This window comes from Nicotiana tabacum, chromosome 9 (assembly GCF_000715075.1).
Source record: "Nicotiana tabacum cultivar K326 chromosome 9, ASM71507v2, whole genome shotgun sequence".
Taxonomy (NCBI): Eukaryota; Viridiplantae; Streptophyta; class Magnoliopsida; order Solanales; family Solanaceae; genus Nicotiana; species Nicotiana tabacum.
This window is the reverse complement of record NC_134088.1, coordinates 14,149,008-14,221,096: the sequence shown is the minus strand read 5'-3', so window position 1 is coordinate 14,221,096 and position 72,089 is coordinate 14,149,008. Positions and strand designations below refer to the sequence as shown.

Here is a 72,089-nt window from a genome sequence, read left to right as displayed (position 1 = left end):
TCTGACAAGAATGACATCACCCTAATTATTTTCAAATCAAAGTAAAAATTTTGGGCTATTTTTGTAAAAATGAAGTTGGACCCGATGGGGGTTGCCTACGTATCTCACACCCTGTGAGAATCAAACTGGTGTAGTTCGGGCAAATAAAACAAACTATTTTTGAAAACAAGAGTCTCTCTTTTTTTTTATTTCATTGGCAAATAAAACTATTTTTTGAAAAAAAAAACTTTTTCTCTTTTTTCTTTTTCATTTCATTGGTAAATAAAACAATCTATTTTGAAAACAAAAAAACCTTTTCCCGTTCTTCCCTCTTTTTATTTTCTCGAAAATTCGGCAGAGTTTCAACACTATTTGGACATTCGTTTTTTTCAGAACCGGCGATTAACTCTCTTTAACCCTCATACTGCCATTTCTCTTTCCTCAACCTTTCCCAATATTCCTATGTCGGTCAGCATGCAAATCCGAAGCAAATAAATACACAAGTAGCAAGTAGGATGCATCAGGATGGTCTTTTTGTTTCGGGTGCACCTGTCCTAGACAGACCCAACCCCTGTGTTAAGTCTCCAAAGTCAAAATGCATATGATGCAAACAAACGTTCCTACTAGGGATCCGGCATGAAGCTATGTTTTGCTAGGTTTAAATCCTGGGGTTTATTGTTCTAGACCTGGCTTACCCGAGCGGACAGCTCAAGCCGGGGGGGGGGGGGGGTACCGAGAATACAGAAGCTTCACCGTCTTTGCAACTTGTCTGGACCTCGTTCTAAATTTGGAATATGACTCTAACAGAAAAGAAGTCACACGAAGTGCACACTTCTTCATAATTTAGAAGACTCAGAGAGAGGAGGGATTTCGCAACAGTTTATATACAGTTCACGGAATATCAAAGCGGTAAAAGCAATCAATTAGCACATTAGGCCCAAATCATGTAACAAAATCAGATAATGGATAAAGCCAACTATAACAATTATTCTAAGCTCGAATTCTTGAACCCTGAACCAGAGATTCTGGGTTCGATCCCCAGCAGAGTCGCCAGAGCTGTCACACCTCATTTTTTTACCTACACCCCAAAAAAGGGGCATATAAAGGAGTTTTTCCAATTAAAGGACAACCAAAACGAAATTTATTTTAAGAAATTCAGAGTCGTCACTTGGGAGATTTATGGTGTCCCAAGTCACCGGTTGAATCCCGAATCGAGGAAAATATGACTCTGTTTAACAATCCACGAACCAGAAATCTGAGTAAGGAATTCTGTTAACCCGGGAGAAGGTATTAGGCATTCCCGAGTTCCGTGGTTCTAGCACGGTCGCTTAACTATTATAATTGGCCTATTATCTGATTTTTTAATGATTATAAACCTATGCGCAAATTTTAACTTTTAACCGCCTCTATATTGATTTTTAAAGAAGATTGAACGTCGTTTAAAACATGCATTTGGATTGTGCAACACGAAATGCACCCGCAATCCGGAACACATCTTATTCAACGTTTTACGATTTGGATTCGGGTCACATGAAATGCGCACCCAAGTTTAGGAATATAATATTATTAAAATACGTGCCTAAAGTAACTACGTGTTTGGAATTTTATTTGGCGTAGCACACCTCGACTCCATTTTAAAAGGGAATTTAAATTAACTCTAGAGGGCATGGCTAATTAATTAAAGAGCATAGGAAACTTCTCGAATCCATTGTGAGTAACCAGACCCAACCAAATTGTAGCGATTGGGCAATTAGGCTAGTTATTAAAGCCGATTGGGCCCATTAGCGGCCACAGCAAGACAATATTCATGCGATAGGGCCTGCCAGGTCCTATTTTCCAAATGTTTTAAAGTTCTGGGCCCCAATTGAGCCCAAATCTAATAAATTGATGGTAACACTATATCCTTCATATAATCCTTGAATCTGAACCAAATGTTGACTACCTTAAGCACATACACATCACATTTGAATACCACATACATTCTACACTGAAATAAGATTCCCAACATGATAGCAAAACCTTCGCGCCAATTATTCATCATTTAATAACAGAAATTCGGAGATCTAAACTCATGCTAAATTCTGACTTCATATCAACACGTTAAACAAGACTACATGACTTAAAATTTTCTAAAAGAAAACCAAATGTAAAGATCAGTCAAATTTTAGTCCCAGATTGACATGATTTCAAGAAAATAAACCTATTAACATGGATTTGAACCTGACTTTGAAAGGAAAAGTTCATGCTTACCGACTTTTATTAAAGAAGAAAACCCAGTAGAAGCCAAACACTAACTGACCAAATACTGACTATTGGCCTGGAAATGAATCAATTACACTTCGATGAGATGAAGTAATACATGACTTTAATTAGCACGCTACAACCACTAATATGTATTCCAATTGAAAGTTGCTAGCCATTCCAATTATGCTTGACATTTAGCACACTTAGGCAGAAATCAAAACCAAGCAAACACTGGTTTCAACAAAGGCAAAATAGGTATGAACCCTTTTGCTGCAGTACTCTAACAGGTCCATTCCAGACTTAAACTCATATAGGCTAATTGGCTAAAGATCATAATTCAGCCATTATTACAAATCAAAACTGAAACAGAAAATATCAAACGTAACAAAGAAATTAAGCTAATTGTAAAGTCTAATAATTTTCAGAAATATAGGAAACAACATTTGATAAACATAGATTACAACTTAATCAAATAAACTCGTGTTCTTCCATTTCACATGCCAAAGTGTTGAGTAATACCTGGTCACAACAGCAAAAACCAACAAAAAAAATGAGCTGGGAGTATACAGAAACAGCAGCAGTAGTAAGCTCAGAAATGACCAATGAAACCAGCTTTGAACCCAACTTTAAACCAGCAGAAATAACCACTGATACCCAGCAATCAAAAAAACGACCAAAACTTGAACCAAACTTGGAAAACCAACCAAACCCAAATCATTTTAGCATTGATGGTTTAGTGATTGTTTCAGAAATGAGAGCCTCAAGAATTATGGAAATCTTTAATGAAACAGTAATTTTTAGTGTTCTTCCAGTTGTTCTGATTTCTCCTATATTATCAGCCTTTAAGGTCTCTTCCCCTTTTTTCAATGCAAGAAATGATGCCTTTATAGGCAAGAAAGTAGGGAAACCTAATTAATCAACAGATTTGCACTTCGACCCCTTTTGAATTTTTCTTTTTGTTCAAATACCCTTAGCTTAAAACTCAGATTTTTAGATTAGCCCCCCCCCACCCCCACCCCAACTTCCTAGAAGCTTCCTTTTCAGTAACAAGAGATTCCCCCACCTAAATTTCCTATACTAACCCCCTAAGACCCTGTTATTATCCTCTATATACCAGGCAGGACCAGGGTCCAATTGACCCGAATTAGTGAGTCTGAGCGGACCCAAATCATTCCTCTTGGGCTAAACAATCTTTGTGACCCAATTAATATGCAGAAAAACTCAGAAAACCAGATGTTCAAATTCAGAAACCTAATGACTCGGAGCCAAATTAAGCCCAAAACGAGCATGCAAAATTCAAACTACCCAGACTAGGAAACAACTGATAATCAAGCACACCCTAAATCTAGCATGCGGACACAGATGATAAAAATAAAATAAGAAAAGTAAAATAAACTAAAAAATGAAACCAAACAGAAAATCAAAACAAAAAAAATGAGAAGGAGTAGAAGAAGATGGGGAAAAGGAACACAAAATAACAGGGTAAAGAAAGAATACCTAGGAATTTCGGATGAACATGAAATATGGAAGAATGCCTTAAATTCTTCAATTTCCGAATTTTTTGGCCAAATATGATATTAATCGTGTGTTCTTATAAAGAGCACATGACAAAAATCAAATTAGGCTTGAAATTCCTTTAGAACCCGATTTGGAGTTTCTAAGGTTCGTCTTTTGATCTAAGATTCGAGGAGATTCAGGGGGATTTGAAACAAATGGAGTGGGGATTTGAGATGAGGGGAGTGAGGTGGTTATAGGGTGTGATTTTGGGTGGGATTGGGGTAGGCGCCGCCACCAGAGGCCGGGGATTTGGGGGCGGCTCAGCTAGGGTTTTCTTCCAAAACCAGATTTGAGCCGTTCTGGGTTGATTCGAGGGCGGGGATTTGTAGATTCGGAAAGAGGAGAAGGAGGGGGTGTTTGGTGTAAGTTTGGTGGCGATTCATGGAGGCGCCGCCGGTGGACGGTGGTGGAGATTGGGGTGGCTCCGTTAGGGTTAAGCTTGGGTGTTCTGGTGGGGTGTTGAGCAGAAGGGTTTTGAGGGGGGTGGAACAGATTTGGACATAAAAATACTCCCCAAGTTTTAGTTCTGAGCCGTTCAATCAAGTGGAGATCAACGGCTCAGATCGATACTGATCGAAACTACGTCGTTTCGTTTGAGGGGGATCCGGATCGGGTCAGGCATGAGTTGGGCCGGGTATTGGGTGGTTTCATTTGGGTTGGGACGGTAGGACCGGATTTGAGCCCAAATTTGAACCTTCTTTACTTCCTTCCTTTTTCCAATTCATTTTTTCTTTTTTCTTTTTTTAAACAAAATTTTTTTTTCTTTTCCAAAATTGAAATTAAAACTTAAATTGAATCCTAAACTAAATTAGCCTACCATATTAAATTAATTAACCCTAATAATTGTTACTACCAATAATTAAAAATCAAATTAAAGGAAAAAACTACCAAAATTCGACATTAATATTAAAAGTGCAAAATAAACTATTTTTGTAATTTTTCCCATTTTTTATAAAATAATTGATTTGTCTATTAATCCTAAAAATGTAAAATTAAATCCTAAATGCAAATGCAACATATTTTTTGTATTTTCCCATCAATTAAAATGCACAAACAAAATGCAAACAATTAACAAAAAATGCCACAAAATCCGACAAAATTGCAAACACTGACAGAAATTATTTTGTTTTGAATTCGTTGGAGTAATACATATAGGGCAAAAATCACGCGCTCGCAAGCTTAAGCCTACGTAAAGGCTGATCAGAAGGAAGAGGAAATTAAAGAATTACATCACCTAAGTAAATCAGGAGTCTGATTATTGGACCTAGAAAAATTATAAAAGTTGTGCTTGAGAACATGACAGAATCACTCTTAATATCAGATGTTCAAGAGAAATAACACAAGAACCATAATATATAATGGCTATACAAGGAATCCAGTTAGAAGAAGTACCAGCCTCATAAGAAGTCAGTAAAAGCTCTCATCGGATTGTGTATGTACCGGAGGTGCGAGTATTACAATAGAGCTTCAAGTTATGGATGTGAATTACACCTAGGTGGAAGGAAGATCGGAAAAGAGATAGAAGATACGATGCGAGATTTTAAGGTAAGTAAGGTAAAGGTGAACAACGTATGAGATACTCAAAGGCAGAAGATCGTAAATAGTTCATACTTCGGATAAAAGGGCCAGAAGCACGATGATTCAATGTCCAGGAATGATAGCGGCATCTTCACTGGCATATCTTTCAGCTTATGGTTTCTACATATCGAGAGGTCTAGTTAAGAGAGTAAATAAGAGTTAGAGATGATATGATGTTTCGCTTGACGTTCTAGAATAACACAAGGAAATCTATGATACAAGCACGTTGAAAGGAGGTTGCGAATAGTATAAATGGATATGTGTAAGTGGCAAACTAAAGTATGGTAAAGCGACAAGGTTTTAGGAAGTCAGGAATAAGGATAAGAAAGGGCGAGTGAGAAGGCGACGAGAATGGATAAGTCCTCACGATTAAGCCTATGAAAACAAGAAGAGCTTATGGTTTCTCTAAGGTACACAAAGCTAAGTATAGCTTAAATGAACTCAAAGGGGTTTAAGACTAATGGCATTAGAAGAAATGGAATACTGCCCTGGTAGTAGAATAAGGGTGTAATTGTGATGGATAAAGAATGACATTTGGACCTTTGATTGAGTAATGATTTGAAGAGGATTTCACGAATTGTACGGGATTAAGATTAAAATACCCACGTAAGGTAAGTCACACCAGAATGTTATGAAATACGGTTATGGGAGTATAGTATCACCCAAGGTGGATCAGAAAAATCACTTTAAATGTTCCACGATCAACGCAAGCCCTAGTGATTACATAAGAGTTTCAAGTTAGCAATAGTACATTGTAGATCAATAGTGAGGTGAATTAACAATGGATGGACAAAAGTTACAAAGTATGAGATAAGATTAGACCGTCATTTTAAAGATAAACAGTAATGAGGAAACATTAAAGGACTTAAATTTATACATATGGAATCAGCAACGAGAGTAAGCTAGGATTTGGTAGTAGACCTCAACCACGATAAATTAAAGTAAGAGTTATGGCAGTAAATTTATACGGATGGTTAAACGAACCTATGCGATGAGAGATAACAATATTTGTGAATTCAACCAAGTACCGAGCGAAGAACTTCAGTACACTCATAAATGCCCAAAGGGACATCTTATCAAGATCTACATGTAAAGCCTAGAGATTGGTACACTTACAAGATCAAAACTATACAGGCTGCATGATGAAAGGTAGAAACAATTACGAGATTGGAAGGATTCCGACTACAAGTTGTGGTGTGAGAAGGAGGCCTAAGGGGGGATGCCCTAGACTTTGGACTTATTTATAGAACAGTCGCCTAGATGGCAAGGAAAGTTCTAAAGTGTTCGGAAGATATAAGTTAAGAAAATGATAAGAGCATTAGTCAACATTCGAGGACGAATGTTTCTAAGGGGGGAAGGATGTTACATCTCGCATTTTCGTACGTTAAAATTTCATTTTTCGTTAACTGGCATAGACTCGGGGATGAGATCATCTTGACGTTAATGTACTTACGTTATTTATATCAAGCGATAAATAAGTGTTATGAAGGATAAAGGGGTACACAGATTAAAAAAAATATGAGTTTCGTTGAAAATGGACAATTTAAAATAAAATATGGGTCAAGCGATAATACTCGATAATTATAAACTAGTACCATGCGAGGTACCATATGATCACGGTAGTATAATGTATAAAGTATATATGAAGTATTTTAAAAATAAATAGAATTTTAAATAATTTTGTGATAATTTTTAAATTATGCGGGTAATTGATTAATTACCGGGTAGCAGGACATTACTTAGTTGACTAATAACTAGGAAAAGTTTAATTAAATAACCCCAAAGCCACGTGGCATAAAGCCACAATGGCTAAACAATGACTCATAGGTCATTAAAGCCATGTGGCTAAAACCTTATCCAAACAAGACATAGTGGAAAAACATGAAACTAGGATAATTTTGTATGTCTTATCCTAATGACTTGATTTAAAATGCAAAATTATATAATCTTGTCTTTGAATCAGACAAGCAAATTAGGCCCAAACACGTAAAATCAGGTAATAAATAAAACCAACTATAACAATTATTTTAAGCTCGAATTCTGAATCCTGAACCAGAAGTTCTGGGTTCTTATCCCCAACATAATCGCCAGAGCTGTCACACCTCCTTTTTCTACCCCGAAAGGGGTATAAGGGAGTTTTTTTCAATTAAAGTGACAATCGAAACGGGATTATTTTTTATTTAGAAATCAGAGTTGCCACTTGGGATGATTTATGGTGTTCCAGGTCACCGGTTTAAATCTCAGATTGAGGAAGTTTGACTCTGTTTTACGGTCTGCGAAATATAGAAATCCGAATAAGGAATTTTGTTAACCCGGGAGAAGGTGTTAGGCATTCCCGAGTTCTGTGGTTTTAGCACGATCTCTCAACTGTTAATATTGACCTATTTATTTGATTTTAAAACATCTTTGAAACCTATGTGCATTTTATCTCTTTTAGAACCGCTTTTAATAATCCGATTGTCATACAACTAGTTATTTGGTACATATTGTGATTCGTGTCATGGGAACCGTACCCACGATTTACAACATATTTAAATTATTAACATTATTAGAAGTTGTGGCCGGATCACATAATGTACCCCCGGATTTGAAAATTATGTATCACAACTACGTCACAGGAATCGTACTCGTAGCCATATAATTTATTTAAAGCACCTAAAGCAACTAGCGCATTTCCTGATCATTAAGACTATTGTGATGCCAAATTTATGAATAAGATATTGTTGGGGCAAATAGACTAGCTAACGTGATCTATTACTTGGCCCGATTCCTTATGGTCCAAAACTCATCTTATGGCCTATTCTTATTCCTTACCAAGAAAGAAACAACTCTAATTTTTCATCTACCGAACTAAAGGCATTTATTCAAGAACCAAGACTAAATGCATCCCAATTGAATTAAAAACTAATTTAAATAAAAACTAAGACATGCTACTCAAACAATGTAGAACTACAAATCAACCAAAACGTGCATCAAGCTATCATAATAAAATAAAATGAAAATGAAAATTGAGAAATGAACCTTTACAATTGCTTGACTGTTTCCTTCAAAATTTGAACAAGAATGAACCTCTGACCGGAGTCGGAACCACTAAACGGAGACCTCACCTCAGTCGAACTCAAATACAATTCCAGCACTCAAGAGAAATCTGCATTTGAAACCAAAATCCGAAATCTAAAATGAGCAGATTTGTTTTTTGGTTTGTATATTTTTGGATTTAAAATAAAATGAAAAGCTAATACATATAAGTAAGTTAATAGATAAGAAAATGGTTTCCTAAAGAAAAGATTTAGAACCGATTTTTAATTTTCAATCTCCCCTTGTCTGTTGTGTCCTCATGTTTTCTCAATGTACCCTTTTCAATTTTGTCCAAGAAACCTTTTCGTTCCTTTCCCCATTTTGTTCCTGTTCGTTTGTTCCCCTTTAAATTTTCCAATTTTTGAATCAAATCCAACCAAAAGAAACAGTAGAATAACCATTGTTGAATCCCCAAAATCTGTATCTTCTAAATACCGATCGTCATTAGCTGTTCATTTTTGAGTTTTTCTATCCCTATTCTGATGGTGCGCCGATGTATCTAGGCTGTAGGAACTTTTGAGATTAAAAGGTAAGGTAAGGTTTGGCTATACTTGGGTTTCAATATGGTTATAAGAATTAACATGGGCCATTAAATTGGAGGAGAATAGATATCTAAGATTAAATCTTGCATTTAAATGAGCTAATAGGTTGGGAAGAATGGGTCTTTGTCTTGTTGGGCTTGAATATGGTAGGAAGATTAAAACAATGTAATATACTTATAAAAATATAAAAATCACATCTTAATTAATAAAATAAACTACTAAATTAAAACTAAATATAAAACTTGAAACTATAATTTTTTTTGTATTTTCTTTTAATTTTTAAATACTAAAACAATAAATTTAACTAATAAAGTGGTAGTAAAACAAATGTATTAAAAATCTATACTAACTCAAGTAAATATTTAAAAAACTACAACTAACTTAAAAATTGTACGGGTCAAAAATTGCGTGCTTACAGGCGTCTTGAAATTTTGTATTCAACTGGGAGGCTTCTTAGCTAAAGGACATCACTTCTTGTTTACTATACTGCAACCGAGGCTCCAACTCACCAGTTTCGACAACATGTGCTTCCAGTGCCGGGAGGCGAGCAACAATTTGGTCCTGCTCGGCCAATAGTTGATCCTGCTCGGACGTGAGTCTTTCTTTATCGAGGATTAACTTTGAAGGCCCTCAAAGGCAAGGAAGTTAGCTTGCAAAGCAAAACCCAAATCAGAAATCCTGTCATAACAAGTCAAAAAGAAATAAAGGAACAAATATCATATCGTTGTTGTGTTGTGCATGACATTGTTTATCATACACTTCCCTGAAAAAGAGTATATTTTCTTCTTATCTTTCTTTGAAGCTAGCGGCTTCAGGTAATTAGCGAGTTCCACCAGCCGAAACAGCAGATGGCACTTGGTAGAAACTGAGAGGGAGACGTTCCTCCTTCTCTAGGGATCTGCTGAGAGAGCGAATAGTTGTGCCCGTAATTCCCATGGTTTGGGGGCTGGGGAGGGGGGACATCCTCCTCTCGGGTGTCTGCGACCAGCGGGGGTGATGTAGCAGTTGCTAGTGATGAAGGTATGACTGGCGTAGAAGGAGATAAAGCTGATAGCATTGTGGGTTTAGAAGCAGTTGTAGCAAAATCAGTGCTGGTTGTTGTTTGCTCATCATTCGAAGATGGAAGAGGCCACGTACTCAGCCTCACAGTATCGGAAGCAGCGAGTGGGACTTGAAATCTAGAACTGGCATTCTCCACTAAATGACACTCTCCCTAGAGCGCTTGGACGTCCTCAATTGGTATTTAAGCTCTTTAGATTGGGCACTTTATTAAGCTGATGAAGACTGTTGTCTCCTTTGTAGGGAAGCATTTTTATCACTGGCTTCCCCATCATCATCAATTACTACAGTGGTTGTGGCTTGCTCGGGTGCGACATTCTTCACCATTCTATTTTTGCCCTCGGCCGTAGAGGAATGTCACCTTTTTGGTTGCATGTTCTCTGGCCCAAGACTCCAAGAGAAAGCACCTGCACCGGAAGCGGGTATGATGGCGCCTGTTCGGGAGAAAGACTCCTTCAGCGACCTTGCAGCCTCTACGGGATCAGCCAAATCGTCCTTATTGGGGACAACAATGGAGTCATGAGAAAGACCTAAATTCAATGGGAAAAGAAGTTAACCAATTTTCTAATACATGAAGTAAAAACAAGATTAATTTCGGAAATCAACTTACCATGATTTTTGGCCTTCCACCCGTATTTGAGGGCCAGTTATTTCCACCTGCGGGTCTCAAGACCCACTGGTCCAAGCCTTCAACCTGTGATGGTGTCCACCGAGTTGCTGAAATAATAAAAAGAGAATGGTCTACAACAACATGAAACAACCTTTCATCAGAGAAAAGACAGACGTTAAACTGACGTATACGAGTGCATGACTCAGAGAAAGATGGAGTTGTGGCTGGGATAATATCCCTGGTGGAAACTACAACGAACCGCTCCATCCATCCACGGTCATTGTCATCATCCATGCTGGTGAACAAAGCCTGGTGGCTACATTTTTTAAAGTTTATTACTTCTCCACGAAAAATTTTGGCGGGGTAAAAAAAAGATTAATTTTGGGAACCAACTTACCATGATTTTTGGCCTTCCACCCGTATTTGAGGGCCAGTTATTTCCACCTGCGGGTTTCAAGAATGGTAACATCCAAAATCTTCTGGACCCACTGGTCCAAGCCTTCAACCTGTGGTGGTGTCCACCGAGTTGCTGAAATAATGAAAAGAGAATGGTATGTAATAGCATGAAATGACCTTTCATCAGAGAAAAGACAGACGTTAAACTGACATATACGAGTGCATGACTTAGGGAAAGATGGAGTTGTGGCTGGGATGATATCCCTGGTGGAAACTACAAAGAACCGCTCCATCCATCCATGGTCATTGTCATCATCCATGCTAGTGAACAAAGCCTGGTGGCCTCGTTTGCTAAAGTTTATTACTCCTCTACGAAAAATTTTGGCGGAGTAAAGGCTCATCATGCGAGCCAATGAGAGTTCTTCCCCCATTTCCTAGCATAGCCGCCGTAGACAAGTTACTGTCCGCCACACTAAGGGGCTCACTTTCGCCAAGAAAACTTGATACATGTGGTAGAACTCCAAGATTACGAGTTCACGTCCCCCACTCAATGAGAATGGGCCCAAAGTAAAGGGGTATGTGTAAACATACGTAAAACCCTTCTTAAGGAAGGTTACTCACTCTGCCAGATCGGGAGCGATTATGTTCAGATCATGGCAACTATAACCCTCCTTCACACCAGTAATGCTAGAAGGATGGATGGAAGAAGGATATATGCCAACAGCCCATGTACGAGAGTTGGTAGAAGGAAAATTCTATTCTAAATCCTTGGTTGTACTAAGCCTTCTGGGAATGATGATGCTCACCGCAGGAGGGGCAGCATCATCGGTGCTTTCTTTGTTTTTTAGAGAGCTTTAGTTCTTGAGGAGGAGGTCGTGGTTAGCAAGAGGTAATAAAAGTTCTTTGAAGAAGAAGATTAAAAGCAAGAAAGAGTTGAGTGCAAAAAAGTTGAGAGAGTTTTGAAAAATTGTGAAGTGTAAAAGAAGAAGAATGAGGGGTATAAGTAAAGGAATAGGCGGCTAAAATCGTGGCCATAATTACCTCGAGAGCCGGCAAAAGTATTGCTAAACCGTGGAGTGATGTGTGTTCGGGGCATTAAATGCGGAGAGACGTGCGTCTAATCAAGCGTCAGAAACTTTTCGGAGGGGATCAAACAATTTCCGCCAACAAAAGGTATCTTCACCAACTTCACGATGACACAAAGATGTGCCACCGGAAAGCATGGAGACTATCTGTATATGGTAAAATCGGTTTGTATTAAATACTCGAATAGTAAAGCGATACGTGGAACCGGAGACAGACGGAAAGCGATGCAAGTAGAAAGCAAGACCAGGAATAGCAGCTTCGGTTGGCACTGGGAAGACCCTGAAGGGAATATTGCTAATGAAGACAAACGAACGTTTGCCACCCGGTGATATTCAATGAAGAAAATTCTTGAATATTAAATACACAATCCATTATAGAGAATTTTGGCATTTATGGTCTGCTGTTAAACATTCATCAATGGCCCTCATAATTGTCATTTAAGAGGTGCTTGATCATAGGACCTTGTTCCCTAGGTGCAGCTATAAATAGTAACTTCAACAACCATTGTAAGGGACACGAATTTTCTGACAAATATATGCTACATACGGTTCAAAAGTTCAATAACACTTTATTTCTTGTCTATTGATATTCTTATTGCTGCCTTCGGAAGTTCTGCTCCCGAAACCAAGCTATGTGTTGTCTTATCTCGATTTCAATGTTAAGTCTTGCATTTTATTTAATTTATTTGTTATTTTGAGATCAAATCGATTCGTCTGTCTATAAATCACGTTACAAATTCAACTGTACCGTTTTATAGATAAATAAATATAGCTTGCATCATTTTTGGTATTATTATCTTTCAAGTGAAATAATCTAATCAAAGACAAGCTTCAGCACGTCATTGTTTTTTCTTCTAATTCCTCTTGTTATACAGAATGTAGCAAGGGAAAACTCTAAATTTCTGCCTTCTTGGACTTATTATATAAACAGTTATTTTGTATGTATATCGAAAACCACACACGTTTCAAGTTGGAAATGGTAATAGCATCTCAAAGGTAACAGTCTAAAAACAATATTTTCCTTCATTTTATAACGATAGTACCCTTGACACCTCAAACTTCTTTAACTTTTTGTAATTCTTCGAGTTAACGTTTTGTCCCTCACAGATTCTTTCCCGTTCTAGCTTTGACAAGCCTTTTTCTTTTCCTCTGCCTTTTGCTTTCTACTTCTTTCTTAAGAGAAGAATGTACGGTTTATGAATTTACACATAGGAAGCTACCAAAGTTACCACGTACTAAATCACAAAGGTTGATAGTGACCTCTACCAACACTTTCTTGCCTATTAGGAAATACTTTTTCAGTCCCACTTTTTGTGATACATGTATTATTTGGAGAGTCAAATATACATCCTTTTATCGCGTTTTGTTCTTATATTTGTTAAATATTTTAAACTGTTAATTATTATAACTTATAATACTCTTTATGTTATATATAAATATGTAACTTATAATATTTTCCCTGCTTTTTATCGTTCCTGAGCCTTTTTTCCTCTTTGCCTTTATATCTTTTCTAAGCCGAGTGTCTACCGAAAATATATTTACCCATAAAACAGTATAGTTGAATTTATACGTGGTTTATAGATAAGTGAAACAATTTGATCCCAAAATGATAAATAAATTAAATAATAATGTAAGACTTAGCGTTAAAATTGAGATAAGACAGCAGAAATCTTGATTCCTCGAGCAGAACTTTCGGAAGCAATAGTAACGATATTAATAAGCAAGAAGATAAAATTTTATTGAGCTTTGAACCGTATATATCATAAGCTTGTCAGAAAATTCGTCCGCTACAATGGCTGTTGAGCTCACTATTTATAGTTGTTCCTAGACAACAAGGTCCTAGGACAATTATAGGGGTCATTGACCCCTCTCAAATGACAATTATAGAGGTCATTAAAGAATGTTTAACGGTAGGCAATGAATGCAATATTCTCTGTAACGGACTATGTACTTAATGCTATAGAATATTCTCCATTAAATGTTATCGGGTGGCATGCATTTATTTTGTCTTTATGAACAACATTCCCTTCGGGAATAAACGAGATTGCTGCCTTCGGACCTGGTTGCCATTTGCCTCGTTTTCCATCTGCCTTCGGCTCCATGTGTCATTTTACTATGCGAGCATTTAATATGAACATATTTTACCCTATACAGATAGTTCCTCTATTTTTAGTGGCACATCCTTGTGTCACTGGGAAGTTGGTGAAGATACCTTTCTCGACGGAAAATTTGTTGACCCCTCTGAAAAGTTTCTGATGGTTGATTAGATGCGCATATTTCTGCATTTAATGCCCTAAACACGCATCATCCCATGATTCAGCAACATTTTCGCTGGTTCTCGAGGTAATTATGGCCACTATTCTAGCAGCATATTCCTTTACTTATACGCATCAATCTTCTCCTTTTACACTTCATAATTTTCTAAACCCTCCCAAACTCTATTTACTCAACTCACACTTGTTTTTAACTTCCTTTAATCTTCTTCTTCAGAGAAAAAACCCTTACTTATTTCTAATAACAATGGCCTCCTCTTCCATAAATTCAAGTGCTTCAAAGAACAAAGAAAATACTAATGATACTGCTCCTCCTATGGTGAGTACCATTATCCCCAGAAGGCTTACTACAGCTAAAGACTTTAAAGAGAAGTACCCTTCTACTAACCCCCCCACATGGGTTGTTGGTGTATATCCTTCTTCCATCGATCCTTCTAGCATCCCTACTGTGAAGGAAAACTGTGGTTGTCACAATTTGAACACCATCGCTCCTGATCTAGCGGAGCGGGTAACCTTCCCCAAGAAGGGTTTTACGTATATTTATACGTACCCCTTCACTTTGGGCTCGTTCTCATTGATCGGGAGACTTCATCAGCTCAACGGAATACTCAATCTATTGAGCTAGTTACGCCAATCGAGGACGACGTCCCGACGCTCTGGGGGAATATGATATAGTGGAAGATTCTAACTCCCGCTTCCGAGTTCCAGTCATTGTGCTCGGTACCATGAGGATGGATACCGAGTCTCTTTCGTCTTCGGTTGATGAGCAACCAACAACTAGCACTGTTTTTGCCACAACCGCTTCTCAACCTACAATGCCATCAGCTTTATCTCCTTCTTCGCCAACTTTGCCTTTGCCACCAACAACTACTACATCATCTCCACCGGCCGCAGTCGTCCAAAAGGAGGATATCCCATTTCCCCAGTCCCCAATTGATGGTAATTTGGGAAATAACTATTCGTCTCCCTCCAAAGATCCTTAGGGGATGAGGAGTGTTTCCCTCTCAGTTTTTACCGGATGCCATCTGTTGTCCTGGCTGGTGGAACTTGCTAATTATATGAAGCCTCTGGCTTCAGAAAAGGATAAGAATAAAATACAACCTCTCTTAGGAGAGTGTATGGTGAACAATGCCATGCACAACGCAGCAGCGGTACGATCCTTGTTCCCTCTATTGTTCCTTCTATCTTTGTTATGGCAAGATTTTTAATTTGTACTTCTGTTTTGCAGGCTGACTTCCATGATTCCGAAGGCCTTCAGAGGTTGATCATTGACAAGAAGAAACTTACTTCCGAGCAGGATTAATTATTGACCGAGCGAGATCAAATTGTTTCTCGCCTTCCGAAACTAGAATTACAAGCCGCTAAGGCCATTGAGTTGGAGGCTCGGTTGCAGAAAAGCGAGCAAGAGTTAGTGACCCTCGTCCAAGAGGCCGCCTTTTTAAGGGTACAATTTGAAGAAGCTAAGGCAAAGTGGGTTGAGGTCCAAAATGTCGTTCTTGCTGCTACCGATTGTGAGGCTGCCTCTACTGAAAGACTTAATAATTTGGAGGCAGCCTTGAACTCCAAAGCTGAAGAAGTTGTTGCTGCTGAGGAGAAGTATGTCCGGTTGGAAGAGAGGCATAAAAGAGTCATAGAGCATAACAAAGTTATAAACTATTCATGACTTTGACGCCTCCAGGCCGCTAGATCTGAGCGGAATAACCTTTCAACCAAGGTTGACCAGCTTACGGAAGAACTTCAGCGCCCGAGCGGCTTCCATCGTTGTTGAAAAAATATATTCTATATATAGCATGAGGAGAAAACCCTTGAAAGAGGCCAAAGTGGGCGTCATTGACTTTGATGCCGAAATCGCCAAGGCCCGTGAGTTGTAGTTAACTGCCCGAAGGGGTCTCCCGGTCCAACCTGATGCTACTGACTCTTCTGGCTCCGGTTTCGAGTTCTCAGGAACTAAAGAAAAACCTGAAAGAGATGATGGTGAAGGCCAAGATCTTGATCCGGTGGTGGATCCACCTACTTCTCCTAGGGGTACAGATGTTTCTCTTCCTCCGGATCTGGGGGTGCAGTAACTTAGCTTTTTGCTTTCTTTTCACTTTGCTTTTCTTGTTTATACTTTTGTACTTGTACTTCTAGGCACGTTTGTTGTATAGAGAAGTATTTTTTTTCATTTAAGTATTGTGCAAGTTTTTTTGTTTGTGTGCTTTTCGTTTAAGTATTGTGCAAGTTTTCTTTTTGCGTCGAGTTATGCGAGGCTTCGGTGCATTTTTCCCCGATAGCATTTGGATTCCGGACATAAGTTCATCCGGACTAACCCTTTATCGTTAGGGTATTTATAAGAGATGGTCCATTTATGTTTATGGTGCTCTTGAAGAGGACGTCTCATGTTCATTATGGTACTAGCATTTGAAGTACTTATTTAACTTTCAAATGATAAAATTAATTCATTGGTCAGACAAGAAACAAGATAGAAATAAAAGTACTTTACTTTATTCCTTCCTTTTTCAAAAAGTACATAAACATTCATTATGCTAAAAAAGAAATTGCCATTTCTTGTGGCTAACTTGTACAACTTATTTCTATGGGGCTGGCCAAGCAATCCCTAGTCCCGATGATAAAACGTTATTCCCGAATTTCGTAATCCCAGTCGATGTGGCAATCATTTTGTCGTATTCTCATATTATCCCCCCCCTTGTGTTCAAATGCGAAGAATACAAATTTGAACACTAGAAGTCTTGCTCCTTTGAAGATTCCACTAGTGAATGGTTGGATAATCTTTAGTTCGATAGCAAGCCTTACTTCCCCTTAGGAATTTTTTCTGTAGAGAAAAAGATTATCTAATAATCACTCGAAGGCTTGCACTTGTGAATGGTCGGGTAACCTTTGGCCCAATAGCAAGCTTTTACTTCACGGTAGGAACTTTGCTACCGAGCAAAAGACTATCTAATCGCTCTGTAGTAGCTCGTTGCCTGAGTGAATTGTCATTTAAAGGTCTTATTTTTGCCAACGAAGCTTCCTTCGTAGTTTGCTTTCTGTTGCTTCTTTGTTAAAAACTTTTATAGAAAAATCCAATTGGGATAAAAATTGGACGAAGGGAAAAAAGTGAAGCATATACTTTCAGTATAGGTGGTGCTCGTCAACAATAGTACCTTTTAAGGTATGTCACATTCCAGTTGCTCAGAAAATTTACTCCGTCTTGATTTTCCAATTCGTATGACCCTTTACCGGTGACAGCTAAAACTTGGTAGGGGCCTTCCCACGTCAGACCTAGCTTTCTTGCATTGAGCTCCCAGGTGTTTTGAGTTACTTTACTTAAAACCAAGTCTCTTACTTTGAAATAATGGAGGTTTGGCTCTTCGATTGTAATATCTATCCATTCTCTGTTTTTGGGCTGCCATCCTTATATGCGCCAACTCCCTGCGTTTGTCGAGCAGCTACAATTTGACCAATAATGCTTCGTTGTTTATTTCTTCATCCGCCCGAAAGTATCTCAACATAGGTTCTCCTACTTCCACCGGGATCAAGGCTTCTGCTCCGTATATGAGAGATTAAAGGAGTATCTCTCGTGATTGATTTGGTCATTGTTCGATACACCCATAATACTCCAGGCAGCTCTTCGGGCCATTTACTTGTGGCTGCTTCCAATCTCTTTTTGAGATTTAGGATAATCACCTTGTTTGTTGACTCTGCTTGACCGTTTGCACTCGGTTGATAAGGTGATGATGTATTTTTTTGATTTTCAGGTCTTCAAGGAATTTTGTGACCTTAGTGCCTATAAATTGTAGCGCGTTATCGCAGGCTATCCTTTTTGGTATCTCGAATCTACAAATTATATATTCCCACAAGAAATCTACCACTTCGCACTCGTCAATTTTCAGGTATGGACTTGATTCAACCCACTTAGAAAAATAGTCAGTTAATATCAAAATAAATCTTACCTTACCAGAGGTCGGCGGCAGTGGACCGACTATATCTATTCCCCACTTCACGAATGGCCAGGGCGATAAAACTGAGTGTAGTAGCTCTACCGGTTGATGTAACCATGGTGCGTGGCATTGACATTTATCACATTTCTGAACATAAGCCTTGGCGTCTTATTCCATCCGGGGCTAGTAGTATATTGACCTAATTAGCTTTAACACTAAGGAATCTGCACCTGTGTGATTTTCGCAGATCCCTTCGTGGACTTCTCTCATGACATATTTAGATTCGGAAGCTCCCAAGCATCGGGCTAACAGGCCTTGGAAAGATCTTCTATACAATTGACTTCCCTTGAAGCTGTATCGAGATGCTTTAGTGCGCAGCGCCTGAGATGCCTTAGGATCTTCAAGCAATTTTCTGTGCTTGAGATAGTCAATGATCTCATTTCTCCAGTACCAAACCAAATTGGTCGTGTTTACTTCGTAATAGACATCCACATCCAATACCGAATGCATAAGCTACACGATCATACTGGAGTCTGACCTCTCCATTTTCGTGGATTATCCCAAATTGGCTAGTGCATCTGCCTCTGCATTTTTTTCTCTTGGGATGTGGGTAATTGACCATTCCCTAAACCGTGCGAGCAAAGCCTGTATTTTCACTACATATTGTTGCATTCGTTCCTCTTTGGCTTCGAAGATCCCGTAGACCTGACTTACTACCAATTAGGAATCACATTTGATTTCTATGACCTCAGAGTCCAGTCCTCGAGCCAGCTCGAGTCCTGCAATTAAAGCTTCATACTCTGTTTCATTATTAGATAGAGGTACAATCCTTATGGCTTGCATCAGGGTTTCCCCCGAAGGCGTGATTAGCACCACGCCGAGCCTGGAACCTTTCATGTTGGAAGCTCCATCCATAAACAAGGTCCAAACTCCTGATGTCAATTACTGCTTCTTTGATAGCCAAAGGTAATAGTCCGAACTAAAATCGGCCACAAAGTCGGCCAAAACTTGTGACTTAATCGCAGTCCTAAGTTTGTACTCTATATCATATTCACTCATTTTGACTGCCCATTTGGCCAGCTGGCCTGAAAGTTTAGGTTTATGAAGGATATTCTATAGGGGAAAGGTTGTTACCACGGCTATCAGATGACATTAGAAATAAGGCCTAAGCTTAAAAACGGCGACTATGAGAGCTAAGGCCAATTTTTCGAGATGTGGTTAGTGAGTTTTTGCTCCCATTCAAATTTTACTAACATAATAGATAGGATATTGCATACCTTTGTACTCATGGACTAAAACGATACTTACCGCTACCTTTAAGACCGCTAAGTAAATCAGCAACTATTCGCCTTCCTCCGGTTTCACAAAAATAGAGTGCTTGACAAATACCTTTTCAAATCCTTCAGAGCCTGCTGGAATTTTGGAGTCCATTCGAAGTTGTTCTTCTTTTGAGGAGTGAAAAGAAGTGATGACATTTTTCAGAAGACCGGGAAATGAATCTGCTTAAAGAGGTCATTCTTCCTATCAACCTTTGAACCTTTTTCACGCTTGATAGCTGGTCGGGGATGTCTTCGATTGCTTTAATTTTATTCGATCCCCCTTTGCGGCACTAGGAATCCCAAGAACTTACCGGAGCTAACTCCGAATGCACACTTTTCGGGGTTAAGCTTCATGTTCTGCCTCACCGGAGGGATGTTAGGATCAAGGCTTAGTTTGTGCACAACCATTTCTGGCGCCTGTCATATCTGCATGCGACACAAAACAATCAACGTTAAATTTAAGAAATTTTATGAATCTTGACCTGAGCTCGAGGTTTAATCCTATCCCAAGTGGAACTTCCTCTCCAAGAACTTTTCGAACAACGATTTGCTCAAGTTTTTTCGCTGTGGACTTTGTTGCATCTGTTTCTTCTGGTACCTAGAAATACCATGGTACCTGATAGGATTTGAATGACTCCCCCCCCCCTAGTTGACTTCGCTCAGCTCGGGAGCAGGCGTCAGCTCCTGTAATTGCTATGTTGCGTGCTTCTTCCCTTTGCTACTGGAAATTGAGGTTGCGTTCATCTCCCTCACCTCCGGTTGGTCTCCTCTTATTTGTTTAATTCCCTCGAGAGTTGGGAACTTCATTAATTGATAATATGTAGACGGCACAACCTTTATCTCATGCAACCACGGTCTCCACAGGATAATATTGTAGCCTATATCATTGTCTACCACCTCGAAAATGGTCTTCTTCGTTACCCCCTCGACATTCGTGGGAAGCAGGATCTCTCCTTGGGTTGTCATACTTTCCAAATTGAAACCGGCAAGGAGTTTCGTATCTGAAATAATACTTTTGTTCAGCTTGGCTTGCTCCTGCACTCTCCACTGGATAATATTGGTCGAACTTCCTGGATCCACCAAAACACATTTAATTTTAAAATCTAAGACATTAAGAGAGACTACCAAGGCATCGTTGTGTGGCAGCACTAGTCCATTTATGTATTCCTCCGTGAAAGTAATGTTGTCCTCAACGACTTCCCGGAGTCTCTTATTGTGGGTTACTAACACTTTTGACTTTTTGTCGCCGAAAATATCACACCATTAATCTCGTTCCTCCCGAAAATCATGTTGATCATTAAAATAAGGAGGATCTTCTCCTGCTTTCAGAGGTTCCACATTATCACGATTGTGGCCGTAGTTATTTTTAGCCCGATCGCTTAAGAATTCTTTAAAATGGCCATTTTTCAACAATGTCGCCACCTCCTCGTGCAAATGTCGGCAGTCTCTAGTCTGGTGACCGTTGGTCCCATGGTATTTACACCACAAATTAGGATCCCTCTTATTGGGATCGGATCTCATTGGTTTTGGAAACTATGCTTCCTTAATGTTCCTCATAGACGATACCGGTTACACTACGCTGACATTGAAGTTATATTCAGAAAGCCTGGGGTAGGAGTACCGGGAACCCGATATCTCCCTGTCCTGCAATGATCTGTTATTCCAGACGCGATCAGCTCTCTTAGCGGTAGCTAATCTATCCACCGACCGGAAACCTCTGTCGCGTCCTTCGGCCCTTTCATAAGGCAAAAATCGACCTCTTGGAGACTGTCGATCTGTGTTGAAATCATCCTTTGATTTCTCTTTATTCTTCTCCCGGTCCCAAACCTTGGTTGATGCCGGTAAATCGAGATGATCATCCTCAATTATTATCTTCTACTTGTACCATTTGTGAACATCCGACCATTTTATTGCTTGAAACTCGAGAAAACTTTCTTTTAATTTCTAGGAAGCGCAAGAACTTCTTGGATTCAGCCTTTTAGTAAATGCTTTAGCTGCCTATTCGTCCGGTACGGCCGGTAGGAGTATCCTTTCTTTCTGGAATCTGGTCACAAACTCCCGCAGCAATTCAGACTCTCCTTGTGCAATCCTAAATATGTTAGCCTTTCGGGCATGTACCTTTCTGGCCCCCGGCATGGACATTGATAAAAGAATTTGTGAGCATCTCGAAATAATCTATTGAGTGCTCGGGTAAAAGCGAATACCATGTCAGGATCCCCTTCGTGAGGGTCTCCCCGAATTTCTTCAGCAAGACCAACTCAATCTCGTGTGGGGCTAAATTGTTCCCTTTTAGCATCGTTGTATAGGTGGTGATGTAATCCTAAGGATCTGAAGTCCCATCATACTTTGGCACGTCTAGTATATTGAACCGCTTCGGGATCAATTATGGTGATGCGCTTTGTTTGAACGACAATTGGGTTTATTTCTTTGAGTCTGGTCTTTTCAATAATGGTGGTGCACCCGGAATTTGATCCATTCAGGTGTTTATTTACCTCATAAATCTTATGGGTTCGATTTTAAAGGGATCATTCTCATTGTTGTTACAGGATCCGCTACCGTTCCCCCCGACCCTGTCAAAACTGACTTCGCCCCTCGGGGCATTATTGTCGATCTTTTGCATTGTTTGGTTTGCGGGAGCACCTGGAGGAACTGGACCTCGTCCATTCACGTTGTTGGAAGCACCTGACAACGCTTGCCTCAACTCCATCATGACCTGATCCTATCGTGAGAGGTAACCAATAATGGCCTTTTGTTACTCCATTATGATCCTTACTGTTTCAGCGACGTGCTCGTCTTTAGCATCATTAGAAGTTGCCTCTCAAACATGTCGTGGATATTGCCCACCATGGACCGGCATGGTCTCATCCCCCTCATTACGGGTTTCACTAATTGAGTAGTCATGCTGAGGCTGATTTCCTTGGGCCTCAACATTGTGTGCGATGTTGACATCGTTATCTGCCATTTTTTATGATTTTTGCTAAGACCAAAGAATTAGACAGGTTAGTAACAGATGCAAGGATCAACTCAATTATACAATAGTCTAAGCCCCACGGTGGGCACCAAGTTGTTTACCCGTAAAACAGTATAGTTGAATTTATACGTAATTTATAGACAAGTAAATCGATTTGATCCCAAAATAATAAATAAATTAAACAAGAATGTAAGACTTACCGATGAAATTGAGATAAGACAGCAGAAATCCTGGTTCCAGGAGAAGAACATCCGGAAGCAATAGTAACGATATTAATAAGCAAAAAGATAAAATATTATTGAGATTTGAACAGTATATAGCATAAGCTTCTCAGAAAATTCGTCCACTACAATAGCTATTGAGCTCACTATTTATAGTTGTTCTAGGAACAAGGTCCTAGGATCAAGCTCCTCTTAAATGACAATTATGGGGCCATTGAATAATGTGTAATGGTAGGCAATGAATGTCATATTCTTTGTAACGGACTACGTACATAATGTTCTAGAATATTCTTTATTAAATGCTACCGACACTACTAGAATTCCGGGAAAAAGCGACCAAAATTTAGCGACCAAAGTTGGTCTGTCAAGAAAAGCGACCAAAGTTGGTCGCTAAATTGGCGAAAATAATAAAATAATTATTTGATATACATCAGCGACCAAGGTTGGTCGCTACTTGGTCGCTAATTTTGTTAAAATATTGACCGGACTAGTCAGACTTGCTTGGTCAAAGGTATACTGAGATTAGCGACCAATCTTGGTCGCTACAGGGGGACCCACTTATATAATTATAATATTATTTTAAAAAAATTATAAAATATAAATAAATATAACTTAAATTAGCGACCAAAGTTGGTCGCTAATTAAGGGGTAAGCAGATAGCGACCAACTTTGGTCGCTAAAATGGGACCCAATTATAAAATTTTAATAATTATATTTTTATTTAAATTTTTTTATAAAATATAAAAAAATATAATTCAAATTTAGCGACCAAAGTTGGTCGCTTACGAAAATAGAGACCAACTTTGGTCGCTAATCTGGGACCGAGTTCTAACGTTTAACAATTATATTATTATTTTAAATATTATATAAAATATAAATAAATTTGATTTAAATTTAGCGACCAACTTTGGTCGCTAATTTAAATTTATGTATATTTAGCGACCAAAGTTGGTCTCTTTTCAGGTCAACAATGGTCAAAATTAAAAATCACTTTTGTATTTACTATCTAAATAATATAAATGTAACCCGCTAACACTTTTGTAATACAAAGGATGAATAGACTAAAATATACTCTAACATGCTATATATGCAGTTAAGCAGTACTACGAAGCGTGCGTGTGTGTCTATATATATATATATATATATATATATATATATATATATATATATAAGAACATGAAACGCTCGGAACACAGGGACAAGTTCTTTTAGGTATTGATACACTTGTAATTTGATTCATCGACTTATAACCTATATATATATATATATATATATTAATTCATCGACTTATAACCTATATATATATTAACAATAAATTAAAATGTCTCGACTTATATCAATTAATATATGTATGTGTGTATATATATATATAAGCTATATACGATATAATATTAGCTAATGCACTAATACTTAGTGCATAGTATAGTATAGTATAGTATAGTATAGTATAGTATAGTATAGTATATATACTAAGTGTATTATATATCAAGGTATATTCGATATATATAGTATAATATAGTATATAGTATATAAGCTATATATATATACATATATTAATATTAACAATAAATTAAAATGTCTCGACTTATATCAATTAATATATGTATGTATGTATGTATGTATGTATGTATGTATGTATGTGTATATATATATATAAGCTATATACGATATAATATTAGCTAATGCACTAATACTTAGTGCATAGTATAGTATAGTATAGTATAGTATAGTATAGTATAGTATATATACTAAGTGTATTATATATCAAGGTATATTCGATATATATAGTATAATATAGTATATAGTATATAAGCTGTATATATATATATATATATATATATATATATATATATATATATATATATATACATATATTAATTGATACAAGTCGAGACGTTTTAATTTATTGTTAATATATATATATATATATATATATATATATATAAAAGTTATATTCGATATAATATTTATAATATAGTATAGTATAGTATAGTATAGTATAGTATAGTATAGTATAGTATAGTATAATATAGTATATATATATATATATATATATATATATATATATATATATATATATATATATATATAGATACACTATATACTCCAATATATACAGGGACGGGTTCTTTTAGGTATTAAAACGTTTCGACTTATATCAATTAATATATATATATATATATATATATATATATATAAGCTATATTCGATATAATATTAGGTATGTATATATAAGAACATGAAGCGCTCGGAACACAGGGACGGGTTCTTTTAGGTATTGATACACTTGTAAATTGATTCATCGACTTATAACCTACTCATATGCATGTATATATATTAACAATAAATGAAAACGTCTCGACTTATATCAATTAATATATGTATATATATATATATATATATATATATATATATATATATATATATATATATATATATATACATATATATAGCTATATTCGATATAATATTAGCTAATGCACTAATACTTAGTGCATAGTATAGTATAGTATAGTATATATACTAAGTGTATTATATATCAAGGTATATTCGATATATATAGTATATATAAGAACATGAAGCGCTCGTAACACAGGGACGGGTTCTTTTAGGTATTGATACACTTTGTCACGACCCGAATTCCCCACCATCGGGAGTCGTGATGGCGCCTACTGTCGGAGCTAGGCAAGTCAACCTTAACATACCTTTTCAACTAATTTTCATCAAGATAATAGTAAAAACAATAAATTCAGGCGGAAGTCTTAATTTAATATTAAATGAACGAAAATGCGGAAAAATTAACATCATCCTCTACCCAAGATTTAGTGTCACAATACTCATGGACTACTATAAGATACTACAAATAAGAGTTTGAAAGAAAATACATAAGGAGTCTGCTTCGATACAATGAAAACAAACAGAAATGAAATAGATGAGACTTAGGGCCCACGCACGCCAGCGAACTACCTAGGAGTCTCTAGACTGGAGGCACGCTCCCAATCTACTGCTACTGCGGTCCGTAAGCTACTCCCGAATCTGTGCACAAAAAGGGCACAGAAGTGTAGCATCAGCACAACCGACCCCATGTGTTGGTAAGTGCCTGGCCTAACCCCGGCGAGGTAGTGACGAGGCTAGATCGGACCTACCACAATTAACCTGTACAGATATATGTGCAACAACGGAAAGATATACAGAATTTAAACAGATATTAGGGAGGGGACATGCTGTGGGGTGTAACAATTTAGATATAAGACCAACGAACAGAGAGATAGAAACTGAATAATTAACATCTATGAAAGAGAGCAAGTGAATCAACAACTGCACGGCACCAACCTTCGTGCTTTTACTCTCAATTCTCACCAAAACTGTCAAATATAGTGCACGGCATCACCCTTCGTGCTTTTCCTCACATAACTCTCACATCAAGGCACGGAATGACCCTTCGTGCTCAAATAATTAGAGACATGGCACGGAAAGACCCTTCGTGCATAATTATCAAAACATGGCACGGAAAGACCCTTCGTGCATAATCGCTCTTCCTCACCCAATCATCAGTCACAACCAATCGGGGAAGGGAATATACAACAAGATTAAACATCCCGGCAAGGGAGAACAAATCAACAATAAGTCCCGACAAGGGAAAAATACCACACTTCTTTCTTCAACTCATCTGTTTCTCAACTATCACCTCATAATTATTTTAGCAAGTAATTAGCTCAACTGTTTCACGTCTTTTGAATTTAAAAGCAACTACGACTCACGGTCATGCTAGACTCTGGTGCATAGATAACCGTCACCATGCCTATACACCGTACTCCACAGTTAACACGTAGCAAATAACATCCAAATCCTAATCCCTCAAGCCAAAGTTAGAACAAACACTTACCTCGAATGCTCCAAACTCAACTCACGCTTCTAGTATAGCTTTACCTCTTGATTCCACCACCAATCCGCTCAAATCTAGTCATAAGTTACTTAATCATATTAATAATTACTAAATGAATCACTCCCCATGCATGAAAATAAATTTTACAAGGTTTTCCCAAAATGGTCAAAAATACCCCCGGACCCACATGGTCGAAACTCGAGGTTCGGACCAAAACCCGGTTACCCATTCCCCCATGAATCCAAATATATGAGTTGTTTTGAAATCGGACCCCAAATTGAGGTCCAACTTCTCAATTTGTACAAAACCTAGGTTCTACCCAAAACACCCAATTTCACCCCTGAAAATCTTTGATTTGAAGTTGAAATTATGTTAAAAGATGTTATGGAATAAAGAAATTAAGTTAGAAATCACTTACCAATCGTTTTGGAGAAGAAAAGTTGTTTGGAAAATCGCTTCTTAGGTTTTGGGTTTTTGAAAAGTGAAAAATGACTGAGATTTTCCGAACTTGTATACCTTTCTGAGGACCTGGCGCGGACTGCACAAAAATGTGTTGCGGCCGCGCCGAGTGGGAGAAAAATTGGGGCTTCTCTGAACCCTTCCAGCACGGACCGCACTGTTTTAGTGCGCGGCCGCACTGGTTAACCTAAAACCCTAGCCCTCAGACTCAGCCACGTGGACCGCACAGAAAGGCATCGCGGCCGCGCGGCTCCAGCGCGGACCGCGCGGAAATGACCGCGGCCGCGCTGGTGTCTGCAACACCTGAACCTGCATTTTCTTAAGTCCAAGACCTCCCGTGCCCCATTCAAAACTCACCCGAGCCCTCGGGGCTCCAAACCAAACATGCACACAACCTTAAAAACATCTTACGGACTTACTCGTGCGATCAAATCGCCAAAATAACATCATATACATAGGATCAAGCCTCACACACATGATTTTCTTTCAACTTTCATAAAAACTCAAATTCCCCATTTTAAGTCCGAAACACGTCATATGACGTCCGTTTTTAGCCAAACTTTACAGATAGTGCTTAACACATATTTAAGGCTTGTACCGGGCGTCGGAACCAAAATACGAGCCCGATACCTATATTTTCTAACCCCTTTTCATTTCAAATTTTCATATCAAATTTCAAAAAAACAATTTCTTTCAAAAATTCATTTCTCGGGCTTGGGACCTCGGAATTTAATTCCGGGCACACGCCCAAGTCCCATATTTTCTACGGACCTCTCCGGGACCGTCGAATCACAGGTCCAGGTCCGTTTACCCAAAATATTGACTGAAGACAATATTATGCATATTAATATCGAAATTCATCAAATTTTTCACATAATTCACATATTCTAACATAAAAACTTTCCGGCTACGTGCCCGAACTGCGCACGCCAATCGAGGCAACTAAAAGCGAGGTTTTCAAGGCCTCGAAAGCGCGGAACAAGGAAGAACTACGGTGATGACCCTTCGGGTCGTCACATTCTCCACCTCTAAAACAACCGTTCGTCCTCGAACGGACAAAAGAAAGAAGTACCTGAGTTGGGAAATAAATGAGGATAGCGACTCCGCATATCGGACTCGGACTCCCAGGTCGATGCCTCAGGAGGCTGACCTCTCCACTGAACACGCACCGAAGGAAAACTCTTCGACCTCAACTGTCGAACCTGCCGGTCTAGAATAGCCACCGGCTCCTCCTCATATGACAGATCCTTGTCCAATTGGACAGTGCTGAAATGTAACACGTGCGATGGATCTCTGCGATATTTCCGGAGCATAGATACATGAAACACAGGATGCACAGCTGAAAAGCTAGGTGGCAAGGCAAGTCTATAAGCCACCTCTCCCACACGATCAAGAATCTCAAATGGACCGATGAACCTAGGGCTGAGCTTGCCCTTCTTCCCAAATCTCATCACGCCCTTCATAGGAGATACACGGAGAAATACACGCTCACCAACCATGAAAGCAACATCTCTGACCTTGCGGTCTGCATAACTCTTCTGTGTGGACTGAGTTGTACGAAATCTATCCTGAATAATCCTGACCTTGTCCAAGGCCTCCTGAACCAGATCTGTACCCAATAATCGAGCCTCTCCCGGCTCAAACCATCCAACTGGAGGCTGACATCGCCTACCATACAACGCCTCATATGGAGCCATCTGAATGCTGGACTGGTAGCTGTTTCTGTAGGCGAACTCTGATAAAGGCAAAAACTGGTCCCACGAGCCTCCAAAATCAATGACACAGGCTCGGAGCATGTCCTCAAGAATCTGAATAGTCCTCTCGGACTGACAGTCCATCTGGGGATGAAATGTTGTACTCAACTCAACCTGGGTGCCCAACTCTCGCTGAATCGCTCTCCAGAAATGCGAGGTAAACTATGTACCCCGATCCGAAATGATAGATAGAGGCACCCCATGAAGGCGAACAATCTCCTTGATATAAATCTCGGCTAACCTTTTGGACGAATAGGTGGCTGCAACAGGAACAAAATGCGCTGACTTGGTCAGCCTATCAACAATGACCCAAACTGCATCAAACTTTTTTCGAGTCATCGGAAGTCTAGTAACAAAATCCATCGTAATCCTCTCCCACTTCCACTCGGGACGTGCAATCCTCTGAAATAGACCACCAGGTCTTTGATGCTCGTACTTAACCTGCTGACAATTCAAACACTGAGCCACATGCACAACGATGTCTTTCTTCATCTTGCGCCACCAATAGTGCTGCCTCAGATCCTGATACATCTTCGTGGTGCCCGGGTGAATAGAATACCGAGAACTGTGGGCCTCCACTAAGATCAACTCTCGAATCCCATCAACATTGGGCACACAAACTCGCCCCTGCAATCTCAATATGCCATCATCATCTAAGGTTACTTTCTTGTCACCTCCACGCTGCACCGTGTCTCTCAAGACACACAAATGGGGATCATCGAATTGCCAATCACGGATACGCTCCAATAACGAAGAACGAGCGACCGTGCAAGCTAATACTCGACTAGGCTCAGAAATGTCCAACCTCACAAACTGATTGGCCAAAGCCTGAACGTCCAAAGCAAGCGGTTTCTCACCAACCGGAATATAAGCAAGACTGCCCATACTGGCTGACTTCTTAATCAAGGCATCGGCCACCACGTTGGCCTTTCCCGGGTGATATAAGATAGTGATGTCATAATCTTTTAGCAACTCTAACCACCTCCTCTGCCTCAAATTCAACTCTTTCTGCTTGAACAGATACAGAAGACTCTTATAATCCGTGAACACCTCACACGCCACACCATACAAATAGTGCCTCCAAATCTTCAATGCGTGAACAATGGCTGCCAACTCCAAATTATGCACTGGATAGTTCTTCTCATGAACCTTCAACTGCCTCGAAGCATAGGCAATGACCTTGCCATCCTGCATCAACACTGCACCAAGTCCAATGCGAGATGCATCACAATAGACTGTATAGGGCCCTGAACCTTTGGGCAAAACCAACACCGATGTCGTGGTCAGAGCTGCCTTGAGCCTCTGAAAGCTCGCCTCACACTCATCTGACCACCTGAACTGGGCACCCTTCTGGGTCAATCTGGTCATAGGGGCTGCAATGGATGAAAACCCTTCCACGAACCGACGGTAGTAACCTGCTAACCCAAGGAAACTCCGAATCTCCGTAGCTGAAGCTGGTCGAGGCCAGTTCTTGACTGCCTTTATCTTCTTCGGGTCTACCTGAATACCTGCTACTGATACGACATGACCCAGGAATGCGATCGAACTCAACCAGAACTCGCACTTTGAGAACTTAGCATACTACTGACTATCCTTCAGAGTCTGAAAAACCACTCTGAGGTGCTGCTCATGCTCCTCCTGACTGCGGGAGTATATAAGAATATCGTCAATGAAGACTATCACGAACAAGTCCAAATAAGGTCTGAACACTCGGTTCATCAACTCCATGAACGCTGCTGGGGCATTAGTCAATCCGAATGACATGACCAAAAACCCATAGTGCCCATATCGAGTGCGAAATGCTGTCTTAGGGACATCAGACGCCCTAATCCTCAGCTGATGGTAGCCAGATCCCAAATCTATCTTTGAAAACACCCTCGCACCCTGAAGCTGGTCGAACAAATTATCAATCCGCGGCAGTGGATACTTGTTCTTTATCGTCACCTTGTTCAACTGCCGGTAATCAATGCACATCCTCATCGACCCATCCTTTTTCTTCACGAACAACACCGGTGCACCCCAAGGTGATACACTGGGTCTAATGAAACCCTTATCAAGCAAGTCCTGAAGCTGCTCTTTCAACTCTTTCAACTCTGACGGGGCCATGCGATATGGCGGAATGGAAATAGGCTGAGTGCCCGAAGCTAGATCAATACAAAAATCAATATCCCTGTCGGGTGGCATACCCGGTAGGTCTGAAGGGAAAACCACGGGGAACTCCCAATAGATGGAACCTCTGCGCTGGAGTCGCGAACATACGCCAGATATGCTAGACACCCCTTCTCGACCATACGTCGAGCCTTGACATACGAAATAACACTGCGGGTGGCATGGCCTGGGGTCCCTCTCCACTCAAGTCAGGGCAAATCTGGCAAGGCCAAGGTCACGATCTTGGCGTGACAATCAAGAATAGCATGATACGGGGACAACCAGTCCATCCCCAATATAGCGTCAAAGTCCACCATATCTAAAAGCAATAAGTCGACACGGGTCTCAAGACCGTCAATTACCACCACACATGAACGATGCACTCGGTCGACCACTATAGATTCACCAATCGGTGTGGACACATATACATAAATACCCAAAGCCTCAATAGGCATGATCAAATAGGGTGCAAAATAGGACGACACATAAGAATACGTAGATCCCGGGTCAAATAACATAGAAGCACCCCTACCACAGACCAGAATAGTACCTGTAATCACAGCATCTGATGACTCGGCCTCTGGCCTGGCCGGCAAGGCATAACAATGGGGCTGACCCCCACTTCCCTGAACTGTGTCTCTGGGGCGATCGGCTGCTGGCTGACCCCTGCCTCTGGCGGTCCGAGCTCCACCTCTACGGTCTTTACCTCCACCCCTATGATCCCTACGCCCGCCTCTAGCTGGCTGGGCGGCCTGTGGATCACCTATTGCCTGAATCGTAGGGCGAGGACCCTACTGCTGAGAACTACTCGAGGCTCGGGGGCAAAACCTAACAATGTGACTTGGGTCACCACAACCATAACATGCCCTCGGCTGCTGGGACTACTGGCCCTGTCGACCTGTATGTCCTCCCCTGAAGCTCTGAAGTGGCGGTGCACTGATGGGGGCTGGTGGTGAACTGAAGAGCTGCTGGTCAGAATACTGCGGCTGAGAACCATGACCACCTGGTGTACCATGAGAAGCCTGGAGAGCTGACTGAAAGGGCCTCGAAGGATGGCCTCTACCATAAGAATCCCTACCTTCAGACGAGGTACCATTGAATCTACCAGAATGACGGGGCCTCTTATCAGACCCATGACCACCTCCTTGAGCAAGTGCCATCTCTATCCGGCGGGCACCATCTACCCCCTCTTGAAATGAAATCTCACTACCGGCACTCATGGCCATCTAAACACGGATCGGCTGGGCCAACCCATCAATAAACCTCTGCACCCTCTCTCTATCGGTGGGGAGTATCACAATGGCATGATGAGCAAGATCAATGAACCGGGTCTCATACTGGGTGACCGTCATAAGACCCTGCTGGAGACGCTCAAACTGCCTGCGAAGAGCATCCCGCTGAGTAACTGGAAGAAACGTCCCCAGAAATAACTCTGAAAACTGATCCCAGGTCAATGATGGTGACCCTGCTGGCCTGGCTAAACAGAAATCCCTCCACCAAGTCTTGGCGGATCCTGCCAGGCGAAAAGTGGCGAAATCGACCCCATTGGTCTCTACAATGCTCATAGTCCGTAGAACCTTATGACAGCTCAATATGAAATCCTAAGCATCCTCTGAGGGAGTGCCACTATATGTAGTAGTGAAGAGCTTGGTGAAACGATCAAGCCTCCACAAAGCATCCGCGAATATAGCCGCACCATCACTGGACTGAGCCGCAATACCTGGCTAGGCTGCCACAGCTGGCTTAACTGCCACGGCTGGCTGAACTGTTGGAACTTGAGCCTGAGGAGCCACCGGCTCTGGAGTACGAGTATCGGGAGTCTGAACTCCTCCCCCAGCTTGAGATGTGGCTGGAGCTACGGGGAGCAAACCCGCTCTAGAAATGCCCTCCATAAAGCCTACCAGTCGGACCAAAGCGTCCTGAAGCACTGGAGTGGCTATGAAACCCTCTGGGACCTGAGCTGGGCCCACTGGAACAGCTGGGGCCAGAACCTCCTCCTCAAAATCGACCTGAGGCTCCGTCGCTGGAAATGTTGCTCGGGGCTGAGCTCTGCCCCGGCCTCGGCCTCTGGCACGGCCTTGGCCTCGCCCTCTGCCCCTAATAGGGGCTGCTGCTGGGGGCTCAGGCTATTGCGCGGTAGAAGAGGAAGCACGTGTCCTCGCCATCTGCGAAAGAACAGAGTGGAAAGACAATCAGTACTTGAGAAAAAGAATCGCACGACAAGAATGAACAAGGTGAAATTTTCCTAACTCAGTAGCCTCTGCGGGATAAATACAGACGTCTCTGTACCGATCCCTCAGACTCTACTGAGCTTGTCCGTGAGTTGTGAGACCTAAGTAACCTAGTGCTCTGATACCAACTTGTCACGACCCGAATTCCCCACTATCGGGAGTCATGATGGCGCCTACTGTCGGAGCTAGGCAAGCCAACCTTAACATACCTTTTCAACTAATTTTCAACAAGATAATAGTAAAAACAATAAATTTAGGCGAAAGTCTTAATTTAATATTAAATGAACGAAAATGCGGAAAAATTAACATCATCCTCTACCCAAGATTTAGTGTCACAATACTCACAGACTACTATAAGATACTACAAATAAGAGTTTAAAAGAAAATACATAAGGAGTTTGCTTCGATACAATGAAAACAAACAGAAATGAAATAGATGAGACCCAGGGACCACGCACGCCAGCGAACTACCTAGGAGTCTCTAGACTGAAGGCACGCTCCCAATCTACCGCTACTGCGGTCCGTAAGCTACTCTCGAATCTATGCACAAAAAGGGCACAGAAGTGTAGCATAAGCACAACCGACCCCATGTGCTGGTAAGTGTCTGGCCTAACCCCGGCGAGGTAGTGACGAGGCTAGACCGGACCTACCACAATTAACCTGTACAGATATATGTGCAACAACGGAAAGATATATAGAATTTAAACAGATATTAGGGAGGGGACATATTTAAGACTTGTACCGGGCGTCGAAACCAAAATACGAGCCCGATACCTATATTTTCTAACCCCTTTTCATTTCAAATTTTCATATCAAATTTCAGAAAACACAATTTCTTTCAAAAATTCATTTCTCGGGCTTGGGACCTCGGAATTTAATTTCGGGCACACACCCAAGTCCCATATTTTCTACGGACTCCTCCGGGACCGTCGAATCACAGGTCCGGGTTCGTTTAGCCAAAATGTTGACCGAAGTCAATGTTATGCATATTAATATCGAAATTCATCAAATTTTTCACATAATTCACATATTCTAACATAAAAACTTTCCGGCTATGCGCCCGAACTGTGCACGCCAATCGAGGCAACTAAAAGCGAGGTTTTCAAGGCCTCGAAAGCGCAAAACAAGGAAGAACTACGGTGATGACCCTTCGGGTCGTCACATTCTCCACCTCTAAAACAACCGTTCGTCCACTTGTAAATTGATTCATTGACTTATAACCTACTCATATGCATATTTATATATTCGATATAATATTAGCTAATGCACTAATACTTAGTGCATAGTATAGTATAGTATATATATATACTAAGTGTATTATATATACTAAGTGTATAGTATAGTGTATTATATAATACACTATACTATATATATAGTATATATATATATATATATATATATATATATATAAGCTATATTCGATATAATATTAGCTAATGCACTAATACTTAGTGCATAGTATAGTATATATACTAAGTGTATTATACATCAAGGTATATTCGATATATATAGTATAATATAGTATATAGTGTATATATATATATATATAAGAACATGAAGCGCTCGGAACACAGGGACGGGTTCTTTTAGGTATTGATACACTTGTAAATTGATTCATCGACTTATAACCTACTCATATGCATGTATATATATTAACAATAAATTAAAACATCTTGACTTATATCAATATATATATATATATATATATATATATATATATATATATATATATATATATATATATATATATATATATATATATATATATATTTTTAAAATATTATATATTTATTTATATATGTATATATATTATATATTTATTTATATATGTATATATATATATATAGCTTAAATTGAATTAAAATCCTAAATTTATACTACATATGTACATAATTTTAAATTGAATTAAAAGTAATTTAATTTTTTTAGAAATAGCGACCAACTTTGGTCGCTATTTTGGTCAAAAAGTCAAAACTTATTTTGCTACCAAATAGCGACCAAAGTTGGTCGCTATTTTTAATTCCAGTGTCAAAATCGGGTTTCCCCTCCCATTCTTTCAAAAAAATTCCCCAAAATTTCTCTTTTCTCTCTCACACTCAAACCCCCCTCCCACCCGACTCCCAGCAGCAGCGGCGCCACCCACGCCACCGACGACCACCGACGGTAGCAGCTCCACCGCCGGCGACCTCCATTCCCAAGGTAGGTTTCTTTCTCCTTTCTTTGTTTTTTTCGAAATACAGTGATTTTGTTTAATTTATCCATGTTAGGGTTCAAAGTTATATATTATTTGTTCAACCATGTTAGGGTTCAAAGTTAATTTCTCCATATTAGGGTTTAATTTCTCCATGTTAGGGTTCAAAGTTAGCTCAACCATATTAGGGTTCAAAGTTATATATTATTTGCATTTTTTAGGGTTCTTATTAATACATTTAGTCCAAAATATTTAGTTTTACCTACTAATTTGGGGAAGAAATTGTTTGAAGAGAAGAAACCCTAAGAGTTGCACCTTTAGGATTATGTATTGGAATTTTAGTTTATAAATTAAAATTATAAGATATGACTTGAACTTTTGTGGATATGAGTTGAACCTTTAGGATATGAATTGAACCTTTAAGATATGAATTGAAATTTTTGGCTTATGGATTGGAAGTTTAGTTTATAAATTAAAATTTTAGGATATGAATTGAACCTTGTGGATATGAATTGAACCTTTAGGATATGAGTTGGACTTTTAGTTTATATATTGAAATTTTAGTTTATAAATTGAAATTTTAGGATATGACTTGAACTTTTGTGGATATGAGTTGAACCTTTAGGATATGAATTGAACATTTAAGATATGAATTGGACTTTTAGTTTATGTATTGGAATTTTAGTTTATAAATTGAAATTTTAGGATATGACTTGAACTTTTGTGGATATGAGTTGAACCTTTAGGATATGAATTGAACCTTTAGGATATGAATTGGACTTTTAGTTTATGTATTGGAATTTTAGTTTATAAATTGAAATTTTAGGATATGACTTGAACTTTTGTGGATATGAGTTGAACCTTTAGGATATGAATTGAACCTTTAGGATATTAGTTTATGTTTTGGAATTTTAGTTTATAAATTGAAATTTTAGGATATGACTTGAACTTTTGTGGATATGAGTTGAACCTTTAGGATATGAAATTGAACCTTTAGGATATTAGTTTATGTATTGGAATTTTAGTTTATAAATTGAAATTTTAGGATATGACTTGAACTTTTGTAGATATAAGTTGAACCTTTAGGATATGAATTGAACATTTAGGATATGAATTGGACTTTTAGTTTATGTATTGGAATTTTAGTTTATAAATTAAAATTTTAGGATATGACTTGAACTTTTGTGGATATGAGTTGAACCTTTAGGATATGAATTGAACCTTTAGGATATTAGTTTATGTATTGGAATTTTAGTTTATAAATTGAAATTTTAGGATATGACTTGAACTTTGTGGATATGAGTTGAACCTTTAGGATATGAAATTGAACCTTTAGGATATTAGTTTATGTATTGGAATTTTAGTTTATAAATTGAAATTTTAGGATATGACTTGAACTTTTGTGGATATGAGTTGAACCTTTAGGATATGAATTGAACATTTAGGATATGAATTAGACTTTTAGTTTATGTATTGGAATTTTAGTTTATAAATTGAAATTTTAGGATATGACTTGAACTTTTGTGGATATGAGTTGAACCTTTAGGATATGAATTGAACCTTTAGGATATTAGTTTATGAATTGGACTTTTAGTTTATGTATTGGAATTTTAGTTTATAAATTGAAATTTTAGGATATGACTTGAACTTTTGTGGATATGAGTTGAACCTTTAGGATATGAATTGAACCTTTAGGATATTAGTTTATGTTTTGGAATTTTAGTTTATAAATTGAAATTTTAGGATATGACTTGAACTTTTGTGGATATGAGTTGAACCTTTAGGATATGAAATTGAACCTTTAGGATATTAGTTTATGTATTGGAATTTTAGTTTATAAATTGAAATTTTAGGATATGACTTGAACTTTTGTGGATATGCGTTGAACCTTTAGGATATGAATTGAACCTTTAGGGTATGAATTTATGTATTGGAATTTTAGTTTATAAATTGAAATTTTAGGATATGACTTGAACTTTTGTGGATATGAGTTGAACCTTTAGGATATGAATTGAAATTTTGTGTATGAATTGAACTTTTAGGATATGACTTGAAATTTTTCTGTATGAATTGAACTTTTAGGATATGAATTGAGCCTTTAGGATATGAATTGAACTTTTGTGGATATGAATTGAAATTTAGGATTGCGGGAGGATTTTGTAGAAGGGGTTGATGACTTTATTAGACATGCAATGCAACTTCCACAAAGAATAACTGAGACATAGTACCTGGCATAGTGTGCATTTAATTGTTGTTCTCATCAGCGACAATGATGATGAGAAGGCAATGGCATGTGTTTCAAACAGTGATGGTGTAGGTAGGAATTTAACATTTCTTAAATTGATAAAAGAAAAGGTTATAGAGGAATTCTCTATTTCATTTTCCAAGAGGAAGTAGAGAATTCCTCTATAACCTCTTCTTTTATCTGCTTAGGAAATGTTAAATTCTTACCTACACCATCATTGTTTGAAACACATGTCATTACCTTCTCGTCATCATTGTCGCTAATGAGAATAACAATTGATCAAAGACACACCATGTTGGGTACTGTATCCAAGTTACTCTCTGTATCTAAGTTCATCCCGAGTAATAGTACCACGAGGATAATCACCAAAGCCACCAGATAACTTTATGATGCCAATGAAGTAAGATGAGTTATTCAATGAGACTCGTATTGTAAAGAAGAAGAAAGAGACTGATCCAGAAAGGTGGGTCGAGGGTCGAGCCTCGACTATACATGTAAGTTTTTTACTTTTCATTAAGTATTTTGATTTATTTACATAAATTTTGAAATACTAATTCAATATAATTTTTCTTATAGGTTCGCTTCACAGCTGATGTGGAGGAATTCATACGCAGTGAGCCACCTAATGAGTCGGGCGAGGCAATCCAACTTTCGGATGAGGATGCTGAAAGAACACTGTCACACCTCCTTTTTGCGCGCCTACCCCGAAGGATAAATGCGTGAGGAAGTTTTTCCAATTTAAGTGACAATATTCGAAATGGGATTATTTATTCATTTCAGAGTCGCCACTTGGGAAAGGTTTGGCTTTTGGTGTCCCAAGTCACCGGTTTATCTTGAATCCCAATTCGAGGAAAATATTCGACTTTCCAAATGAAGTCTGCGAAGCAGAAATTCTAAGTAAGGAATTCTGTTGACCCGAGGGAAGGTGTTAGGAACCCTCGAATCTCGTGGTTCTAGCACGGTCGCTTAAATTGTTATAATGGCTAAATATCTAATTTTAATACATGTTATGACTTCTGTGCTTTTATTAAGTTTAAACCGCTTGTATTATTATTTATTTTTTATGGAATTGCAACGTCGTGAAAATGCATCTCGAACCACGTCACAATCAATGCGCCCGTGGCTGCTAATACATTCTGACTCCGTTGAGATTTGGATTTGGGTCACATAAATGCGCACCCGAATTTAATAATGTAATTTAATTAAATCGCACCTAAAGAGTCTAACACGTTATTATCTTTGGGGAAGGCAGTGAAATTCACTAAACAGTCCATCCCAAAAATCTAAGTATTTATTATGACCAATTATTGAGGGCCCTGCAATTTGCATTTTTATTTGGCGAGGCTCGTCTCATTTTTATTTTTAAAAGGATAAACCTACAGTGACTACATTTTTTTCTATTATGTTCGTATCTAAAAATGAAAGAAGAAAATATACGCTAATCAAATTACATGCTTGGCAAGCTCCGACCTCTTATTAATTATTAGATTACAAAAGATGCTAACGAAAAATTGCACTCGAATTTGTAAAGCGGGGAATTATTTCGTGCCTTATTCCATGAGCGAACTGCTTTTTAAAAAAAAAGATATGCATACGAGATTGATAAAATGCTAAACTCACGCTGACCGTTCTCCAAGTTGAACTTAAACTAACATTTTTTTTCATGACTGAGATTAATGGAATTAACTACTGGAGGATGTTATTAACGGGATTAAAACATTGTCCTATAAACTGCCTAATGGAATCCGATTTTGATAGAGTTAACTCAAATGATTAAAAGCTATATTGCATTTGGCAAGATTAGAAGCAGTCTGCTTTATATGTGTAAAATATGACTAGAGATGAAGTCTAGTTATCGATATACTAACTACTTGTGCATTCCACAAATTACATAACTATATCATATATACAACTAAACAACTATAGATCACAGTATTAAACAAACTAAGTTTCAGTTAAGTACAAACTACCTAATGCATTTTTCTATTGAGTTATAACCCAAAAAAACTACACAATCCACTAACACTTTATAAAACTATAAGTACAACACCAAATGATTAAAATCCTTCGCATCTTTCATTTCATGCTCAATTTTACTGTTACATCATTGTGAAATTCAAGTGTGTACCTGGATATTGGACACAAGAAAGAAAAGAGGAGGATCAACAGATGAAGTATGCAACAACACAGCAACACAAACAGCCACAGCAGTAGCCACTAACAACCAGTAATCAGGAAACCCAGTAGTAGATTTGAAAACCAACGCGATTCCAGCACAACCAAAGAAACAGTATCGACACAAACTAAAGCAGACCAGGAATAACAACTCAAGAAACCATTTTCAGTATTTGGCTTTCAGCCTATTGGATTCTTTAGGGTAAAAACTCAGTTTGTCTTTCACTCTGCTACTCTGAATTTCTGATGTTTAGAATCCAGCCCTCTTTTAATTTTCAGAATGTTTCAACAATGTTCAGCCTTTTCCCTTTTTTGTGTTTTTTTAGTACTCAGCTTCTAAACTTCCAAAATCCTCCTCTCTTTTCTTTTCAGTCCCCTCTTATATTCTATTAGAAGAGAAGGACCTCCCCCTTTCAAAGACAGGCTGCCCTGGCTTAAAATAACCCCTCATGGCTGTCATTTCCACTTCGGATTCTCTAGGCATGGAGTTTTTCCTATTTTTAATCTTCTGAAGTTCAAAAATATAGTGAATATCCTGCTGTACAGCAGGTTCCACCACCATTTTCATGTGCATCTTCAGCTTTTTATCATTAAACTCATGCTGTTACTGATTTCCAGCTTGTTAAAACCAATTAAAAAAACTGACCCCCCCATGCTTCCTTATTTTAAAAGCAACCATTCTATACCCCTTTTCAGATGCAATTCTTTTTAGTTTTTTTTTTAAATCTGAAAGGCCTGTTATTCTCTGCGGGCCATTAGTGGATGTTCAAATAATATTTAATTCTAATCAAGCATGGTCGGATGAATTGATTAATTCAAAAGCATCTGTCCACACATGGCTTCCACTAACAGTTTAAAGCAGTGAATTAAATCCAATTCATCAATCAAAACAGTTCCTAGACTGATAGATAAATGGTACAGATTGACTCAATCAGAATTGAAGCAATATGAAACAAATAGTCATCAGGTTATTTTAACATTCAAGACTGTGAAACTAATCGACGACACTTATTAACAGACCATATATTACAACATATACAATCGATAACAAATAATCGAACTCGAACAGGTACGGGGGTGATTTCATACTGAGAGGCACAGTGATTTTACGCAAAACTTAACCAATCGACGGAGCCTATTCGACTCAATTGCCCAAACTGTAATTACGTGCAACAAAACGCGCAGAAGCAAATTCGACCAAATAAAAGGTCCGGGCAAGGTGGACAGAATAGTTGACACAAATGAAAACAAACTCAAACTGACATTTAAACACATAAACAGACATAGACAAAACATGGAACTGACAAGGAAAAGAAAATGCCTTAAGAAATTGAAGGTTAGACGAACCCGCCTTGGATTCTGACTCGGACCTCTTTTAGGGTTGAACGGACTTTAATCGAAGTGTTCTCAACTGAGAATACCTCGATTAAGGTCTATTAGACCCCAACCCTTCGTTTAATTGGACAAACCCCCTAGGTTTTGGATTTCTAGGGTTCTTAGGGCTCAGATTAGGGGTTCGAGCTTTTCTGGTTAGATTCGAACCAAACCAGGCTTGGTTTGGTCACGAGGGAGGTCAGGGGAGTAACTGGTGTGCATTTGGGGTCGGTTGGTATAAGTTGAGGTTTGGCTCGAATCTTCATATGAAGATTCGAGACGATGTAAGTTGATTTGAAACAAACGGTTCACAGATCCGTGTCCAGGGGGTCGAGGTGCACTAGGGGTGTTAATTTGGTGGTCACCGGCATCGTTGCCGCCGGGTTTCAGGTGGGGGATGGAAGGGCGACGCTAGGGTTCTTGAGGGTTTCGTCTCCGAGTTGATGGAGACGAAGGGGGAGGGGGGTCTAGCTTAGGGGGCGTGGGGGTAAGAGAGGAGGGTTTATATAAGGGATGGGGGAGTTGAATCCTGGTCGTTGGATCATTGATGATCGACGGCCTCGATCTTTTCTCTTAAAGGTATGGCGTCGTTTGGTTTAATGTTGGGAATGGGTCAATCCGGGTAATCAGTGGGTCGGGTATCTGGGGAAAGCCTGGAGCCGTTGGATTGGATGGGATGAACGGCTCTGATTGGTCATGCCTAAACGGCGTCGTTTGGATTAATGAGAGAGCTGAACTGGACCGTTGGATCTGTTTGACCAACGGTCCAGATGGGAGGTGCCAAAACGGCGTCGTTCCTTGTGTCTGAGGGACGGACTGGATCAATGTGTTTTGGGCTTGATTTTCTTTGGGTTTAAAACGAGCCCAGGTCTGAATTTTCTCAATTTTTGCACTCTTTTCTTTTCCTTCTTTAATTTCTAATTAAAAAACACAATTTCTAATTAAATTATAAAATCAAAAATTAACACTTACAACAATCAACACACAAATTAAAATATTTGATTCAAATAAAATCACACAATGATGACACATAAAAGAAGAAATAAGTATTTTTGCGATTTTCCTTTTAGAACCAAACTATGATTTGATTAATTCCTAAATGCACAATTAAATCATAAATATGCATGCAACATGTATTTCTTATATTTTATGATTAACTACAACAAAATAAACATTTACGGACAAAAATAATTACAAAAAATGTCATGCAAATTCTCAAAATTGTACTCGAAAGCAACTTGTTTTATTTTCGATTTCTTTTGGAGTAATTTCCGTGAAGCAAAAATCACGTGCTCACAAACACTCCTTGAGTACTTTATATACTTTGAACTAGACAATAGAACCAGTTTTCAAATGGGCTTGTAATAAGCGTTAACTTAGTTTTGTTAGCTAAATGAGTTAGTTCTATTGAACTTTATACTTTGTTGCTTTTTATTGTTGTTGTTGTTGTTGTTGTTGTTTATTATTGTTGTTGTTGTTGGCATAAAATGCATGTTTAGGATTTTTGGTAAGCTGACAGGTGGTGTAGCTACCAAAACAGGCATTTTCTGGCAAAAATATACCAAGAAAAGCGACCAAATTTGGTCGCTAATTGGTCGCTTTTCCCTTTAAAAAAATAATTTTCTGGGCAAGAGCGACCAACCTTGGTCGCTATTTAACCCAGATTTCTCAAAAGCGACCAACTTTGGTCGCTATTCTATTTTTAAAAAAAATATTTTCTGGAAATATAGCGACCAATTATAATTAAAAAAAATTATTTCTTGAAATTAGCGACCAACTATGGTCGCTTCTTTTTTAAAAAAAAATAAATAAATAAATAAAAAAGCGACCAATCTTGGTCTCTATTTTTTAGATTTTAAAATATAATATTTGGATTAGAGACCAAAGTTGGTCGCTTTTTTATGATTAATAATAAATAAATAAATAAATAACGTATTTTACATTTAGAGACCAACTTTGGTCGCCAAAATTATATTATTAAAATAATAAAGCGATCAAAGTTGGTCGCTATAGTCTTTACCCGGAATATTTGGTCCTTTTACCTTAGAGACCAAAGTTGGTCGCTAATTAGCGACTAACTTTGATCCCTAAAATAAAGGGACCAGTAATATTGCGACCAGGCATGTTTGGTCGCTTTTTGGTCGCTTTTAGGCCTATAAGCGACCAACTTTGGTCGCTTTTTGTGGTCGCTTTTTACCGGATTTCTAGTAGTGCGGGTGGCAGGCATTTATTTTGTCTTTATGAAAAACGTTCCCTTTGGGAACAAACGAGATTGCTGCCTTCGGACCTGATTGCTATTTACCTCGCTTTTCATCTGTCTTTGGCTCCACGTGTCACATTATTATGCGAGCATTTAATATGAACGTATTTTATCTATACAAAACTGCCTCTCTATTTTCTTTAGGTAGGGTTAAGGACTGCGTACACACTATTCTCCCTATACCGCACATATGTAATTTCATTGGATTTATTGCTGTTATTTATTTCAAAAATCTTCGAAGATTCTGTATTTACATTTCACTCAAAAAGTTAGATAGTTTGAACTTCATACTCCGAATCGTCTCACCTAAAGTGAAAATGGAGGGAGTATAATAAGCTAAACTCCAAGGAGACACTTGTTCTGATTTTTTGACAAATTAGAGAAAGAAGTTTCACTAGTAACTTATTCTCTTTTTGTTTTAGCAAAATTGAACACTAGTAAATGTCTGAATCATGGCATGTATGACAAGAAACAAAAAGTGAAGAATGAGTAGATTACACATGACAAAGGGTTTCTGATAATTAATTCTTTTAAAATACTTGGTAGTCACAAAATCTCACATGAAAAGGATCCAATGAACTGACTTTCACATATGCAATCCATAATTGTTCCATTTGTCCATCTCGCCTCGCACTTTTCAAATATTCCTCTAAGCCACTCAAACTCTTTGTTGCTGACACCCAAACATGTTACTGCTATATTTTTAAAAGTTGAATTTGTTGTATACCTCCACTTCCAATCAAAAGGTTGTGAGTTCGAGTCTCCCCAAAAGTAAGGTGGGAAGTTCTTGGAGGGAAGAATGCAGGGGTCTATTTGGAAACAGCCTTTCTACCCCAGGGTAGGGGTAAGGTTTGCGTACACACTACTTTCCCCAGACCCCACTAAATGAGATTATACTAGGTTGTTGTTGTTATTGTTGTCTAGCTGCACAAAAGAAAATCGCAATCCAAGTTCATGGCACGTATTGTCTCTTTTGGTCGAACAAAAATCACAAATTTGTCCTTTATATTATGGCACTTCAAGCACAAAAGCATGCATACGATGTGATTATATGCTTTGTTTTATATAACAATCTACTTTCCTCTAATTTCCGATATAAAATTTACCTAAATCGTCGTGTGCACCATTTCTTCGAAAATTTATCAGTCTAGAAGCCTGACAATCCTTCTCCTCTACTCGCCCTGACTCGCCTGTCCTCGATCATGGCATCACATACGCTTCCCTTGAGGACTTAGTGTGCTCCCTAAGGCTTGCTTCATTTTCGTATGGTGGGAATCCTGCTATGATACCATATTTGGCATAGCTTAAGCCATGAAATTAACTTATTGTCCTTATTAGGGTATTGCCCGGCCAACACACCATATTGATTTGTCTCTTGGGGTATTGCCGTATTTAGCCAGAATTAATCTAGTGTATTATGTGAATTTATACTCTGTCTAATAAAGTAGTTCAATTTCCTTCATCTTTACGTGTAAGATTTGACTAAGGCGTTATATATATCCCATTTGACTTAAGTGTTATATGCATTCGTTATTTGAAAGCTTTCCAACCTAGAAGTCGGTCAATACTCCTTGGCCCACCGTCATCGAGTCGCCTTCCACTGTGGAAATCACAAAGTTTTATTATCAAATTATTTAAAAATCAATTGCAAGTAATTATTTACAAGTTAAGATGAAAACTCTTTATAATCTTTAGGATAAGATTAGTCATTATTATCGTAACTTCCAACAAAACCACAAACAAACAAGAAGAAATTGTAGTAATCATAGTGCTTTCCGCACCAGCCAAAACAAAAAATATTAATAAAAATCTTTTGAATAATAAATTGTTGATTTTAAGTTGTATACGTAGGCAGTATGCATATATTCTAAACTTTTGAAACATTATAATCGATTGTAACAAGTTATATTAGATTTGATATAAAAAGTTACATATTGTTTTATATCTGATAGTATAAAAATTCTCTTACAATCGGTGTACAAAACATAACCATTTTAAAAAAAATATATATACTATATTTTAATGTCGGTCAAAGGTCAAAGATCCAGAAGTGCACGAGGGAAGGTAGAGGAACAAACAGGATGAATCAGCGTTTTAGCCGTACGAGGGGAGATCTGTGTTAAACTTCTCTCTGAAAGTTATTGTTTTTTTCTGAGATAAAGCTCTCACTTTGTTCTGTTCAAAAACCCTTATTCTTATTCTATTGCCTTCTTCCACATGGGGCTCTTTATTCTACGATACTTCTTTTTAAACAGGATGAATCCTATTATAGGCGGTGTAGCATGAGTAAGAAAGCCAAGTAAAAGAGAAACAAAAAAAGACACGTAAAAATGAAATATGAATTATGAACACTTAAAACAATCAAAGGTAATGGTATGGCGGTAAGCACCACTTCGTCCTTAATCAAAAGTTTTATGTTCGAGCGTTGAAAATAAAATCGCATTTAATAAGAGTGCTACTTTTCGGCACGAATCTGAATTGTGGACAAGGCCAGTGTTGTAGTAGCAAATTTGACTATTGATATAGAGAAAATCTCACTTTTATACCCATTAATTTCAAACTATTTAGTTACCCTTTAATGCTCAAGCCCAAACTATTTACTACTCCTACCCATGCTGCCCAAACTATTTACCCGGTTATTTCTCAATAATATGAGGGAGTAATAATTGGAATCATGTGCAGCTTGTCCCCCGGCTCAACTGCTTCTCTAACTCTTACTCCACTCTGCTCTTTTTTCATTTGAAGCAAAAACGGCAATCCCAATTTCAGCAATCAAAAATCCAAACCTAGTATCATCTCTATAAAAAGCATACATATGTGACCAAAAACTACTAATCTTCTCTTATTGTAGTATTCTGGGGTTCATCATCAATGGCAATTCACACTTGTTTCTCACAAATACCTTCTTCTTTCTCTTCACCCAAACTGGTTTTTGGAGATTTATTGTACAAAATTCAAATCCACCATTGAAGGACCTTAAAGCTTGAAACTCATAACTTGATTTGTTTGAGTTTTTAATTATTTTGATCTGATCCTATATCGGTTTGTTTGGAAAGTTGATTGGAGGTTGTAATTAAAGTTTAGTCAATTTGGTAGAGATTTTGTAGTAGATTTTAGAAGTTTGGGTTGAAATATAGTTGAACAAGAGAAGAAGACGAATTTGTATTGTATACTCAAATAGTATACAAATATACCATTTTGATATACAATTCATTCCAACTATATACTCTATTAGTATAGTTATATACTATATTGGTATCATATGCTAGTTGAATCATTTTTTTGGTTGTATTAGCTGCATTTATTAGTACAATATTTGATTTTCTTTTAATAATAGTAATATAGTACAATATCTTGAAATACTTTATTATATTAATATGTGGTACACTATTTTTTTTATTTTTCTTTTTTTGCATGTGTGTTATGTAATAGTAGTATAGTCATATAGTTGCTGGAAATTAACCAGTAAAATTGTATATCATGTTGGCATAGTTATATACCATATTGGTATCATATGGTAGTTTGAACATTTTTTTGGTTGTTTTGGCTGCATTTTTAAGTGAATTTTATTCTGAAATTATTTATATGAACGTGATATGCAGTGCTGAAATTTTTTTGTGCTGATGGATATAGATTATGTGTATTATGTAATAGTTTTTATAATTATAGGCCATTGTTGGAACGACTCATACAACTATATACCCTGTTAGTATATGGAATGAGCAAGTTGCTTTGCAAATATTTAGCTTGCAATGCGAGCATGTAATTTTCTCATACTTTTATTGTATCCTTTAATGTTTTGGTACAATAGTATAGTCACAGATAGTTGTATCAATATTCTAGAGCAATCATATACTCTGTTGGTATATATATATACCATATTGGTATCATATGGTACTAGAAGTCTTTTTTGCTACTTATATTTTTATTGCATTTTCCAATATTTTATTATCATTTCTGTTCTAACTAGTATATAAGGAGATTTAGTGGTCGTAGATTATGTTTTTTTGCTCCATCACTGGTTGGTGTTACTGCTAATGGTAGAGTATGTACTGATATTTGTAGGGAAGGAGATCAAGGTTTGCATGGCAATCACGTGAAATTAGAAAAGGAACAAGAAATAAAGAAAAAAAATAAAGAAAAAAAATAAAGGAGTCAAATTTGAGTGTGAAATAAGTTATGGTAAAAATAACAATAATACGATTTGGGCAAAAATAAATAAATAAAAGAGGAAAAAAAAAGGAAGAAAATGAGAAAAAAGAAAAGGAGAAAAGAAAGAAAAAAAGGAAAAAAGAAAAGAAGAATAGAAATAAAAAAGAATTGGAGAATAAAGAAAAAATTCCCCACAAAAACTACTATGGGTAGGAAATGTAATTAGTTTATGGGTAGAAAAATAAATGGATAGACAAGGATAAATAATTTTATTTTTATGGGTAATTGTGTCAAAACCATTGATATATCCTCAGAGCAGTTCCAATATGTGCTATACGAACATTATATCATGTTTCTTTTTTTCTTTTTTTAATATTTGTACCTTATTTTACGAGATGAAAATTATCGATTCCAATACCACCTTACGTTTATAGTTCACAAAGCGATAGTTATGGTAGTTATTGGAAGGAATTATTAATTTTTTGCAGTAATATGTTGGCGGACCCAAGTCACGTCTTATATGATAGTACTTTCTAGTGTTTAACCTCTATATACTGAGAGTAAAAAAAAAATGCACTATAAAACACATAAATGAAAATTAGACATCACGTAAGTGGTCTGATAATGACAGCTTGACACTTGGGAGTAGCTTGCTGGCACAACATAGTGGTGCCTAAACGCTCCACAGGTTGATGCGTTGTAGCTTTCGTGGTGGTGCTTCAAAATTCTAATGTATTGCGCTAAGGTGCAAGATCTCATGCATTGGAACCCATGGCCTGAATCCGTTAGTATAAAATATTTTCTTTTTTAAGTGAAATCCCCTAATATATGAAAAAATGAAAAATATAGCATGCTGATTCCCAAAACCAACTTGTCACTAACTAATGACAAACAGCTATTTTCAGCATCCAATCATATGCTAATCATTAATTTCCTATCCACAAACCAAAGATGTTCCTCTCTTTAATTTATAGTATTATTTTGTGGTTCTTGTTGAAGGAAAATGATTTAGTATCAATGTATAGATATTGTCGAGTTACGAAGCTGCATTCACAACTAATAAACATATACAAGTAGATTCCAATAAACCAGTTAAGGGAACCTACTAGATACATATTACATGTATGCTATTTTATACCCCTCTATAAAAGCATGTCAGCATCCCTATATAGTCCGACATCACTATAACAACATCCCTATATAACAACATTTCTCTATAAAAGCCAAAATTTTTCGGAACCAACTTTCATTTTATGTTTTAATATATGTTCTCGATAATAGCACTTCGCTATAACAACCAAAACTATCCAAACGAGGCTATTATAGAGAGGTTTGACTGTACATTGTTTTTACTAGCAATGGTAACTGAATCAACTTTATCTATTTACTATTATTATCTACAAAGTTGAGATACATAAGTGAGTTTAAGAATATACCAAAACAGGGAAAATAATGAGATTTAACCAGCCAAAGATCAGGGTTTTTGTGCAGAAAACATGATGAAAGAATTCTGAACTTTACTGGTATAGTTGATGAGACCACAGGTTGTCACCAAGTCCTCGATCTCCTCTTGCGTAAAATAGCTATAGGTTCGTCCAACATTCTGCAATCAAACGGAAGAAAGTTATGTTCATATCTCTGACGGAAAATTCAGAGGCAAACTCAGAATTTGAAGGTAGCGGGCACATGAGCCGATTGCTCAACCAGTGCGCCCATTGGACTTTTGATCTTAATGGTTCCAAGAAAAATATATGATCCTTTTTAACATATAATACACATATATATCTAGAACATTTGCCGAGGTTAACGCCTTAACGGGGTCCAGTGACCGCTCTACTCAAAACATAGGTCCATCTTTGGGCTTGATGATCGTATTGGCATGTTTTGGTTAGTTTTGAGCAACTTCTAATATAGGATTCTAGTGGGAAGAAAGCTGAACAATTTTATGTTGTCTTTATGTGTTGGTAACTACTTTGTACTCTTTAACCGATATAAAGTGAGACCAACTACCAGGTCTTGAATATTCTGTTTGCAGGTTAAGCCCAACCCTATCCCCCCAAATCAAATTTAAACAAAGAGGTCGGGCTGTTCTTTTTCGAGTTGACTTCACTTGGGATATTTACTTGGGGAAAAATCGTAAATTAATAGGGTTCAAACTTCAAATGATAACTATTAGGTAATCTTTTGCATGGTGTAAGCCATTGTAAGCTGATAGCCAATTACTATCATGCGAAGTATAAAAAGGAGAAAAGTAAAGAGTAAATTGTATAATCACAAGATGGAAAACGAACTTCACCTGCTCCAAAGCCCTGAATATCGTAGGGGCTGAAGGATTAACTCGAAGAAATGTAGTACCAACAAACACACCCCCACTACGCAAAATCCGGTTAATTTCAGCTATCTGGCAGAGAAATAACAGCATCATTAACTGTAAACTCAACTTCATTCATTGAAGAGATCATCAAACTTCAGTGAGCATCAAAGAATTCAAACAAAACTATGCGACAGCAAGACAAATTATAAGTTTACGAATTAGTATAAGAACTAATCACTACCAAATACCAATGTTAGAACCAAAAGCAGCATGCAATTAACACGTCCAATAGCTCATCAACACTAAGATATTGGTCTTAGCAATACCAAAACAATACGCAGACATGGAAATGATTAAGTTGTTTACCCACTAGCTCCAGGTGCTTAAGTTTCCTGCAACTAACTCTGTCAATATATTTATCCACTTCCATTTTCTGCCCTTAAAATGAGCTCACATTTCTAGAAAAACTTTTCTTTATCAGATTCTTAGGGTTCGGGGTTGGTATTCTAAAGTAGTACTCCCTGTCCCAATTTAGGTACTCCCTTCGTTCCAATTTATGTGAACCTATTTTCTTTTTGGTCTGCTCCAAAAAGAATGATCCTTTTCTAAATTTGGAAGCAATTTAGCTTAAACTTACAATTCTACCCTTAATGAGAAGCTTTTATAACCACACAAATACCCTGGGCCCCTTTTTGATTTGTTTAGGACCACAAATTCTAAAAGCCTTCATTTTTTCATAAACTCCGTATCCAGTCAAACAGGTTCACATAAATTGGAACAGAGGGAGTAACACTCTTTCCTTTTTAGACTATACTAAAAAGAACGGAAAAGGGTTCAAAATGCCCTTAAATTATTCTAAAAGGTTTAAAAATACCCATCATCCACCTATTGGGCTAAAAATACCCCTCCATCCACCTTTTTGGTTCACTTATGCCCTTTGACCGTTAGGCAATGCTGAATTAAAAAAAATTACTTAAAAAAATATTTTGCAAAATATTTTCATTTTTTTAAACTAATGCACCAGTAGTCCACTAATTTAGTAAAGTCTTCTTCTTTTTTTCTGTTTTTTCAAAAAACAATTCAGTTTTTACAAAAAAATATTTTTTTATTTTTTAGTAAAAACTGAAGAAAAAAAATTATTTTTAATAAAATATTTTCATTTTTTAAAAACTGAAAAAAAATATTTTCAACAAAATATTTTCATTTTCAAAAAATAAATTTTTTTCAATTTTTTAAAGCATTTAAGTTTCACTCGGCAACTTCTTATTGGTCAAAATTAAAACATCTAACCTATTAGAAAGACTAACCCATATCTAACCGTTTTTCGGACTAGCCTGCCCCAAAAAAATTAAAAAAATGAAAAAAAATAAATAAATTAAAAAACGAAAATGTTTTGTTGAAAATATTTTTTTCAGTTTTTAAAAAAACGAAAATATTTTATTAAAAATAACTTTTTTTCCTATTTTTACAAAAAAAAAAAATCAGTTTTTACAAAAAAATGCTTTAAAAAAACTGGATAAAAATAAATATATTTTTTTGTAAAAACTGAATTGTTTTTTGAAAAAACTGAAAAAAAGAAGAATAAAACTTTACTAAATTAATGAACTACTGGTGCATTAGTTTAAAAAAATAAAATTTTTAAGTAATTTTTTTTAATTCAGCATTGAGCTAACGGTCAAAGGGCATAAGTGAACCAAAAAGGTGGATGGAGGGGTATTTTTAGCCCAATAGGTGGATGAAGGGTATTTTTAAACCTTTTCGAATAGTTTAGGGGCATTTTGAACCCTTTTCCGTAAAAAGAATGATACAATTCTACATTTAGAACTTTATACATCTCATTTTACCCTTAAACTTTGGACCCAGTCAAACACCATCACATACAATGAGACAAAGAGAGTACTTTCTTTCCGCAGAATCAGTTCTCCTGTTGGCTTGACGACATCAATTAGAGAATTGTTCGTAAATATGTTTCAAGCGTTACAAGGGTGTATACAGGGGGCCACAAACTCTCTGGCTTTTACATATCAGAAAAGGGAAAAGTTGTTCATGCAGGGTAAAAGTGAGCCCATGGCTCCATAAGTATAATTACGGTAAAATTGTACAACTCTTCATTTTCTGAAAATAGGTATAATATTGGGAAGGCCTAAAAGATGAAGGTAGATAGATATTCACAATTTGGACTCACTGAGAAATTAATTTGGCAGCATCAGAAGATAAAGGCAATTTGTATTGCAGCTTCCACTGAAACAGATGTACCAATTATTTCCCAAATTACATGGTTAAGTTACCGTAAAGTCAATCTCAAGTTGGAAAAACTGGCCAAAAATGTGAGACTTATATTGTCAATATTACAAGTACAAGGACCCACGAGCTATCGAAATCAGAACTAACAACAGAACATAATAGAAGCAAAGGATCCTTCCATGCAATACTAACTAGTTGGGATTAGGACTTAGTTTTGGTTACACTTATACCAGGTCTGGCGTTTGCATTAGTCCTTTTGTCTGGTTAGAGACCTAAATGTCAGTGCTGTAGAGATAAGTGTTACGAGACCTAAATGTTAGTGCCTAAGTGTTTGATTCAGAGAACCTCTAGTCCTAGCAAACACCTAATTAACCTTTAAAGACAAGTTATTAACCACTATAGGAATGGAATGGCCGGATAGAGCAGAATAGATATAGAGGATTCATATAGCTGACCCTGACTAGTTTGGGATTGAGAATAGTTCATTATTAAGTCGAGAAGTACAGGTTAATTTTGCCCAAGAAAAACTAAAATTTAAACAACTTACTGCATTGGATGGAGATGGCCAGCAATGCAAGGCAGCACCTGCATGAACAGCATCAATTGATCCAGAGAAGAACGGTAATCTGGAAACATCTGCCCTTACAAGAGCCAGATTGCTGCAAATTTTTATAGAGAAAGAAATCAATAATATCTTTCTTGCCTTAAGAGACAATTCGATTTCCCAACTAGTGAGGGTTTTTTACTGGTAATTAACCAATGAGAATTTCAATAACATGATATCTATATAAGGCAGAAAATCACTTACGAGCTTAAGATACTCTCATCATTCTTGATGAAATCATAACATTGGCGAAGCATGTTTTCAGAAAAGTCGAGTGCGACGACTCTTGAATAGGCGCCAGATTTGGCAAATTTCCTGGAAAATAACCCACTCCCGCAACTGACGTCTATAACAACACCACCTTCAGCAACTTTAAAGTACTCCTGAGCCATCTTAAACTGCATTTAATATCAAAAGGATAATCGCACAGTAATGAGCCATCATTGGACTACCTAACCATGAAACTTTGAATACATGAGAAATTACAAATTTTACACTTGAAATTACAAATTACAAGTGTAATCGCGTACACCTGTGTGAGTGAGTGTTAGAATTCGTGAGGTGGGGTGAAGCTGCTAATGATTTTAGGGAAGGAGCCCGTGAGATATGAGAAGAATGCTGGAAGTTATGAAAGTTAGGGGGTTTTGTTGGTTTGGAAGAGATGATTGTGTTTTGGGGGTATTGGGTTTGGTTTAATAAAAGGGGAAGGGATATGAACTTATAGCCTATTTAAATTACAAAAATAAAAGAAACAAAAAGAAAAACAAAAACAAAACAAAAAATAAAACGCCTGAAAAGTTCCAGGCTGATAGGCTCGTCCAGGCGCGCGAACTATCGCGCGAACTACACTTCGCGCGTTTAGTGATCCCAGGCAGAATGGTGCGCGAACTATCGCGCGAACTATATAGTTCGTGCGATACTTCGCGCGTTTCAGTTAGAGTTCATGCAGAAAGGTGCGCGAACTTTCGGGCGAACTATATAGTTTTTTTTTTTTTATAGTTCGCGAAGAAAATATTTTTTTTTTTTTTATATATTCTTACCTTAGCATCCGCCCTTGTTCACCTGCATTTATTAGTACACAAAATAATAAAAAAAATTATATTTTCACAAATACCACAATCGTTGGGTTGCCTCCCAACCAGCGCCTTATTTTATGTCGCGGCACGACGCCATATTGCATTATACATCAATTAAATCTACTGAGGTTTTGTGACGTTGAATGTCCCCACCCCAATAGTGTTTAATTCGTTGACCATTTACCAAGAAAGTGCCTGTTGAACTAATGTTTCGCAATTCAACTGTTCCATGAGGAGTTACACTTACTACAACAAAAGGGCCTGCCCAACGGGACTTAAGCTTTCCAGGAAAAAGCTTTAGCCTTGAGTTGAACAAGAGAACTTCTTGACCCGGCTCAAACTCACGATGTTGGATGTGTTTGTCGTGCCACTTCTTGGTCTTTTCTTTATATAACTTGGCATTTTCATAAGCATGCAACCGAAACTCATCAAGTTCATTGAGTTGTAGCATTCTTTTTTCTCCAGCTAAGTCCATATTCATATTTAGCTTTTTGATAGCCCAATAAGCTTTATTTTCTATCTCAACAGGCAAATGACATGTTTTTCCATAAACCAACCTGTATGGAGAAGTACCTATTGGAGTCTTGTATGCAGTTCGGTAAGCCCACAATGCATCTTCTAACTTACCGGACCAATCTTTCCTATTTGCGCTCACAGTTTTCTCCAAGATCTGTTTTACCTCCCTGTTTGACACTTCAACTTGACCACTCGTTTGAGGGTGATATGCAGTAGCAACCTTGTGTCTTACACCATATTTTGCTAGAACATTTTTCAACAATTTGTTGCAAAAGTGTGTTCCTCCATCACTTATCAACACCCTTGGAGTTCCAAAGCGTGTGAAAATGTGCTTCTTCACAAAACTTACGACTATCTTCGCATCATTAGTAGGAAGAGCAATGGCCTCAATCCACTTAGACACATAATCCACTGCAACCAAAATATATATGTGCCCATTAGAATACGGAAATGGTCCCATGAAATCTATTCCCCAGACATCAAAGAGCTCTACTGCCAAAATATTTTGTAAAGGCATCTCGTGCTTCTTCGTGATCGTTTCGGTTCTTTAGCACCTGTCACAATTTTTAACAAAAGCATGTGCATCTTTAAATAGTTTTGGCCGGTAAAAACCTGATTGCAAAACGTTTTGTGCAGTTCTGTCTCCACCATGATGACCTCCATAAAGAGAAGAATGACAGTCATGCAATATTGCATTCATCTCCTCCTCAGGGACACACCTTCTTACCAATTGATCTGCGCATTGCTTGTATAGAAAAGGCTCGTCCCACATGTAGAATCTCACATCATGTAAGAACCTTCCTCTATGGTCACCTTCTTCTATGGTCAGCTGTGAATTCTGGTGGAGTCACCCCACTTGCAATGAAATTCACATAATCAGCATACCACGGTGTTTCATCCGAAGTGATGGCAAGCAAATGTTCGTCAGGGAATGTTTCTTTGATTGATTCTCCTTCAGTGACATGGCCTCTATTTTTCAGCCTGGATAAATGATCTGCAACCTGATTCTCTGTTCCCTTTCGATCTCGAATCTCCAAATCAAATTCCTGCAAAAGAAGAACCCATCGAATTAACCTTGGCTTGGCATCTTTCTTTGCAAATAAATACCTTATAGCTGAGTGATCTGTGTAAACTATGATTTTGGTCCCCACTAGATAGGACCTAAACTTATCAAATGCCCATACTACTACGAGCAACTCTTTTTCAGTAACAGTGTAATTCATTTGAGATGGATTAAGAGTTCTACTCGCATAGTGAATGGAACAAAATATTTTCTCTTTCCGCTGCCCCAAAACAGCTCCAATGGCTATATCACTTGCATCACACATCAATTCAAATGGAAGTTTCCAATCTGGAGCAATGATAATTGGTGCAGTAACTAATCTTCGTTTCAGCTCATCAAATGCTTTCAGACAAGCATCATCAAACTTGAAAGATGTATCTTTCTCAAGAAGCCTGCACAAAGGAAATGAGATTTTTGAAAAATCCTTAATGAAACGACGGTAAAAACCCGCATGGCCTAAGAAACTGCGAATGCCTCTAACTGATGTCGGTGGAGGTAATTTTTCAATTGCTTCCACCTTTGCTTTATCCACCTGCAATCCATTCTTGGACACTTTATGCCCTAGGACTATGCCTTCTCGTACCATGAAATGGCATTTTTCCCAATTTAGTACCAAATTTGTTTCTTTACACCTAGCAAGGACCTTATCAAGATTCATTAAACATTCATCAAAAGAACATCCAAATACAGAAAAATCATCCATAAATACTTCCACAAATCTTTCAACCATATCAGTGAAAATAGCCATCATACACCTTTGAAAAGTCGCAGGTGCATTGCAAAGACCAAATGGCATTCTTTTAAATGCATATGTCCCATAGGGACATGTAAATGTGGTTTTCTCTTGGTCTTCTGGGGCTATAACAATTTGATTATATCCCAAGTATCCATCCAAAAAACAGTAGTATTCCTGCCCGGCTAATCTATCAAGCATTTGGTCAATAAAGGGAAGGGGAAAATGGTCTTTTCGGGTGGCATTATTCAATTTTCTATAATCTATGCAAATCCTCCACCCAGTAACAGTTCTAATGGGAATCAAATCATTATTTTCACTTGTCACTACGGTCATTCCTCCTTTCTTTGGAACACATTGGATTGGACTTACCCATTTGCTATAAGATATTGGAAATACAATACCTGCATCAAGCCATTTAATCACTTCTTTTCTTACCACCTCTTTCATGTTCGGATTTAGGCGGCGTTGTTGTTCTATGCTTGGCTTGTGTCCTTCCTCTATGAGAATTTTATGCATGCAAAAAGCTGGACTAATACCTCTTATGTCAGACATTGTCCACCCAATTGCTCTTTTATGCTCACGTAGTACTCTTAACAATTTCTCCTCCTGCAATTCAGACAAGTCAGCAGAAATAATAACAGGTAACGTTTCAGAACTACCCAAATAAGCATAATGAAGGTGAGAAGGTAAAGGCTTTAATTCCAATTTGGGAGCTTCTTCAACTGAGGGCTTCAGAGGAGGACCATCTGGCCTGTTTAAAGGTTCAAAGGGATTTAAACCTTTTATATATTCACATGTTGCATTCAAAGTATGTTTCATCTCCTCAACCTCATCATTAATCTCCAAACTCTCAAACAACACAATTGTTTTTTCTAAAGAATCCTGCAAATATACATTTGGGGTAATAAGTTGTTCATCAATCTCCATGACAGATATCATAGACAATTCTTCATAATGCCGAGGAAGTTGAATTGCTTTATATACATTAAAAACAGCTTCCTCGTTGTCAACTCTCATGATCATTTTTCCTTCTCTTACTTTAATTATAGCATCACCTGTAGCCAAGAGAGGTCTTCCCAATATAATAGGAACTTTTTCATCGGCCTGAAAATCCAAGATGATGAAATCAACCTGGAAAATAAATTTCCCAATTTTCAGTAGCACATCTTCAATCACCCCTTCCAGGTAAGCTATGGACCTGTCTGCTAGTTGCAACATCACCGTGGTGGGTTTTGGAGCCCCCAAACCCAATTGTTTGTACAAAGACAATGGCATCAAATTTATGCTTGCTCCCAAATCACAAAGTGCATGGCCTACATCAACATTGCCTATTCTCACAGGGATAGTAAAGCTGCCAGGGTCCTTAAGCTTTTGAGGAAGCTTATTTTGGACTCTTGAAGTGCACTCCTCAGTAAGTGCAACTGTTTCAAATTCAGTCAGTCTCCTCTTGTTGGCCACAATGTCTTTTATGTATTTGGCATATTTTGGAATATCACGAATCGCATCTACCAACAGAATATTCAATTGAATCTGACTCAACATAGAGAGAAATTTGTTGAACATGCCATCGTCATTCTTTTTCTGCAATCTTTGTGGAAAAGGTGGTGGTGGCCTTGGAACATTCACAGGTGCTGAAATTGTATCATCTTTCTTTACTTCCTGTGTTGCTTTGGGAATCAATTCACCCTCAAGTACAGGCTTGTCTTTTCTCTTCTTTGGAACTTCTTCTAATTCTCTTCCAGTTCTAAGTGTAATTGCACTAACTTGCGGATTTTTCTCTGTATCACTTGGAAGAGCACCTGCAGGCCCAGTATTTTGATTTGCAGCTAGTTGTCCCAATTGTCTTTCAAGATTTCTAAAATCAGTTCTGAGTTGTTGGTTGTCTTGCAACAATTTCTTCAACAAATCATTTGTATTTTCTTCTACCTGCTGGGGTGGCCTTTGTGGTTGATTAAAATTTCCTTGGGGTCTATATTGATTCTGATTTGATTGATTTCCACCCCAAGAGAAATTAGGATGATTCCTCCAATTTGCATTGTAAGTGTTCCCATATTGTGCCTGTTGGTTCATCGGCCCTCTGCTTTGTTGCCCCACATAATAAATAGATTCAGGATTCGTTGGGCACATGTCACTTGTGTGATTATCGCCACACATTTCACAACAAATCGACATTTGTTGAACATGTTGCATTTGTTGTGTTTGGTTCATTGTCATTCTATTCATTTGATTCGCCAATTTTGCTATATCTGCTCTCATGGCGGAAAAGTCATCAAGTTCAAGTACCCCTACTGCTTTTTGTTTCATTGCTCTCCTTGGTTCTCCCTCACCTTGCCAATTATGATCATTGGCAGTGAAGTTGTTTAGCAAGAGTTGTATTTCACTATATGGCCTCGCCATGCAACTACCTCCACAAGTAGAATCAAGATTCATTTTTGAAGTCTCATCTAATCCATCAACAAAAGTATGGCCCAATACCTCATCAGTTTGACAATGATGTGGGCAGTCTCGAAGTAATTTCTTGTATCTTTCCCAAGCTTGGCGAAGAGTTTCACCATCCCGTTGTTGGAACCCAAGAATCTGACTCCGCAAAGACTTTGTCTTTTTAGTGGGGAAAAACTTGGTTAAGAATTTCTTTGCTAAATCATCCCAAGTATGGATTGAATTAGCAGGCTCCTTCTGCAACCATTCTTTAGCTTCCCCCAGCAATGAAAACGGAAACAAGGTCAGCCTGACATAGTCCTTGGAAACATTTGGATAGTTGTAAGTATCAGTGATTTCCAAAAAATTCTCAATGTGCCTTTGCGGGTCTTCATGAGATAGACCTACATATTGATTTGGACATGTCTTCTTTTTAAGTGTGGGGTGGGGGATATTGTACAAATTGTCGCGTTATTTTGTTTGTCCCATGTTGAATTGACCAAAACACTTTAGACTTTTTGTTTGGCACCCGCATTACAAGCCTATACCCTTTTGTTCTTAATTGACATTGTTTTGATCCTTTTACCTCTTAAAGCACTTTAATTATGAGAAGAGCGCTAAAAGAAGTAAAAAGGAAATAAGTGTGGGGTGGCTTTTGAGTGGAACCAATAAAAGGATGAAAAGTGCACTTATGTTGTAAACGAATACACCACTAGCAGAAATTGAGTGACAAGAAAAAAAAAAGAGATGATTACATTATGTTTTGCTCTAGCTAGTGGGAATGAATTAATAAAGTGCTTCAAGAAGAAGGGCGTATTTGTGGGATGATATTGTGTATGAATGAGAAGTGGGTTGAAGAATTTACGCTGAAAATTGCTCGTGTGATGTGTTAAAGTGCTAAGGGGTTGAGTCACTATTCCTAAATACATCCTGCCCGTCCCTTAGCCCACATTACAACCATGAAAAAGTCCTAATTGATTTTGGATCGAACTAATCTACCTCAGTAGATATTTACATTAAGGGCAAGCTTATGGTACCAATTGCATGCATGTGACCTCTTTTGTGAGAGTGAGTAATTTCCTTGATATATGTGAATATATGAATTGAATGTGGTGGATTGAACTCAGTTTTTGTTGATGTAATTGTGAGGGCATATGAATCGTGACGGAGAAGCAAGTCTTGATTTCTGTGTAGAGTACTTTGAGGAAGTGTAAATATTGCATGGCACTTGAGAGTTGACTTTGAGGCTAGGATTGTTCACTGCTAGGCGTAATATATGTACAATGTTCTAGGTGTAATGCGTTAAGGGAAATGGTTGAGTGAAGGATTCTCTAGAGAATATAGTTGATTGCTCGAGGACTAGCAATGAATTAAGTGTGGGGTGTTGATAATAGGCGAAATCTAGGTGATTTAGCTATTGTTTATGCTTCCGCTTGATTATATTCCGATGTCATATTATGGTCAATTGATGAGAAATAGGCTCTAATTGTGATATGTATACATTGCAGGATGAGGAGCCTAAATGATGCTTTCAAGAGGAGATTGGAATGATTTATGAGCAAGAACAACCCCTAGGAGTCGAGTGTGCGCAAGGACGAGACGGAAAAATGGACAAAATCGAGCTACTGAAGCGCGCGAACTACTGCGCTAACTTCCAAACTTCGCGCGATAGTTCGCGCGTGTCCTATCCGGAGGGACTTTATTTGGGGGTAAAATTAGAATTCCTTCTTAATCCCACTCAATTTACATAAAGCAAAAACTCCATTATTGGAGAGATCAGATTTTAGAAGAAGAAATAATTTTAGAGAGAGAGTGAAGAGAAGACTCAATCTTGAAGTGAAGAAAAGAAGGGGATTACAATCTTGAAGCAAGAACTAAAAGAGTTTTTCTAAACTTTCTTCTTGTATTTACTTATATTATGTTTAAGACTTTTATTGTTGATATTTGTATAATTATGAGTAGCTAAATACCCAAGTATTCTGGGGTTATGGGTGTTAGATGATTATGTTGTTTGAAGCTTAAATTGATGATCTTGAATTTATCATTATGGGTTGTTTATTTGATTCTGCTGTTAATTATTTTACTGCGTAGCTAACAGTAAAACACTATTTGCGAATCTTGAGTTAAACTTGAAAAAGGAAATTCTTGATTGCATATAGAATCAAATAGAGCAAGATCCGGATCCTGGGCATCGGGTGAAAGATTCGCAATTAAGATAGAACTATACTTAATTGTCTTGCTTGGTTGAGAAATAGGATTTGTAAATGCATTTGAGTTAATATTAATACCATAGAAATATAGGTATTAATTTAACTTGAATAGGCGCATAAGAAATTGACAGATTCTTATGGGTATTATTAACCCTATAATCAATAACCTAGATAATTCAATAAATTATATTTAAGCTAAAAGCGTAGCATGATCTCTAGCAAGCCCATGACCCCGGAATATCTCTCTTATTAATTGTTAAAAGAAAATTGTATACGTGGTGTAGTAATTTTGTGTAGTATTATTGTTAAATTACCAGTCAAGTTTTAAGTTGGTTATGTATGTATTTTGTAATGAATTAGCTTAAATCGATAATTGTTTGAGTTTGCATCAGTTGACAAGTTAATCACAAGTCCTCGTGGGAACGATACTTTACTTATTACTATATTACTTGTAGATCGCGTACACTTGCGTGAGTGTTTTGGTCGCAACAATTATCATTACGAAAGGTGCGGATAGAAACCCCAAATTGATTTTGAATTTCAGCATGGAAGGTCTAGAAAATAGAAAACAACTCAGACCGATTTTTCATCAAAAATATCCAAGTGCACCTGGAATAATCATCAAGGAAACTGACAAAATAGCGAAATTCCAAGGTAGAACTGACCCGACTAGGACCCCAAACATCTGAATGGACTAAAGTAAAAGGTGACTGCTTTATTATCAAGACGCCGAGGGGAATGAGAGCGGGTATGCTTACCGAGCTGACATGACTCACTCTAGAGTGGACAAGTGAGATAAGCCAGGTACCATTTTCTGAAGTTTTGACAAACTAGGATGTCCCAACCGTTTATGTAATAAATCTGGTGACTCGGTAACGGGACAAATTATTAAAGGAAGACAAGATGTGAGTCCATGTTACCATGTTAAGCGAAGGAAGCACAGCATAAGCGAGAGGAAGTATCCTCCGTGAGCTTTTCTGAGGTTCAAGGCTTAAGCGCACCTAAATGAGCCTTTGACAACTATGTAATCAACTTTAGAATATGAGAGCAATAAACATGAAAGAACTCACATCAAATAACTAACTCTTTTGCAAACTAAGATGTCAACAACAACATACCCAGTAAAATCCCACTAGTGGGTTCTGGGCAAACTAAGATGCCCTTTAAAATATTTTGCATGTTATCATTATTAATGATAATATCCAAAGTGATCGAATATAGCTTCTTATCTATGCCCAACTCTTTCAAACAATCATATATAGTTGCAACCGATTCAACTGTACGAGAGGAATCAAATGACAAAAATTCAGAATTTTTATGAACTAACCTCCAGTTTTCATCAACATAATGGGCCATTAAACAAAGATAGCCTTCAGAAGTGCTTGTTGTCCAACAATGAGTTGTCAAACAAACTCGATTAGGAATCTTAGCAAAAGCTTATTTTAATTTTTCCTTCTCACTAAAATACACTGATTGAAAAGCTGCAACATAAGTGTTCCTAGAAGGCATCATTACTTTCGAACTTGCATAATTTGTCCAAACTCTACTTCCATCATACCCAATAAAAGAATATGGCAAATCATACTGAATTAACTCTAGGAAGTCAATTGGCATATTTTCTAGACTGTATTATACCTTGTTGATCAATAAACGTTTGACTCAAATCATAATATGAAATCTTTTTACATTAAGTATATGATGATGTACATGTGACACTTCATAGTTTTTACTTGTGGATCACGGAGGTAAACCAACCTTATATTCTTTATGACACCATTTACATATTGCCCTATCAACTCGATTTTCACCTCGGCCATTTTTTCTGAAATAAACCAAACATTCGATGTTAACTGCTTAGGATTTTCCTGTTCAGAGTCTGCATGTTTGTGTTCACCTCTAAAGTAGGTTCGTGTGTACTATTTGCATGATTAAATAAAAGACTGAGTTGTGTCATTCACGGGCCAAATCCATTTTGACGGCTCTACCCATAACTGAAAATTAGAGATTAGGATTTATGCCGCTAATCCAACAAGAAATTTGCTACATCTAAGTTGTTCACCTATTTCCTAGTTTAACTAAGCCTCAATCCCAAGCAAACTGGCATCAACTATATGAACCCCCACTAACCATATTTTTACATTTAAGCTCATCTCAAGTAGAGTCGTCAAAATGGGCTTGACTCGTGAAGCTGGCCCAACTAAGCCCTTTATTTAAGTAGGGTTAGGCTAAGGTTTCTTAGTCCCTTTTAGAAGTGAGGTTACTAAGCCTAGCCTCATTTGTCCTGCCAGCCTCAAAGGCTGGGCCGATCCCGTCTTGTGAGGCCAAAGAAAAAAATCCCAAATCAATTAAATAAAAAGCCCAAAAGTGATTCAATGGATTAAACAAAAAGGCAGCCCAAAAGTGAATTAAACAAAAAAAGGAAGAAACTAAGGTATTGGTGATTTAGTCTTGTAGAAATCATATTCATTATTTGTTTTCTTCTTGCCTCCCTGCCCCTTTCTCCATTTTTCCTCACCTCCTCGAGTCCTAGTCATCAGATGACCTCTTAGTTGTTGGTTGTCGATGCTCCTTTAACCACTAAGACAATAGTGCACTTGCTAATCCTAATTAGTCTTCGGACAAACATTTCTCAGGTTACATCTCACATATCTTCTTTTTTTCATACTTCTTCGTTGTATTATCGATTTTATATCTATTTCGTGCAAATTCATGTTAAACTGCTCTTTACCATCTTATGTTTAGTTTCTTGTTGGATTTAGGATTTTTTTTTTTTTTGTTAGTTTCTCCTTCTTCATTTCATATAGCTGATTTTGGGATGTCAGTTTTATGTGTATTCATTCCAGTGAATGTGAATGTGATGTCCATTCTGTTTAATTAGTAGAATTATTTTATTTTAATGGATATGAACAAGTTTCTTTTAACTTTCTTTCTGCATATGTCTGCTTGAGAATGAAGAACATGGATTTACAGTTTTCTTGTTTATTTCATTACAGGAAGATCAATGGATGATCATGCCTTGTTTAGGGATGAACAAGCATGGAGAATCTGAACATGAAAAAAAAACAGTTAGCCTCGAGTGCTTGGGTTTATTCACAAAGATTTGCAAAGCTGAAGATGGAGCTTAAAGAGCAATATGTAACGGGTGTAATGAAGAATATAAGGTTGGTTCAACTACGGACCCACGGATAATAACTATGAGGCATCACATTTACATAGTCATATTCCTAAATGTAAAAAAATTCCATATCATTATTTGGTTTAAATGTTTATATATCCACAAGGCAAACTGCAATATAGAGAAATAGACCAATTGACTTCCAGTAAAAAGCTTGTTGAGCAAGTTGGAATTGATACAAATCTTGGTATAAGATTGGATGTATCAACTAGATGGAGCTCAACTTACTTGATGTTGAGTGCACTTCAGTATGAAAAGGCTTTTGCTAGTCTACATTTGATTAATAGAATTTATGCTTAATGTCCGAGATCCAATCAATGGAGAAAGTCAGAGAAAATATGTGAATTCTTGGAGCCTTTTCATGAGACAACTAACTTGATTTCTAGTTCGAGTTATCCGACCTCCAATTTCTTTTTTATGTTAGTTTAGAGAATTAAATGCATGCCAAAGGAGAAGTCGCATATTGAAGATGTAATTATTAAGGGAATGACTTCAAGAATGCCCTAGGAGGGTTGATAAAACTAATGCACAGTGTAGTACATGCATTTATACCAATCCTTGATCCTCTAAAGTTTTGTTACACTAAGGTGCATCCTACTTCTGCATAAGAGCAAAAAGAATAATGAGAAATAACATGTACAAGCTCTACGATGATTATGCAAACAATCGAAATGGAATAACTGCTTCTACTATTTTGTGTACATCAAGTGATGAAAGAAGTCAATCTAAACGAAAGGGATCCAAATTATCTAATGTACGTAATTTCACTTCACTCTTGATCAAAAAAATTAATGTTCAATATGTTGTAGATTGATAAATTTCAACTAAGCAATAGTATTTCCTATTTTTCTTATTATTTGCATTTCATGTTTTTAAGTAATAGGAAATGAAAATGTTTGAGAGTAAATTTGCTCGTTATGCTAGAAAGTCGAAATCGAGGAACCAAAGTTTAAGTATAAGATGCTTTTAGAGATGGATGTTATCGACTATTGAAACGAACGCGAATAAAAATATTCTGACCTTCCAGTGATAGCATATGAAGTACGCAATGTTCCAATTACCACTGTAGCATCAGAATCGACATCTAGCACAGGTGGTCGTGTTTTCACTAAGAGCATGTTTGGACATAAGAATTTTTTCACTTTTTTCGAAAAATTCTCACTTTTTTTCAAAATCATCGTTTGGTCATAAAATTTCCAATTTTCACTTGAAGATGAATTTTGGAATTTTTCGAAAATTTGAAAACTCCAAAAAACTGTTTTTCAACATTCACTCAGATGACTCACAAAACTTAAAAAATAACCCAAAATTATAATCATGTCCAAACACAACTCTAATCTTCAAACACCATTTTCACTTTTTTTGGAATTTTACAATTCTTATGTCCAAACGCCCACTAAGTATAGAAGTTGTATCGAAAATGTGAAACTCTTGTTATTACACGAAATTGGTTGCATGGCTTCACCCAACCTATTAATGGTAATATTTTCTATCAAGGTTTATATATATTATTTTTATTTAGTTATCTGCTAATATTTAACTTACTAATATTTTATGTGAATTGTAGATAACATGAAGCCCTTAAATGCTGACTTTGCCTTCCATGGGATATTCCTACCCCCCCCCCCCTTCTCTCTCTCTCTAAGTAGTAAGTCCTGTGCTCCTTTCTGAAGTAAATTTTTCATTTTTTTCATGAAATGCTAACTGGTTAAAATTCGTTAATGCCCGCCACCGAATTCTCGGTTATTGCAAGTCATCTCCTTTCTTTCTCTACTCTTACACTTTATATCCTAGACCACCAAATTATATTGTGGTTGGTGCTTCTTGTGGTAAGTGGTATGACATTACCGTCCTTACATACGGTACATATTTCTCTAGTTTAAACCATACCAAATTTCTTAAACAATTATCATAAGTAAAAGTTAAATCATGATAGTCCAATTGGTTGGCTACTTAGAATTTAAGAAGATTATATTATCAAAAAACCAAAAAGCTCGCAATCTCAAAATTATCATAAATTATTGGGGCAAATTAATCTCATTTCCAAAATTTTGCACTATCATAAACTTTGGAATAATTTCAGAGACCTCCCCTCAAATTTTGTTGTATAACACTAACCTCCCTTATGGTTATGATATTACTCTTACCTCCCTTATTTTGATTTTTCTTGTAACAATTCTTTTAACCAATTTATCGCTAATATAAAAAAGTGCAAACTGACTTATTTACCCTTCTAATAGACTTTTATTTAATTAATCTTCTAAACATATCTTTAAAAGATTCTTAAACTTCAACAAGTGTTATTTTTTAAGTAGTTTTTTTTTCAAAGTCTGAACATCCCAATTTTAAAACAAAGAATCGCCTATATATTCTTGCAATCTTCTTCAACAATTCAATAGCCAGAGAAGGAGGATGGAGAAAGAGGATGGATTTTAATAGGGAAGAGTTTCATACGCATGGGCATTGCATTTGGAGTATACTTACATCAAAACTATGTCGTTCCAAACCTCAAAAAACTCATTGAAGAAGTTGCCTATGTTAAAATCATGTTTATTGATCAGATATATTGCAAACCCAATAACGTCACTCAACAAGATCAATTCTATGAAAATTAACTCTAGTCGGGATCATGTCATGCAAAATCTAATGGGAGAATATCTAATCTTTTCTTTTCATTTTGTTTCTTTTTTCTTTATGGTTGTGGGTGAGGTTAGATTTTGGTTTTCTAGAGTCAAAATTTCTACGGGAATCAATATGGTTTCTTCGCTTAATTAGTTCTAGTCTGTCAAAATTAAACTTCATGGAGTAGTATTTTGACTCTGTGATTGATCAATTCAATTAATCTGAAAAGTGGTTTATGTAGAAGTGAAAAGGAAGAAGAACATGGATGATGAACCGCAGATATAAGGGAGGACTTCGAAATCAAGACAATTAGGTTTTTACTCTAAAAGTTTTTGTTAAAGGAGATTAATTAAAACTACTCCCTCCATTCCAATTTAAGTGAACCTGTTTGAATGGGCACGTAGTTTAAGAAAAAATAAAGACTTTTGGAATTTGTGGTCCTAAACAAGTCAAAAAGGGGCCCGGATTATTTGGGTGGTTATTTAAGCTTCTCATTAAGAGTAGAATTGTAAGTTTAAGCTAAATTGTTACAAATTTTAGAAAGAGGTCATTCTTTTTGGAACGGACCAAAAAAGAAATAGGTTCACATAAACTGGAACAGAGGGAATAATTAATTAGAGGAGGTTGATGTTAAAAAATGGCAAATTAGTCAGTTTAAAATTTTTTACATTAATGATAAATATGTAAAAAAATAATTGTTACAAGAAAAATCAAAATAAGGGAGGAAAGTGTAATATCTCAAACTACAACGGAGGTCTCTAAAATTATCCCTTAATCCTTTTACTCAATGAGTGCGACATTATTAACTTTATTTTCTTTATCTTAAATTAGTCAAACAACTAAATTGTGACAAAAGTTAGTAATAACTTTAATGGTTATGTGAAAGAAAAGGGTTTGATCTAGTGGTCAATACCTTAAACCTCCCATGTCCAATATTTCCCCAATGAATTAGCATTTTATTGTATCATGCTTTGTTTAACGAAGCCACTGATTTACTCTAACATGGAAAAGATAATGGATAAGTGACAACCTTCTTTTATATGAAGGAAGGTGAAAGAACTTAGATGTAGTTATTTAACCTGAGCAACAACAAACCTAGTGTATCCCACAAATAGGGGGTATGGGGAGGACGTCCAACCTAAGCAATCAACAAAAAATTTACCTCTTCATCAGGACCAGGAAAACCACTTCGGTTAAAAGCTTGACGCCAGCCTCTCTCATACAAGAATGAAACAAGTGGACTCCTGGAACGATAAGAGCACCAGCAATTAGAAATGAACATCTACAATTATCTAAAAAGAATCAGACGAAGTCTAGAAATCCTCATTGCAAGCTTTTACTAGATGCATCAGGAGTCCAACAAAAAGAAGCAGGGGGGGAAAACATCATGAAACTAGATCAAGAGAATTTTCGGCATTTTCATCCGGATAGCCACTAACAGGAATAAAGAAGAAAAGCTTAATCTAACAAAAGAGGCAAAGGTCAAAACCATGAATGGAGGTAAACCAAACTAAATAAACTGTTCTTCATAAATCAACATATTTGACTGCATTACTCGGATGTGATAGTTGCAATAGAAGAATGGGGTAAAAGTTAAATTTAGGCAGATATTTTCAACACTCTAACCAATAAGGCGCTTCCAGTAATAGCAAAGAAAAGCTTAACTTAACAAAAAGAACCCCCAAAAACAATGAAAAGATATTAACCCAGAGAAAGACAAAGGAGGTGCCGAGGTTAGGCCCGACAACAAATAGCTAACAAATTTACTTGCCACAAACTCAATAGCATTTGCAGACAGTCAATTAAAGTAGAGCATAGGGCTTAGAAACTGACACGGAACTGGAAGGAAATGAAAGTTGCATCAAGAAAGTAGCAAGTTCAGGGGTACCAAATTGCTATGATCACAACACAAGAATTGTGGCGGTGGACCTGTGGAAAAGACTCTAGAAGATAAGGGCATTACGATCTTAGAAGAAAGAATATACACACTGCAAATTTAACCCCCTTAGAAAGAAAAATTGTGATGAGAGATTAGACGGAACTGTAGTCCTAAAAACAGACAATTCAGTATATCAGATAATAATTAGTTGGAATTAACGCTTAGTTGTTGTAACACTTGTAAGTCCAAGGTTTGTCCTACTAAAGACTTGTATTCAGTGTAGGGAGTGAGATCTAGAAAACCTCTAATTTTAGAGAACCTCCTAAATTGAGCTAAAACAGATTTAGTATAAGAACGAAATGAGCTCAAATAGAGCGAAATAGATTCAGAAGATTCATATAGTCAACCACAACTAATTTAGGATTGAGGCATAGTTTATAGGTTTCAATTAATGCTTTTTATAGTAACAAGCAAGAAGAAAGATCTAAGGATGAGATAAAAGTTGAACATCTGCAAGTTTGTCAAAAGTTGAATCCTGTAACTTTCTCAAAAACTGATTTTGCGATCTCTTACTTGTTATTACATAACACTTCCAATTTAAGTTGAAATGATGAGAGGAGAAGAATTTTGAAAAAACAAAAGTATCTGCATTGGAACCCATGGTTATGGACCCGAAACCGTTTAGTATGGAAAGATTTTATTTTCAAAGTGAATCTTGATGCAACTTTTCGATTTTTGTGGATTTTACATAAGTGCATGAGGAAGAGGGCTAAATCTTATGCAGCAAACTACTATGTTTCATGGACTCTTCATTTTTGTCAACACACACATGCCAAATGGGTTGGATACATGTCTCAATGCTAGATAAGAAGCTTTTGAAACTGTTTAAACATGCCAAAAGAGTAAATACAAGAGCCTAATACATACCACTGATAAATACTCACACCCCAATCCATGCAGTTAGTTGGACATCAATGTTGTTTTTTCTCCACTTCTGTAATTAGTTTAAAGATCGCAGGATTTTGACTTCAAGCCATTAAATGTAAATGTCTAAGGTCCATGCCTTGGATAGCTAACTTTGTAAAAGAAATAAGCTACAGTTCAAACACAAATACTTTTGCATATCTTGTGTTGTGTACGCAAGAACAGGACAATGCAAGAGAAGAGGGATGAAAAGTTAACGAATCCAAACCACAGTCAACATCTTTAGGCAAATAGTTCCAAAGCCAAAAGCAAATCAGAAATTAACAATCAGTACTAGAGCTGGAAATGATTTAATCAAGCAATGACATGAAACTTGATAAGATACCTGAATAGCTCAGTCCGAGCCGGTTTAGATTCACTGTATTCTTTTGTTCCAGAAGTAATAGTGAGATCAAGGTAGATACTTTTGCTCGAGTATGACTTGTTACACTTTCTGCATTTGAAGCCCGATCGGTAGATTGCAGGTCTGCAAGTTTTAATTCCATAGTCAAACAAAGCCACACCTCGAGCACTGTTATTATGCATTTTCTATCTGAACTTACACATTAAAACCTGAAGGGCCTTTTCTCATAAGTGGTTCATAACAAATTGGGCAAGCAAACAATTCAGTTTCTGTAGCATCCTGACCTAGAGTTCTCGATTCCTGAACAAGACAGGAGAAAAGATTATACATTAACTGAAAACAAAAGGTAATGCATCACTTAACCACATTAAGTGTAAAACTTAAAAAGAATGAAAACGGAAATTATGTGGCCAAAAAAAAGTCATGATTGTAACCATTTAATCATGATGTTTATGTATCAACCAGCGAGGACGAGCTAAGAAATATAGCTATGTCCAGTTATCTTGATGTAATAATAGTTCAGCTAGATCAGGGGCGCATTTAGGCCTAAAATATGGGCACGTGAACTTATGATCTCTTTATCAAACTAGGTATTTTATGTACATTCTCTAGAATTAGTGTACTATTATTTATTGGCACCCCTGCTCCAAAAAGGTTGAATGTCTCACTTGGTTCAAAGCTAACTTATTTAGCTTGAGGAACAGAGATTAATACCCACATAATACTTTTTCTTCTCCTTTCTTTAGTGGTGCACCCATGTTCCAAAAATCCTAGATTCGCATGTGAGCCAGAAATATTTCAATTTCATTGTGTATCCACTAGTCAATTTAACATAACTCAGCATTCTGGTATGGAGGCTTCCCCCTCTAATGGGTCTTAGGCTGCATAAATCCCAATTAGTTGGGTCAAATGGGAAACCACCACGAAAAAAAAAAACTCAGCGTCCTATTGCATTCACACACTCATCATAGAAACTTAGCTCCCTAATTTAAAATATGGTCACAATTAGCATACATAGAGCAGCAACAATCATATGGTACATCATTAGTCTATGATCCTACAACTTAATCAAAATTGAATAGTTAAGTAATTTTAGCATATGAAAATAATAAAAGTTGAGTGACAATTTATGTCGTAAAAAAAAGTTACAGACTTTTGCAATTACAAGAATTACCGGTTCTACAGCAATAGCAGAGCTAGCTCTGATTCTTGAAGTGAACCCACGAGAGGAAAACCATGTAGGAACACGAATTCCTGAATTCAAAGAAACCCCATGATATTTTGGAACCAAAGAACTATGATGATTTAAAGATAGTGTAGGGGAAACAGCAGCAGTAGCAGTAGCCATTGATGAAATTCAGTGAGGGTTTCCTTGTCTTTTCTTACGATTTGACTTTCTTTGAGTACAGAGATACACAAATAAGCCTATGTAAATGGGTGTTTTCACAAGGGAGAGAAGAAGGGGAGGAAATTTTTGATGATTTTGATTCATATTTTATGAAGTAGGTATTTTGTTTGAGGATGAATATTGGCCACATCACTTTGATTTATTAAGTAGTTCTTTGTTCTTATAAACCTCAATATATATAAATTCAGAATTTTGGGCGCTGTCCACATGTCTCATGCCCTATTTTATTTGGTACTCAATCCATCCGGTTTATAATAAATAATTTTTTTTAATATTTTTATTTTAGTTCATTATGTAATCGAGAAAGAATTAACGTCATTTTTCCAAAATTTATCCTTATTTACAAATTCCAATATATCAAGTTAACAATATACAACAACAACACACCTAGTGTAGTCCCACAAGTAGGATCTGGAGAGGATAAAGTGTACACAGTCTTTACCCCTATCTTTAAGAAGGCAGAGAGGTTGTTTCCGATAGACCCTCGGCTCGGAAAAGATATATGGAAGGACAATAACAAGCAAACCAAATCTGACACCGAAGCGAAAATACTAACAGAACTAACACTAAGGAATGCAAACAGAAAATCGAAACAAATGCAGTAACAAGTAATAACAAAAGTCTATGGATACACAAATATACAAAAGAGACAATGTAGACATATAAAATTTATTGGGTTTAATCCATACAAAATTTGGATTAAATTCAATTGGGTTAAATAATTAATTTGGGCTTTACAAGTTAAATTAGTCCATTTTATTATTTTCAGGCCCAAAGTCCATTTCATCTT

The 72,089-nt window shown here is 37.2% G+C and overlaps 2 protein-coding genes across 2 annotated transcripts; both read right to left on the bottom strand.

The window, feature by feature from the left end:
- Positions 1-48,936: 48,936 nt before the first annotated feature.
- Positions 48,937-71,433, bottom strand: LOC107768213 (putative methyltransferase At2g41040, chloroplastic). The gene is made up of 8 exons (XM_016587315.2): positions 71,066-71,433; positions 70,091-70,191; positions 69,874-70,014; positions 67,848-67,929; positions 53,074-53,267; positions 52,813-52,924; positions 50,004-50,108; positions 48,937-49,310 (listed from the first exon to the last, which is right to left on the bottom strand). Exons 1-8 carry the CDS (start codon positions 71,237-71,239, stop codon positions 49,182-49,184), a joined length of 1,038 nt encoding a protein of 345 aa, XP_016442801.1. The 5' UTR covers positions 71,240-71,433; the 3' UTR covers positions 48,937-49,181.
- On the bottom strand, positions 55,367-67,841 carry LOC107809821 (uncharacterized). Its single transcript, XM_075221471.1, has 2 exons — positions 55,708-67,841; positions 55,367-55,507 (listed from the first exon to the last, which is right to left on the bottom strand). The coding sequence occupies exons 1-2, from the start codon at positions 58,688-58,690 to the stop codon at positions 55,500-55,502; spliced, it is 2,991 nt and encodes a 996-aa protein (XP_075077572.1). The 5' UTR covers positions 58,691-67,841; the 3' UTR covers positions 55,367-55,499.
- Positions 71,434-72,089: the final 656 nt, after the last annotated feature.

Excerpts from the sequence above, each read along its gene's own strand:
- LOC107809821 (XM_075221471.1), bottom strand. The coding sequence starts at position 58,690 with ATGAATCTTGATTCTACTTGTGGAGGTAGTTGCATGGCGAGGCCATAT.
- LOC107768213 (XM_016587315.2), bottom strand. The coding sequence starts at position 71,239 with ATGGCTACTGCTACTGCTGCTGTTTCCCCTACACTATCTTTAAATCAT. Across the intron at positions 52,925-53,073 it reads GATGAGAGTATCTTAAGCTC|CAATCTGGCTCTTGTAAGGG; the intron begins GTAAGTGATTTT and ends AAAAATTTGCAG. Across the intron at positions 50,109-52,812 it reads GGCCATCTCCATCCAATGCA|ATAGCTGAAATTAACCGGAT; the intron begins GTAAGTTGTTTA and ends TTTCTCTGCCAG.